The following is a 59068-nucleotide window of genomic DNA, read 5'->3' as shown; positions in this document are numbered from 1 at the left end:
ACGATTTTCCTGCTTTTCCATTTTTACGAAAACCACAGAGGCGTCTTGTTCAGCGTGCTGTCAAACCTACACTAGCAAGGAGATCGGGCTGAAACTATAGCTACAAGCTATCCAAGGATGGTACTATAGAATGTCACCTCAAGGTAGGCCTAGTGGCGTCATCTCTTGGTTAGGCCGGAAACTTATCAATCCACCCTCGTATATATCAAAAATAGGCGAGATAGGTTGGTAGAACACCTTCTCAGGCATGAAGGTCTAATCAGAGACATATTAGAGACAGAAACAGGAGCTAAGAAGAGGATAGGTAGACCTAGATTAGATTACTGTTCGCAAATAGTTAAGGATTTGGGTTGTTTTAGTTTTAGGGAAATGCGAAGATTAGCTCAAGATAGGAAACTCAGGATAGGAAAGAGTGGAGGTGCGTGTCCAAACAGTCTTAGGACTGACGACCTCAATAATTGTTATGGTAGTTATAGTTTACAATGGATTCTGTAGATCTATTAAGGGGAATTGTTATAAGAGGTCAAAATGGTATACATTTCTTATGTTACCGTAATAAACAGAGCATAGGCTACTTTTTCAATAATGTACAAAAGTTGATCCAGCTCAGCGAAATCGTAAAGTGTGTATTATTTGGCGAGGAGTGTATATACCTACATCTGCATCTAATAACATTTTTGGAAAACTGTGTCTATAAATGTAAGCGAATTCAGTGTAGGTGGATTACAATATTCATCTTGATTGCCAGTAATTTTTACATCTACCTGAAATAGAAAAATCTCTTCTTCGTTACAAGTTAATCATGAAAATGTATTTGAAAGATTAGGTCGCATAAATTACCCAAATTGGTAATAAATCGTAAGCGAAGGTGGTTATTTGATTGGCAACGTGCCACCTCTGAAATACTTCGTTTGAAGATTATTGTAAATAATCTATATAGATACTTATTAATTTTGAGTTCATAACCCGGACTTTTTGAAATCAAAATAAAATAATGGACCCTATTAAAAGACTTTACGACTGGTTTTTATTATTTCAGCACTCGATTAAAGAACCTTTTAAAAATAAAACAACAAAAGTGAACAGTTTAATAAGGCTCGCCTATTTTTATCCCATGTGATGAAAAATTCTATCTTGTGTTTTTATTAGCGCATTATACACATACGTGTATGATTTGCTATTTTTCACCGGCAATCTGCGTTGAAGCGAAAAACAAGCTTGTAATTTTTAAAATTTTAAGTAAACATAAAGAAGTTAACGAAAAACACAATTATATGAGAAGTTAGTTACAAATTTTAAATGAAGAACTTTGAACATTGTGTAGTAAACTATTTCCTAAACAAAATTCTTAGTCCTTATTACAGATTTGCCTTAAATGTTAATAACTTTTTTGGCCTTCGTCCTAATTACACCATGAAAATGGGACTTTTAATTTGAACTTACATTAATTTTCCGTGGGATTTTCCATTGTTAGAGTCGATTGTTTTTTATCATTTCACTTTACAATATTGAAATAGAGAACTTTGTTATCAGTAAGAAAAAAATATTGTTTAGTTTCGTTTTTTTGTCTTTCATTAGCAGAAACTTTGAAGTATTCTGTTTTATATATGTAAGTAATTTATGGGTAAATATCTACAGGATGACAATTTAATGCTGTATACAGATAAGGCCAAATTATTACATAACTTAGTTTTATCGGAATGTTTTTTTTATGACATCCGGGCGAAAATGCATAATTTGATGAACACGTTTATCGAAATATACCTACCCTTGTATCATTTCTTAAAACTGATTAAACTGACCGAACTCATTTGTATAAATCGTAAAATCGACTTAAAATTATTTATTTATTGGACATGCATTACTGTGTCTATATTAACGTTATAAAGAGGTAAAGTTTGTAAGTTTGGATGTAATAGGTAGTTTCCTAAATTACTTATCCCATTTCAAAAATTTCTTCGTCAATATTTAGCGTTTGAAATGTGGTGTTACAGGCGAATGATGAGGATACCGTGAATAGAGAAGGCTAGAAATGAACAGGTAATAGAAAGAATAGGGGAACAGAGGGCTCTATGGAAGTCAATAAGAAATAGGCGAGATAGGTTGGTAGGACACCTTTTCAGGCATGAAGGTCTAGGACACGTTCTCAGGCTTGAAGGTCTAGTCAGAAACATATTAGAGGCAGAAACGGGAATTAGGAAGGGTTGAGGTAGACCTAGATTAGATTACTGTTAGCCAATATTTAAGGATGCGGGTTGCTCTGGATTTAGGGAAATGCGAAAATTAGTTCAGGATAGGAATGAGTGGAGGTGCGTGTCCAACCAGTCTGACGACCTTATGATGATGAATGTTCAGAATTTACCTTTCGGGTGGACGTAGACTGTATACTATTCGGACGAAAAATTATAATATAAAAAGTTTATATAAATTCTGTGGTCTGAACAAAGTTTTAAAACATTCAATGGGAGAACTAGTTTTTTTTCAACTACAGTGTTAAGTTGGTTCTCGGGTTAGGTTTCCATACGGAAACCTTATAGGATCACTCGCGTGTCTATCCGTTTTTTTTTTTAATGACACCTTTGCTATCAAAAAGTACAGCATTTATTGATGAATATTCATATTGATTGCAATCATGATTATTATCAATTCAAAATTTCTTCCCCTTTAATTATATTATGTAGAAATAAAAGCTGATAGGGTGAATAAGGTTTTTTATTGATTGTTATTGATTGTGTGTGGTTTTGTAATCAATAAAAAACTTTATTCATCCTATCAAGTTTGATTTATGCAAATTACATCGTAACGTGGACTCCTAAAAACCAATATAAATGTAAATTTAAGTTGTATTTACCGTACACATATTTTTTACTGAATAGTATTAGGAAAAGTTGAAAATTTTGTTTTGGTTACTATAATACACAGACTACAGGCTGTATAATAAGTAACAATTAATTATCCGTTCAATTGCTACAGTTCCTAATGGTAATGATTAGTAAACAAGGACAAAGTAAAAAAAGATAATAATTCCACTTAAATCGCTGCTGACGTTGTTTTGTCTGTTTGTGCTTCGGAACTGGCACGTGAATTCGATCTTGCCAATTTGCCAGTGTTTTCGTTATCGGTAAATATTCTGATATTACATTTATTGGAAATGAAATATTAATTAATTGGTAATTGAATCAGTAGACATATGGATCCTTATGTGATTGCATTTGATTCAGAAACTCTTATAGCCAATGCAGCATCGAATTTATCGTGGTTAATATGCGTAGGTATATTTATCTGTGGATATTTTGGTATTTTACCGGATAATTTCCGGTTTTTGAAATTATTATTCTAAGTACATAACATAAGCTGTGTGCTATCACATATGTGATAAAGTAGGTGGGTGCTGTTGATAAAAGTTAATCGGAATGTGAAGTCAGAGCCTTTTTCTTACACTAAATTGTGGAAAATATATTTTGAAAACCATTGCTGTACTATTAAACAGAATGCCTTTTTTGGTAAATGTCTAGATGATGGCCCCCACCCCCTTTGGGGTGGGTGGAATCGAAAGAGGAGGTCTCCCCTACCACTGTACGATAAAAAGTCCGTGGCGGTCTCACCCCCATAAAAAGTTATGGGGGTTAGATNATCCAAATTGTAATTTTTATTATTTTCGCTTACTAAGCAACGGGATAGTGGGATAAATTGTAAATATCGTTTTAATATTTAAGTAAATTTTCCTTTTTCATTTTTTTCGTGTTATTTCAAATACAAAGGCACAACAATTTTTCTACTCGGCTGATGTGATAGTTTTTAAATAGACTGATAATTTAGATCATCTTCATTGTATAATAGAAGCATTACTTATTAAGCTGTCAATCAGCAGAACAATATAATTGCATTGTTACTCGTGATTTATAAACGACTCCCTAGTATTATTAGCACATTTAGGTTGGCTCTAAATAATTGTTAATAAATTTTAAAGTGTATGTTCTACATTAACATTTTTTATTTAAGTAGCGTGCAACATTCAAACTGGGATACAATCTTTATTATGCAAAAGGAACCTTGGTTTATACGTACAAATCGCATGGTGTATTAACATGTGCATAGGTATTGAATTTTGTATTTGAGAACATACAAATAATACATTGGGCATAATTAAAGTTATATGTAGATATCTGACCTACAAGGTTATCCGGTGTATTTCCTCAAATCTCGATTTCCTCAGATTGTATACAGTACACTACAATTAATACAATTACTGAATTACTGCAATATAAAAATTGAATTGCATAGCGTTCATAAAAAACGCGTTTGCTTAGTCGTTTTTTTCGTCGACTTACGTAGCAAAAATTGGTTTCCCCTAAAAGCCTCTTGTTTTAACGGAATAGTACACATCCTACGTCGACACTGAAAATGGAATTTTTAAAATCGGATGAGTAGTTTCGGAAATTCCCTCGTATATTCAAACTTATTTATTACTTTTTTAATAGGAATTACTATAAGGTACAGATATACACCTACATTGTGTTGTCCCTTTCAAAACCAAAATGATGTGAATGTATTTCTTTCACTTCTTGTTGTTATTTTGTTTTTAATATATTAACAATTAATAGAACAACAAATGATTATCTAAATAAGAAGTGCATCAGCAACATAAATTTCTTTTAAGGAAAGTTGTATTTATATCTAATTAGTGTTTGTTTTTTGATGTTAGCCTTTGTGTGATGGATGTGGAAAAGTGTAACGGTTATTGATGTTAGGATTTTGAAATATATTCAAAGTTTAGCCAGCTACTAGAGTTTCTTAGTTGACTGTCCTAATGATCTTTTTGTGTTGCATGTTTAGAAAGCTTTAGTATCTTTTATTAAATAAATTGCTTTTGTTCCTTTTTATGTTGATTAGAAATTTAATATTCATTCTACAAAAGGGAAATTTTTACTGAGCACACAACAGTTAATTATAAAAAAGTGCTATCCTTTTCGTAATTGGTAATGCTAAATTGATTTATATATTTACGAAATCTGTTGGGTCTTCTTAATAATTTAATGAATTTAAGCAATACCATTTAAAAAAGTGGGCTTAGTGAATCTTATAAGAGAACTTAAACGTTATCACACCTTTACAACCTAAATCTATTTATTTTTTTTTTTTCGTAGAATATTTGCTTATGTTTATCATTACTCGGTCTTATCTAATTGGCCTCTTTTGTTTCTATCACAAAGTCTGTGTAATTATTTTCTTTTTGCTGCTATAGAAAGACACAAAATTGATGAATGTTTAGTGCAAAATTATTTTGTTTGTGGTATGTATCTAAAATGCTAAAAATTTGGTGCTATAGCATAAGTATTTTCAACTTTTAAATCTTACTTAAATTGTTTTTGTGCGCATTTGTATTGAATATTTTTAACAGCATTTCAGAGAAATAAAAAGCGAATGAAAGATAATAAGAGAACAAATTAAGTTTATTTGGTAAATTAATTGTTGATAAGTTTAGGTTTAAATTTATCTATTGCATGCGCTTGTTTGTTTTACGAAATACATACTGTTCATATTTTTAGAGACCTTGACCTGTTTTGGTGATGATAACCTTTGCTGCGGCAAATTTTTTCAAAATCAAGTAGGCAGATGGTGTTGGCCACTTGAAAATACTTTTTTTACAAATTTTATTGGATTTCTGTTTTCGATTGCTGCCTATGCTATTTGTGTAATAATACTCGAAAACTGGAATATTTGCTGAGATTTCAAAGTTTAATGTAATCAATACCGTTGTTTATTTACTTTTAAGGGAGAGTATTAAAGTTCCGGAGGTCAATCTGCTTCCGACCTCGATTGTTTTGCGCGTTTGCAAGTGGTTTAACGTCGGCCTTGTTTTACAATTAGCTAAATATACGGCAGAGCAGCTACATTGTGTTCGCATATTCGGTCGGTTCATGGGAGATAGTAATTTATTATCAAGTGTTGTTTTCAAGTGCAAATTTTAGATTATTTACGTCTTATACGCATGTAACTGTATACTTAGTACTTGTCACAGGCATTACAGGGTATCTGTGTAGAATAATGAATATCAAGACGTGAATGTTCTAGAAAAACAACCGAAAAAATAGTTTTGAATAATAAACAAATTCTCAGTTTTGTTATTCCAGTTGAAATAAAGACACGTTCTCTAGAAATACTTTTCGCTAAAATAGGGTTAATAGTGTTTGTGTTCAGCAGCACTTTGAAATGTACATTGCCAAAAAAAATGCCAGTATAGACGTATAAACAAATCCAGTAACTAACAATTTTTTGGGTTTATTAGAAATTAAAGTCAAAAATAATAATAGTTATATTTTGATCACCTCTTTAAATATTTTCAAATTATTATGATGAAATCTCATAAATTCTAATTAAATTCATTATTATTTACATATAAAATTTGCAGACAAATTGCTCATTTTCATAATTCTAGAAACTTGTAGTCCTAAGATCAAAAGCAACATGATTCCTAAAAAAATAAAAGGTATCGTAAACATGTATTATTATATAACTTAAAAAAAAGTGCCATTAAACATTTGTTTACTAGTTATCAAGTATTTCTTTTTTATGTTAATGATCTTATCAAAATTTTTGTATTATAAAAGAATACGTCTTGAATATGTTATTTTCTTCCTCAGCCACAACCATTGATAATAATGTCTATGAGATGTCGAGTAAGTTATTATTTTATTCGACAATAATAAGCCTAGATGTTGTTTATTCTCAATATTATGCAGTAAATATAGCAATATACTTTATACTTTACATAATCCTTGAAAATAGTAGAGCAAACCAGTCTTCCAGTATTAATGTGCATGTTTTATTGACAATACTGAGAATTTTTTCTCAACACGCTTGCGTGGAATTCTTATACCTAATTGAATAACTGAAAGATGTAAGTTAATAGAAGGAATTTATATTGCATGCAGAAACTTTAATACATATTTTAAAGAATAGCATAGTTTAGCACAATTTGCAAAATAAGTGGTTTGGAAAAGGGTAGATTTCAAGGAGTCCGAAAATATAAAAGAAAACACTTCTAGTTCGGAATATTTCTGGAGATATTGCCGGAAAGATGGACTAAAAACACCGTGCTCCTTTATTTCTGAAACTATTAAAATTATAAAACAAGTACAAGGTTTCTAGAAGTTTGATCAAGCACAACAGAAAAACTAAAGATATAGTTGTAATAATACTTCATTCGGTTTTTGAGAAATTTGCTATTTAAAATCTCTCTAAAAACCGTAAGTATGCAACTGAGATAGGCCTATGTACTACCGAAAAACCTTTCGATTATGTTAGAACAGCTCCTGTACTAAGTTCGACCAGCAGGATAATTGCCTGCTCCTTTCGTCAGGACAAATGATTCTGAGTATGAACATTTAAATTTCAGCGGTATTTTTGATATTCAATATGTCGGTTTTTAGTACCAGTAGCCAATTATAGCATCACTTTTAAACGATTTTATTTACCTATAAAAATAAATCGAGATTTTATGTGTTAACTTTTGGTTTTTGTTGGGTACATTAACTCTTGCATAACGACTCTCTTAGTCATGCTTCAGTTGAAAAAACTTGCACTTGCAATTAGAGATATTATTAAACACAAGAAATTACAATGCCACCGTTTGACGGTAGTAATTACTCGTTATTTCTGAAGGTGATCCGTTTTTCCTTTTATATGCTTTTATCCCTAAGACGTAGAAGGCGGGCAACATTCTCAATTATGTAACCATTTGTTTAACAGAAACTATTTTGTTCTTCTTTTAAATAATGACATATGGATCGAAACAAAGGACTAGGGTTCAGTGTCGTAGAAAAAATTTGCTAACCGCCCCCCCCCCTACTTATAGGTAAAAAATTAAAAGATAGAGTTGGGCCGGATACTTGGGATATCTTTTAGAATCCGGCCGGGTACCGGATAATGACCTCTAGTGCCGGCTAATTCAAGTATAACAAAAAACCTACCTAATGAAAATTGGTAATTACGATTGTATAGGTCGTTTATCTTAATTTTTAATTAACGATACTTTATTATTGTCATTTTATCACCTTGCAGACTTCTTTTGTTTATAATCGTAGACTCGTTTCAACAGTTTCAACTCGACCCTCTCGTTGATAATCCGTCAATCAAGAATTAAAATTTTATTTGTTTAGTGTATAAACGACTTTTTGAACGGGACGAATTTAATGTGGCTTGGGACGTTGGTGTGGGTGGTATTTAATGGATACCCCGCCAGAAGAAGACATGAAACACCATTTGGGGCATCTCTCTTAAGAAATAACTAACTACCTTTTTGATAGGTCATTTGCTATTAATACTTAAAAGACCTTTAAGAAATTAATTTCGATGAGACTTTATAGAAATAATTGTTTCGATAAGACTTAATTGTTTTTGGCACTCTTCGATCAAAGTGCAATATAATTAAAAAACCTCCTGGAACCACCAAAACCTCCCTGTAGTTACGGCACTGCTAGGATTGTCAGGAATACAAGAATAAAAATGAATTTATTAATTACGCTGCAATGTCATACAAGAACAATTGCAAAATAGAAATGCAATTGTCATTCATGTCGACAACTTCCTGTGCCTCGTCAATCGAAATAGCTATGTAGAAAAACCGCAAAATCGGCACCACTGAGAGACAGTTGCGCACTTGTGTTTTACAACAATAATGAGTATTCGCTGATTTCCATTTAACGAGGACGCTGCAACACATCTGTACATACTTAAATAGGTAAAAACGTCAATGCGATTAATTAATTATGTCATTTAAAATTCCAACGCGATTAGCGTGCTTCCTTTTCTCTAACGACTAGCAGTTTTCCTTTCATCTGAAACGAATCCTTGCTCTATAAGCGTTTGTTACGTGTGCGTCTCGGATTTAATTGTACATATACAAAAATATCATTTGATCTAATTAATTTTCCAATAAATAAAATGTAGGGATGAGTTACAGAGATTGAAGAGCGATACTTAGTTTGTATGAAGAGTAACAGACAGTTATAGAGACTGGAGCTGTAAGGTAGAGGAGTGAATATTAGTAAGAGTCATAAAGGGATGCACACTGTCACCGCCACTTTTTAATCTATACGTCGAAGACTCGATCAATATCATTAAAGACAGAGTGCAACTGTAGGGATAGATATAGAGGGGCAAAAGATTAGTATGTTTAGATTTGCAGGAGTTTTAGAGATAGCTTTAAATAAAATGACAATTGACAAAACAGTATTGTATGAAAAGTAAAATAAAAAAACTGGTATGCAAGGGAAGAAAAAATAGGGAAAGAGCTATCGAGGAAGTCAGTAGTAGGAATTTAAAGCAAAGGACAGTGCAGGGTCGGGTCGGACGACTCTGTGGAAGCCAATACAAAGTATATATCAAAAATAGGCGAGATAGGTTGGTAGAACACCTTCTCAGGCATGAAGGTCTAATCAGAGACATATTAGAGACAGAAACAGGAGCTAAGAAGAGGATAGGTAGACCTAGATTAGATTACTGTTCGCAAATAGTTAAGGATTTGGGTTGTTTTAGTTTTAGGGAAATGCGAAGATTAGCTCAAGATAGGAAACTCAGGATAGGAAAGAGTGGAGGTGCGTGTCCAAACAGTCTTAGGACTGACGACCTCAATAATTGTTATGGTAGTTATAGTTTACAATGGATTCTGTAGATCTATTAAGGGGAATTGTTATAAGAGGTCAAAATGGTATACATTTCTTATGTTACCGTAATAAACAGAGCATAGGCTACTTTTTCAATAATGTACAAAAGTTGATCCAGCTCAGCGAAATCGTAGTGTGTATTATTTGGCGAGGAGTGTATATACCTACATCTGCATCTAATAACATTTTTGGAAAACTGTGTCTATAAATGTAAGCGAATTCAGTGTAGGTGGATTACAATATTCATCTTGATTGCCAGTAATTTTTACATCTACCTGAAATAGAAAAATCTCTTCTTCGTTACAAGTTAATCATGAAAATGTATTTGAAAGATTAGGTCGCATAAATTACCCAAATTGGTAATAAATCGTAAGCGAAGGTGGTTATTTGATTGGCAACGTGCCACCTCTGAAATACTTCGTTTGAAGATTATTCTAAATAATCTATATAGATACTTATTAATTTTGAGTTCATAACCCGGACTTTTTGAAATCAAAATAAAATAATGGACCCTATTAAAAGACTTTACGACTGGTTTTTATTATTTCAGCACTCGATTAAAGAACCTTTTAAAAATAAAACAACAAAAGTGAACAGTTTAATAAGGCTCGCCTATTTTTATCCCATGTGATGAAAAATTCTATCTTGTGTTTTTATTAGCGCATTATACACATACGTGTATGATTTGCTATTTTTCACCGGCAATCTGCGTTGAAGCGAAAAACAAGCTTGTAATTTTTAAAATTTGAAGTAAACATAAAGAAGTTAACGAAAAACACAATTATATGAGAAGTTAGTTACAAATTTTAAATGAAGAACTTTGAACATTGTGTAGTAAACTATTTCCTAAACAAAATTCTTAGTCCTTATTACAGATTTGCCTTAAATGTTAATAACTTTTTTGGCCTTCGTCCTAATTACACCATGAAAATGGGACTTTTAATTTGAACTTACATTAATTTTCCGTGGGATTTTCCATTGTTAGAGTCGATTGTTTTTTATCATTTCACTTTACAATATTGAAATAGAGAACTTTGTTATCAGTAAGAAAAAAATATTGTTTAGTTTCGTTTTTTTGTCTTTCATTAGCAGAAACTTTGAAGTATTCTGTTTTATATATGTAAGTAATTTATGGGTAAATATCTACAGGATGACAATTTAATGCTGTATACAGATAAGGCCAAATTATTACATAACTTAGTTTTATCGGAATGTTTTTTTTATGACATCCGGGCGAAAATGCATAATTTGATGAACACGTTTATCGAAATATACCTACCCTTGTATCATTTCTTAAAACTGATTAAACTGACCGAACTCATTTGTATAAATCGTAAAATCGACTTAAAATTATTTATTTATTGGACATGCATTACTGTGTCTATATTAACGTTATAAAGAGGTAAAGTTTGTAAGTTTGGATGTAATAGGTAGTTTCCTAAATTACTTATCCCATTTCAAAAATTTCTTCGTCAATATTTAGCGTTTGAAATGTGGTGTTACAGGCGAATGATGAGGATACCGTGAATAGAGAAGGCTAGAAATGAACAGGTAATAGAAAGAATAGGGGAACAGAGGGCTCTATGGAAGTCAATAAGAAATAGGCGAGATAGGTTGGTAGGACACCTTTTCAGGCATGAAGGTCTAGGACACGTTCTCAGGCTTGAAGGTCTAGTCAGAAACATATTAGAGGCAGAAACGGGAATTAGGAAGGGTTGAGGTAGACCTAGATTAGATTACTGTTAGCCAATATTTAAGGATGCGGGTTGCTCTGGATTTAGGGAAATGCGAAAATTAGTTCAGGATAGGAATGAGTGGAGGTGCGTGTCCAACCAGTCTGACGACCTTATGATGATGAATGTTCAGAATTTACCTTTCGGGTGGACGTAGACTGTATACTATTCGGACGAAAAATTATAATATAAAAAGTTTATATAAATTCTGTGGTCTGAACAAAGTTTTAAAACATTCAATGGGAGAACTAGTTTTTTTTCAACTACAGTGTTAAGTTGGTTCTCGGGTTAGGTTTCCATACGGAAACCTTATAGGATCACTCGCGTGTCTATCCGTTTTTTTTTTTAATGACACCTTTGCTATCAAAAAGTACAGCATTTATTGATGAATATTCATATTGATTGCAATCATGATTATTATCAATTCAAAATTTCTTCCCCTTTAATTATATTATGTAGAAATAAAAGCTGATAGGGTGAATAAGGTTTTTTATTGATTGTTATTGATTGTGTGTGGTTTTGTAATCAATAAAAAACTTTATTCATCCTATCAAGTTTGATTTATGCAAATTACATCGTAACGTGGACTCCTAAAAACCAATATAAATGTAAATTTAAGTTGTATTTACCGTACACATATTTTTTACTGAATAGTATTAGGAAAAGTTGAAAATTTTGTTTTGGTTACTATAATACACAGACTACAGGCTGTATAATAAGTAACAATTAATTATCCGTTCAATTGCTACAGTTCTAATGGTAATGATTAGTAAACAAGGACAAAGTAAAAAAAGATAATAATTCCACTTAAATCGCTGCTGACGTTGTTTTGTCTGTTTGTGCTTCGGAACTGGCACGTGAATTCGATCTTGCCAATTTGCCAGTGTTTTCGTTATCGGTAAATATTCTGATATTACATTTATTGGAAATGAAATATTAATTAATTGGTAATTGAATCAGTAGACATATGGATCCTTATGTGATTGCATTTGATTCAGAAACTCTTATAGCCAATGCAGCATCGAATTTATCGTGGTTAATATGCGTAGGTATATTTATCTGTGGATATTTTGGTATTTTACCGGATAATTTCCGGTTTTTGAAATTATTATTCTAAGTACATAACATAAGCTGTGTGCTATCACATATGTGATAAAGTAGGTGGGTGCTGTTGATAAAAGTTAATCGGAATGTGAAGTCAGAGCCTTTTTCTTACACTAAATTGTGGAAAATATATTTTGAAAACCATTGCTGTACTATTAAACAGAATGCCTTTTTTGGTAAATGTCTAGATGATGGCCCCCACCCCCTTTGGGGTGGGTGGAATCGAAAGAGGAGGTCTCCCCTACCACTGTACGATAAAAAGTCCGTGGCGGTCTCACCCCCATAAAAAGTTATGGGGGTTAGATGGGGGTGGGGACAGGGGGGATCTAAAGAGGGTGGTCACCTGAGTAAAACCCCATAAAAAAATTGCGGCGGTCTCACCCCCATAAAAAGTTATGGGGGTTAAAAGTTGATTATTTTGACAACTTTCATACACTATAATTCAAATAAAATTCAATAAAAAAAATATTTTCAAGCGGGTGGAGGTGGGGGATCGAAAGAGGGTGGTCACTTGAACAAAACCCGATAACCTAACCTAACCTAACCTAACCTACCCTATTGATAAAGATATTTAAATAATGTTTTATATAACTTTCTCAATATTTTTATGTATTTTTCATTAGTTTTACCTTTGAATATTGTTTAAGAATGACTATATAAATATTTACATTCCTAGAAATGTATAAAAATTGGCATATTTATTAACTTTGAACCCCCATAACTTTTTGTGGGGGTGAGACCGCCACGAACTTTTTATGGTGCAGTGGTGGGTGAGACCTCCTCTTTCGACCCCCCCCTTCGGGGGTGGGGGCCATCATCTAGCCCTTTTTTTGTAGTGAATTAATTATAATGCTGTAATATTAATTATGTCTGTGTAATGAAGTATGAAATCAACCTGCGTATATGACAAGGGCTTTTTTACAACCAGGTTGTTGGGGAAGAAATGGCAACAAAATTTGTCTATGTAATGTACGTGTATTTTTTAGTATTATTGAATAGTTATTTAATGCCCGCTTGCACTTATCAGTAAAATTGAGGAAAGAAAAGGGAGCAACAAGTTTTTTTATCTTTTACCACTGGTCTGACACGTGAAAACAACAAAAATACTTCATTTTATGCCGGTGTGTTTGTTTTTGTATAGTTATAGCCTTATCTTTCGTTTAACTCGCATGATATACGTAATTATTATTGTTGTTATTCAAAAAATAAACGCTTTGGTGTAAAATCTTTTTAAGGTTTTTGATGATAATAGGCGCATTTAGGAAGTATTATTAAATTTACCAAAACACCTAGTAATATCTTAAAACTAACACCATCTTCACGCACTTCAACAAATATCGAACATTTTTGGAAACTATTAAAAAGCATTGATATGTAACATAAAATATATTATATATTTCTAGCGATAAATGTATTCAATTCATCATCATCAACTCCTTTCTATTCTTAGGCAATCATCGGATTTCCCGACACCTACAAGTCTAACCGAGTGTCTTCACGTCTCAGAAAGTGTTCTATCGTTTTATCTCTTCATTTTAGGATTGTATTCTTCTACCCTTTCTAATCCCCTTATTTTTTTAGGGATTCCAAATTATGATATTAGAATGTTATGTTAGAAATAATCAATTTCTCAGAAACTAGGACACACCAGGATAATCACTGATTTTTTGCAAAATTTAATCAAGATTTCACATATTAAAATCCACTGATATATATATGGCATGCCTTATTAAATGTAACTAATTAACTCATGTATTACATTTTTTACAAAGTAATAGATTACTTCAATATGAGTATTAAAGTCTAAAGTTCATAATTGATAAAGTAAGCGATCTTAAAATGATTCGGTCAATCTAAATCTATATTCAGCGTTATTATTATTAGTACCTAATATTTGTTGAAGATATCGATTAACGTTGTATAAATTTAACCCTGAATGCTTCCCTTCACTGGGAATATTCACTGTCGTGTGCACGAGTAAAGTGGTGCACTTATTATACCTCCAAGGCCTCCTTTATGATTGGTCTGTACAATCACTTATAGTTGCAACTGGCTATTTTTGAACATTATTATAATGTTGTATTGTTTTGCTAACCTTTTTAACTCTGGGTTATTACGTCTTTATGTGTGTAAATCTCAATTTAACAAATTGAAATAGTCTTTGTTGATGAGCTGTCATACCAATGGTCCTCTTGACTTTGAATTTGCCCATCAGTTTATTTAAGTTGAGTGAAAACCTTCGTGCAACACAACTTAAAAAAAAAAGGATTGCAGTAGAACCCCCGATATTTGGGCATAATAACTGAGTGTCGTTATTAACAGAAATTAGCACAATATGAATTTACAAGACAGACAATAATACGATCGTTTCGAAAGTTTGTAGCAATAAAAATATGACGATAAGTATATATCAGTTTACTGTCGTTATTACTGATCTTTAGCGTTGGCTTAAATGGTAAATTTGCGGGACTATTAAAACCTTTACACCAATGTTGTCGTTATAATCGATAACCGATGTTGTTATATCCAATCTCCACTGTATTTTGAAAAAATATAGACGTATTTTTTTTATTTTAACAAAACCTTGAGCCGTTTGATTTAATTTAGAATTTAACCAAACATTATAAGAGGGAGTAGGTAAAACCGAAACCTTTCCTTAAAGTTGACTTTGCCCTTTCTCTTAAAATTTATTACACATTAAATATTACGTACTTTGATCTTACTTTGGTGGCGGTTTTACTAACGATTAGTGAATGTGTGACCGTTTCGACGTGTTTGCCGTTTTAATCGCAATGTAACTTTGATTACTATTCAAATAACAGAAGGTTTCGCGCTGTCTTTTACAGATAAAAATGTTTAGGTAATATGAAACATCATTACGTATCTTATCAAAAATTAACTAACAAGTATTTTGAGTCACGGCGAGTTAAACTCTATCACAAAGTGTCTTATTAGTTGCCTATATATTTCCCGAAAAAAAAAAAAGTAAGCATAAACCAGTACTTATTTACTTACATATTTAAAGTGACATTGCACGAAGCATCCAAGTAGTTAGGAAGTGGACAATTACAAAGTCATTATTAATCGTCCCTAGGTACGAAGTTATTTAATCAGGGTGGTCTAAATTAAAAATTATTTGTACTTTTGTACTTTATGCTACCTCTGTAATCTGTAATCAGATAACTATAACTAAAATGATGATGGATGTACCCACTTAATAAATTTAATGACGTAAATGAGAGGGTGACCGTCTTGGACGTTTTTTCTTTTCTTTTTTTTTCTGGTAAAGCAACGGGAGGGTTCTATCATTAGTTATACATATTTGACCACATTGAATACGCGCAGATAAGTCAGTAAATAGAGTTACGGATAAGTAGGGATTAACAGTTTTCTCGTGATTCTTTGCTATGCACTGTTTTATTCAAGTGGATTGAGTTTATCCTTAAATTATAATTTCAGAAAAGTTTTGTGCCTGATGGTACAATTATTAAAGGGTCTGATTGTTGCTTTGTAAACCACGGATTGACCATCTTTGGTTTTAGGGTTGTAACGTCTATGCTTTAGCGGTTACAGATGAGGGTGCGAAAGTTTTTGTTATTGGTAGGAAACCTATTTTAACATTCAACATATTGTATTTATTGTTGTAGCATTGTTGTACAACATGTATTCGTTAAATATCCTCGTTAGAATGAATGTGCGGATTTGGATGAGGAGGCGGATTTTAAACAATTTAACTTCTGTTCATTCCTGCAGTTGTGGATACGGATGTCTAATACAACTACTATCTATTCGGGTTACTCATTTAGTGGAACTTCGGTGCATAAATGTTTTTTTTTGCGGTTATTTTTGACGTTTCGTCATACGTTTTGTAAAGCCATAATCTTATAATAGTGTAACAGTGAAAGACGTTTCAGTTTTTAATATATATGTATGTGGATATTGACAGACACGTCTTTTCATTCTGGGTAAGAAGTGGATGTTGATGCTTAAGAAAATTGAGAAATTGATTATCAACATCATCATCATCATCATCAAAAGGTCATCAGTCTTAAGACTGGTTGGACGCTCATCTCCACTCCTTCCTATCCTGAGCTAACCTTCGCATTTCCCTAAAACTAGAGCATCATATCCTTAACTATTTGCAAACAGTGATGTAATCTAGGTCTACCTCTAGCCCTCCTAACTCCCGTTTGTGTCTCTAATATGTCTCTGACTACATCTTTAAGCCTGAGAAAGTGTCCTACCAACCTATCTCAATCAAACTCATCCCTAAATTTTTAAGTACATTGTCAAAAGGTTTTTCTAAATCTACAAATCCTTTGTACGCGCTCTTTCCTTGCTCTATCGTTTTCTCTATTGTTACCCGTAAAGCTAGAATGGCCTCCCGCGTTCCTCTATTTCTTCTAAACCCAAATTGATCTTCCCCTAATAATTCTTCCGCCCTTTTTTCGATCCTTCTCTGTACAATTCTAGTTAAGATTTAATTGATTATGTTAAAATTATTTTAAAAGTTGGTGTTTTTCTTTACCATTATTTGAATGTAAGGTAGTTTCATTTATGCTAATCGTTTTACGCTTGCAACAAGTAGAAATGACAAAATTTTCGAAACAATGTATCTGTGATACTCACCTCAAGGCCAGATACGAATAAAATAACGTAAAACACCTCTTTTCTGATTAGATAATGTAGAAAATGTTGCCATCGTAGCCTGAAACAAGCTCATCAGTTCCTCGGCGTCATTGTAGCAAATCAATGGAAAGCTTCGAGCAATATGAGCGTGGCGCGGGTGCATCAAGGAATTGGTTACGGCCGATTAATAACCAAAAGTAATTATTACGACAATCGCATTTGTAGTGACTTGTGTGACTATAGCTTTGCAGTTAATGAAAATGTGCGTGAAAAAGTTCCGGAATCAACTTTCTCCCAACCACCTGATCCCATTGTTGTTCCCGAAATACATCCTTGTATATACGATTACCCAATCGACAATGTCCTTAACACATTTTCCAACGAACACACCCCTGATTTAGTACCTTCCGATTTATATTCGGACTCTTTAATTCCTTCAATTTTTGACGAAGTTTCTTTAGTAAATAACGACAATGCCTTCACGGAAATTCCGAATGCGAATCCTTTTGTTGCGCAACCACCGGCAATATGCTACAATTCTTCCGAGTGTCCTTCCACCATGATAAATCAAAATGGAATTAGTCAAAATAATAACAGGATTAACCCAAACGGATTACTTTCTAAGTTAAATTTACCCTGTCAAACGATAGAGGATTGGGATTATAACGATTGCTATAGCTTTTACGCTAACGGTTGTTTAAATACATGCCGCTTTGTGGATGCAATGGATATAGAGGACTTTATGTAAGTTTTGATAAAATAGTAAAAATTTCTGATAAACAACAGCAGGAGTTGTCGCTGACTGATAAGAAACTCGGTGTTGCTAGGAATTACATGTTATAGACGATAAGCTGAAATGGCTGGACTAATAAAAAGCAGCAGCTAATATAAAATATAAATTGTACTAATGTAAGGATAATGAGAAACTGCGTCGTATTCGATTTCTTCATTTAGGCAAATGCTAGGGCAGTAAAATTTCACTTCACATGTGTGTCTCAACTGATGTTTCTCCCCAACCAACAATACTCTAGACATAAGCATCACTATTTGTATAAAATCGAGTAGACAGTCTCATTTATCATTCTTTGACCTAAAAGAAGAACTGTTGTTAAGTAGATCATCATCAGCGGCGAAAAACTGGCCGCTCAGGAATTTCGATAATGTAACATGCTCACATTTCGTAATTTAAAATCGAATAACTTTCTCGTATAACGGTGAAACTACCAGAACTCATTCAATATCGGGTCAAAATCTTTTTATGCGTATCGAAGACGGTGAAATGGTGAGTCAGGATACAATTGCAGCCGTTCTCAATTTATTATGGTCCTTGATGTGCCAGTGTGGTTAAATTAAAGCTGGTAAAATTAATTAAAAACACGGGTCATTATTGTTTAAAAAAGATTAAAACATAATAAAGTTCGATGTTGGTCTTTCAGAAGTAATTAAATTTTTAGGTACTGAATTCCAAAATTAAGCTTGTATTAGTGTACACGCGTAAGAAGTGAAACTTCTTTGGATTGTATATAATACAGTATTTAAACGAAATTGGCTTAAACTATTGCATTAACTAATTACCAAACAGCAGCAAAATAGAACTTTATTTCGATCAGACTAAGACGAAGTATTGGCTTAGTTTTGTTACAAATCAAAACAAACAGAAACGCATATGCAATACATATGTGTAGGTGTGATTTGCTGGAAATTTTCGGATTAGCGGTTGCTACCTACTAACAGGTTAGCATCTGAAGCCTGATAAAATGACTCAATTTGGACATATCCACCAGAGGTCACACGTGATGCGTGACGCTGTGAGGTGTGATGTTACACTTTTCTCTGTTTTATACCCTAGTAAATTTCCGTCCTATCGTCGATAAAGAAGTTTCACTTTAATAAAAGAAGTGACACATTCTTATTCTTTTTTGTACTTTCTGGTTGTGTTATGATATCGGTATGTGAATGTTATTGCAGTTGGACTTAACCCCAAATGTTAAAGATTAAAGACATCAGAATGAGAAGTGAAGCTTCTGACGAATTCTCACATAAATTTCTACTTCGAAGGTCGCTACAGTTGACGATGCATTTTCTGTCGGTGCTAAGTGTGTTAAGACTGACGTATGTATGGAGTGGTTACGTTTGTTTTGTGGGTCATATTTAATGCATAATACATACTTATATGAAGAGGCCAACTAAAGTGGAATTAATTCAAAGGACATGGATTGATGCTAGGCTATCATCTTCATTACGCAGTTTAGTGTTATAGCGGAAGCTATTAAGAGTTTTAAAAAGGATAACTGATTTTTTTATTGCAGCAATTTTATTATATAAATATCGGACATAGTCTGATCAAATTTGCAAAATTTACGGCGGAAAACAAAAGGTTAGAAGCTTTCGAAATGATGAGGATACCGTGGATAGAGAAGGTTAGAAATGAAGAGGTATTAGAAAGAATAGGAGAACAGGGGACTGATAGAAGAGATAAGGTGGTAGAACATCTCTCAGGCATGAAGGTCTAGTCAGAGACATATTAGAGGCAGAAACAGGAGTTAAAAGGGGTAGTGGTAGACCTAGATTAGATTACTGTTTGTAAATAGTTAAGGATATAGGAGTTCTAGTTTTAGGGAAATGCGAAGATTAGCTCAGGATAGGAAAGAGTGGAAGTGCGTGTCCAACCAGTCTTAAGACTGACGACCTTATGATGATGATATATATAACTGAATATGGTATGAAATTCTTTGTATAGAAGTTAAAGTTGAAAACAGAAAAATGGAATAAATTAATGAAATGTTGAATGTTATAACTGAACTAACATGAAGTAAATTAGTGTTTACCCTTCTCCCTAATGCGCAATTGGGCCTTATCAGTGAAACGCTTCATCTTCTAATACCTGTAGTAAACCATTATTGTAAATTTAAAGTATTATAATTCACAGGTAAATATCCTTAATTCTTCGCTGTTCTGTTACCTATGTAATAACTTCTTATATCCATAAAACTGTAGTGGCACATGTGTATGTGTGTGTCTATGAATAATCTATTATATCTCTCACTATTTACTGAGAAGTAAGTAACGTAGTTATAATTTATAAGGATTAAGCACTATTTGCTACAAAATTTTAATCCTAGGTAGTTTACCTTGTGAGACATCTTCTTAATGTCTTATAAAAGTCGACAAATTGCCACAAAAATTAAAGGTAGCATATAATAGTAGTAGAGTACAACCGTTCGCGAGCATAGAAGTGACTCCTTTTGTTGAATGCAGTTCTATCCTGGCTATCGTCTATTTTATAGCTCTACTCCTTTCATCGCTGACCGTAAAATCAGTCACAGTCATTTTCCGTCACCTATGTTTAAATTCGCTCTTTCCCTACGTTTTCTTCCCTTGCATACCAGTATTTCTGTTTTGCTGTTATTAACTTTTATAGAATACTGTTTTGTCAATACCGTTTCCATTTTTAAAAAGTTATTTCCTACTCCTGCCAACGTTATCCTTGGAAAGGTTAGTTACGTTTCAAATTTAATCTTGCATTGCTATCTTCATGGAGATTGTAAACTCAACTTTTACCAAGAAATTAAACAGCAAAAATTTGAAAACGCGTTTGATATTGAAAACCGCGGACCATGTTGTGTACAGTAATAAAGTTCATCGTTAACACAATGCTTATTTTCATGTAGGAGTTGAATAAAAACTAGGTCATTATACAAACAAATGATGACTTATTAGTCGTCTGTTACTGACGTAATTTGAGTAAAGGCAATTTTTTTTAGAAATGTCTCCGACTACAAAACTATCATCATAATAACTGTGGATAAACCTCAGTAGGTGACGGTCATTGCATAAATATTTTTAAAAACATTAATATCAAGCCATTTGTTACATAATGAAAGGCTTAATTTAAGAGAATTCAGTAATAACCATAATAATAATTTGTACTTATTTGTGTTTTTGTATTTGATAGATAAATAATGAAATGCTTTACTATATTCCTGATTAAGTCTCTAATCTCACAGTCAACTACTAGTTTGACCTTCCAAGCCGTTAACCCTGTTACAATTTGACATAACAAAGTACTTGTAAATTGATCTATCCTTTTGTCCTCATTTTTCTTCAGTCATTTTTAATCTATTTATTACAATAATTGGCCATTGCCTTGTGCAAAATGCTGCAGAAAAACTGTAAATTTATTTATTTATTTATGTTTACTACAAAATTTGATAATTGTGCAACTTTTTATTTTTAAGGCGAATAAAATTTAGTTTTAAACGGTTAAAATTTCAATTATTTCGACTCGATTCGAACATAATTTGCACTGCTCAACAACAACAGTACATCTTAAACAAAAAAAAAAAATAAAATAAAAGAACTGTAATAAAAACCTATTGTCGTTTAATACGGTTACGAAAAGCATGTACCTATGTATTTTTAGCATTTTAACTAGTCAGGGCTCGTGGTCAATTAATGAAATTAATGAGGAACATGATTACGGTACATAACGTTTGCTATTCACCAAATTAAAACATAGTTATAACAACCACGTTTAAACAGTAGAGAGTTTAGTGTTATTGTACGTGTTATCTATTAAGTTTATTAGTTAGTCGATAATACTTAACATTTTTACTACTTTCTATTTTTATTACTTCAACTGTTAATACTATGGGTACCCAAAGAAATTTCTTCGGATGAGTTATTGTATACAGAAAGCCCAAAAAAGTCTATTTCTGTCACCATAGGTATTCCAATTTTCAATTTTGTCAGGCTTAATTATATTATTGTTGAAACAAAAGTGGTCCGGCAAAATAATTGGTCAATGGTTTTAAGTTAAAGAAGTTTAAGAAAAGTTTAGAAGCGTTCCAAATGTGTGGATAGAGGAGGCTAAAAATGAAGAGGTATTAGAAAGAATAGGAGAACAAAGGACTCTATGGAAGTCAATAAGAAATAGGCGAGATAGGTTGGTAGGATACCTTCCCAGGCATGAAAGTCTAGTCAGAGACATATTAAGGGCAGAATCGGGAGTTAGGAGGGGTAGTGGTAGACCAAGATTAGATTACTGTTGGTAAATAGATAAGGATGTGGGATGTTCTAGATTTAGGGAAATGCGAAAATTAGGTCAAGATAGGGAAGAGTGGATGTGCGTGTCCAACCAGTCTTAGGACTGACGACCTTATGATGATGACTGCTTGGAATATAGCGTACTTTTAGCACTAATAATGGACATAGAAGCAAAATTTTATGTACGTTTCAACTATGGCTTTTCTAAATGAGCAAATGTTTTGAAAAAAACAACATTGCTCAGTTTTTGGCTTCCTAAAGTTATACGAAAGATAAATTACAGGCGGGCGAGCCTCTAAAATAACTGTGTCCTTTTTATATTATGGCTATATGGCACAAATACACATGACAAAATTTGAAATTAATTTTTATAAAGGTAAAAATGAATAAAAACAACTTGCACCACGACTACAGATGAAATTAATTTGGTATATATTCATTTTGTATTTAGTTTCTTTAAGTATATTGTAGTGATTCACGTGTGGAATTGTAAAGTCCGTGTGATACCGTTGTGGCTGCGATCCTTACTGTAAATATGTCAACTTTTGACAATTTTTTGATCTTGTAACAATTTTGCCGGGTGTAGTATTAATATACGTCCCGTCCTGTGATCTAATTATAGCGGAAAGAAATCATACCCATCGTTTCGTTTTTCCTTTTGTAAATTCGCAGTCCAATTCCGTTTTTCCGCGTCATAGCCACTCTTTCATTCTACCTACGTAGGTAGTACATACCTTACGTTACCAATGAAAATTGCTCGAATGTATCGACCAAAACGAACGCCTACAGACTGTTGTTATCACATCGCGGATGGTGACAGAGCACAGAGTTGTATACGTACAAACATACAAATGTTAAGACCATCAGTTATCTAAATGACCCTGTCCGATCCAACAAGTTTATAACTAACAGAAAGAACCCACTACTCGCTGGTCACAATAGAGCGACTAATAGCATCAGATTATTTACGTACAGTTATTTGTATATTTTGTGTTTGTTTTTGTATTGTATTGACGAACATTTATGTTCGAACTCGTATAATTTGTTTACCAAATTCTTAGTTGACTTCTGATTTTCGGAAAGTGAACATAACCAATGAAGTCAGTGAGTGGCCGATCGGTGGTGGTGGTGCATAATTTGTTTAAGTGAATTATTCGTAATATACGTCTGTTCGTAGATAAAAATTCGTTATCGTCAAGTGTTACTTAAAAATAATTCGTCAATTAATTAATCGTTCAATTAGTAACTGGTCTTAAGTGAAAGATTTTTATACTGCGATTGCAATCCGATCATGAATTCATCTTATGATTACGGTTTTGCGAGAAATTGTATTATGATGATAAATACTCGCCCAGATGTTGGAGTAATCAGGTACCTATTTGTTGTCGCTGTTCAAGTGAAACTGAAAAATTATATGTATTACATTGTTATTCATGTTGTTTACTTTTTTGTTTATTTTTTCAATGTTGGCAATAAAAATGTTAAATGTTTAAAAAAAATTATCCTTTTCTTGAAAAAGTATGCACGGAATTCCTATGCCTTACGATCATTAAAAATTTCTAATTTCAATAATTACATGTTTTTATATATTCTATTTGAAGTTTGAGAATACCTAATCTCCATTTTAAATGAAAAAAGGCAAATCAGGCCCAAAACATCGGATTAAAAGTCTATTCTTAAAGTGGATTAATAAAATGTTTGCCCATGTTGAGGTACAGAAAATTAGGTACTTACCTTATATTAAAAGTGGAGTCTCCAAGTAGTCGAAATTTTGTGTACTTAATGTTTCCATTTTTAACCGAAAGGTTCATTATAATTTTCCGCTGAGATAGATAACATTTCATACTAGCGTAAATTTGCTTTTTCCTGTTGGGAGAATTTATAAGAGATAAATTTCCACTAAATACAACATTAGATCTGTATAAACGAAAAGAGTTTGAACAGTTTTCTGTACATATATGAATTCTTTCATGGTTTGATAAAATTTATAAAATACTAGGTTTTACCCCGTGGCTTTGCTCGTGTTCATGTCTTAAACATGTGGAAAGGTCATTGACGACCACATTAAACTAATTTCTTTCTATCCCTCGGGAACTGTATTTTTTTTCTGGATAAAAGGTACCTCTGACAATGTGTACAAAATTTCAAGATGATCACAAAATGGTAGCAAATGAACTCTCATTTGCATTTATAATATTAGTTAGGATTTAAAATAAGTCATAGTAATTTTGTCTTTATTTTGATATATTTAATTAACATTTGTGGATGAAGATGAATTGGGAAGAATATGGATTTCAGATTATCCCTGAAGAAATCCAATGCAATTGACGACGGAATGTTGTCATATCCGTTACTAAATCTTCCTGTTGCTATTAAATTCTGTTTAAAACTGTTATTGTACCTATCCACCAATTAATATGCCTTTTGGGTAATCGTAAACTATAGAAAAAGTAAACATACGTATATTATTATTAGGAATAGAAGAAAGAGCCTATATTAATTGACGTTAATAGTAATTTTCCAATCTTTAGTCAATATAGATTAGCTCCATCATTACGAAAATATTTATTTTATTTGTAGGTTGTCTATAAGAATTCAAAAGCAAATTTCATATTTCTAATTGACAGGTTTATTGAAAATTTAATTTAATTTTAGTTTCGCTTTCCTTTTGAACGTAGAATATTTCGACACCTTCGGTATCTATTAATATTTGGTTAATCTTAATAAAGTTCAAGAATCGCTGATGCAGTTAAATTTATGTTTTCTAAAAGTGTTTAAAACTTTGAAACTGTAAGCGATGTCTTCGAGATATAAATTTAAAAGTATAACGCTAAAAGTTGAATTTTCTCTAACTCAAGCTCAACTGGTTGCATTTATGGGTTCCCGCTGGAAAAATGGTTTAATATATGCATTAACTTGTAAATAATTGTACGAATGTCAAACTTGATTAATGAAGTACACGAAAAGTACTAAAGGAATTGTTCTAACTGTAAGAATATTATTGTTTACGACTAGGTATAAAGTGTTTATTAATGTTGTATTATGAGTTGTGACAAATGACTGTCTGACACGTCTTCATTATCTCCCATTTCAGTTTTGATATGCTTCGAAATTTTTTTTACTTTTGTTATCAAAATGTACGAATGATCTTTGATCTATCTTTAACACCAAAATTCTTTATTCTAATTCACTTTAGCGTTCCGCGTTTGAAGACGATTTTCCTGTTGACAAACTTGTTTTGATGTTACCAAAAGTTCCAAAATTTAGTTGTTCAGAACCCTAAACTGCTTAAGGAGTTTCGAGCACGTGAAAGTAATAAAATGCTTAGCTCATAAAAAAGTTTGTTTTCGTCTCGAAATGTAATACAATTTTTCTACATTAAGTTTAATTTGTTTTCCACCCAAAAAAGATATAAAACTGGTATATTATGATAATAACGATGTTGATAGTATCTGTTTACCGCCAGTTTTTTCTTCCTGTTTGTTCTTTCAAATTGATCTGATAGTTTATTTCGTAAAAACTTCTGTTCAGTGGCGCAAAACATGTTTATTGGCGCTAATGTTTAAGTCTTTTGGATGAGTATTGAATGTCGATAATTCTATCAAATTTTCAATATTTAGTTTAGTTGTGTATTCACGTTCTTTCTCTTGTTTCAGGAATAATGAAAAAAGGAAAGAAAAATCGAGAGATGCGGCCCGTTGTCGTCGATCTCGCGAAACAGAAATTTTCACAGACCTTGCAAACGCTTTGCCTTTAACAAAGGATCAGATATCGCAGTTGGATAAAGCTTCCGTTATGCGACTCGCTATCTCTTATCTAAGAGTACGCGAAATGGTTAAACTCGGTAAGTTCAGTACATAATAATTTAGATATTGTAGATTTTTTTTCGTAAATTCATAATGATTAAGAGGCTTTGTAAGAGCAGAGATATAAGCACATATCTCGTAAATTAAAATAGTAAGGTATTCTGATTTTTTTTACTTTTATCAACAAATATAAGATACGTGAAATTATTAGAATTTTTCCTCCTGTGAACATTCTGAATTTTTATAAATTACGAGTAATTATAATTAATAAAGCATTTGGAGTTTTCATTTTATAACGAGGAACATTTCATAATATATAATCGATGAGTTCATTAATCGCAAAGTATAACTGAGGTCTGTTTAATCGGCATCGATACCACTGAAGATGAAATTTGGAAGAACATCCTTTGTGTGTTAAACTATCTACATCTATCTAGATATTAAATATGGATCCGGTTTTATGATCCTGCCGGATAATGACGTCGAGTACTCGGCAGTGCTGGACGATTTTCCAGAGAAAAAAAAAGAAATCAACACCAGCAATAATAATCTAAACTTGCCTATTGAAAATAGCCAATTAAGATTGTTTTGGGATAGGTCGTTTCTTCTGATTCATATTATTTATTGATTACTATGCTAAATTATTGATTATTTCGATATAGTTCTTGTGTTTACTTTTTCTCGTGAACTAGAATACATCAGTATGACCGAACTGTTACAATTTTTGTCGCCTGTTGATATAATCAGGCTTTAATTAATGATAATTTATTAATGGCTCGTTTCAACGGTTTCAATTCAACCCTCTCGTTGATCCGCCAATCAAAAATTAAAATTTTATTGGTTGATTATTTAAACGATTTGAGTGGGACCGACTTAGTGTGGTTTGGGACGTTGTTGAGGATGGTATTTAATGCAAAGCTCACCAGAACGAAGACACCGAGCGGCATGACCTGGAGCTTTAGACCATTGCTTAGCATTCGGGTCCGTTTGCCTTTGTCCAAGTTTTTCTGTGGTTGTCTTGGATCACTTAGGCAAATACTGGGGCACTAATATTCCACAGATAATCTTTCATTCTCTTCTGTCTTCATTTCATCCGCCTCATCTTTCTCACCCGAACCACCATCCACCCATTCCCACGATTCCTGAAAGGAGGCTGAAGAGGGTCTTCCGGTGTAGTCCGGAGGGACTGCCCGTCCACCAGCACTAGTGGCTGGTGGGAATGAAATAACCAAAAGTTTTTTTTTAAAGAGAACGAAGACATAAACCATTGCCCGTAGTAGTTCTGCATAGTTAATGCTGGGTGGGTACCCGGTTATTCGGGTAAAATCACTGTTCGATGCATCTCTAGTAGAAATTATTTTAATTTGGTGGGTTTGATGTAGCGCTACTAAGTCACTTGATAGAAAATGGAGAAAGTGGTGTTAGAAGATATTTCGGATTCAGCTAATCAGTGACATAGATACTTTAAAAAATTCATTACATACCGTTTATTTTATGATGTTTCGATACAAAAGTTTTCAATGAAATACGTATACGTATGCGTAAATAGAACGTAATAACTATTGTAATTTTAGTTAACGTAAAACGTTTTCTTCTATTATTTCGGTTTTCCTTAGTCATTTCCCGGACAAATTGCTTATACGACAATTTTTGTTTGTTGTATTGTTTATTGCAGTTTTTATGCGATGTTTTACGTTCAAAAACAGTAAAACTTCAACGAACCTAACGGATTTCGTTCGCGGTTTTCCAACAAGAACACAAACGAGGCCGGCACTTAAACCGTCACCTTGTAGTTGAATGAAAACGACAGTTTGTTTATTTGTTTTTTGTTTGCTTAGTTAAAAATGTTAAAAAGAATGACATATGAACTATGAAGACCCATACACATTTTCGTCACATCGACATATTGACGAACAGTTTCCTGTTGATTGACATAATTAGGTATATGCTAAATAACCTATCCATTTAAATTAAATTTGAAACAAATAATTTCATCTGCTAATGATTTTCAAAATAAGGTTTATGTTGTTTGCTACTGTTTCTTAGAAAGGTGCTACACTTACTAGGATCGAAAGACTACAGGTAATTTATCATCATCATAAGGTCGTCAGTTCTAAGACTGGTCGCACACGCATCTCCTCTCTTTCCTATCCTGCGCTAATCTTCGCATTTCCCTAAAACTAGAACAACCCAGATCCTTTGCGAACAGTAATCTAATCTAGGTCTACTTCTACTCCTGTTTCTGCCTCTAATATGTCTCTAACTATACCTTTATGCCTGTGAAGGTGTTCTACCGACCTACGAACTTAGTAATTTATTAAAGTTAAATTAAATATGCCTTATGTATCATCTCGTCATCTTGGTTAGTGCATTTTTTTTGCACTTAGCATTCAAAATAGTTACGATTTGTCATCATCACGATAGGAGAAATTGAAGTTGAAGAAGGGATACAACGAATAGTTAAGTACACGTAGATTTTGGTATAGATTAACTTGTAGGCACATGACATGGAACTTTTGTACACGAACTCTGACTAAAAGCTTGCTGAGCTTTTTTCTTTTACTAAAGTAGCACTTGTTATTTATTTTTTTTTTTTTTTCATAAAATGTAATAAAACTTATACTGGCATATTGAACAATTTGTACAAACAAGTCTGTAGTGTCATTATTGGCTTCATTGTCAAATTTCTCTCTCGCTGCCGTTAATTAAACAAAACTTAATTTGCAATTTTTCGCAGAGCAAAAGTTTAAACACTAGACAAATATTTAAAGTGGCATACTACTAATGTATGGCTTCCTTAAGAAAATAGCTTTCGAAAGTTTAATTGCCTTAACACTGACGTCTATCTATATTTAGAGACCACTTTAAAAAGGTACACATTTGATTGTTTGATATTGTCTAGTTACTGTTAGTACATAATCATGCATCTATCACCTTTTTCCACTTCAACGAATCCGAGTTATTTTATTTTTTAATACAAATGAACACATGTGTTACAATCAGTTACTTCAAACATGATAATCATGCATTTTTACTAGATATAAATGGAACCTTCTTATAACTGAAAAATATTTACACGATATCATATTGATTGATATTTATAGATATGCGATTTATAATAGATAAGCAACAATGTGATTTAAAGTTAATTCCGTTATTTAATATTAAAAGTACCTATTTATTTATTGATAGAATTAAAACGAAGTCCGAAGTTTTCTTTTGTGACTTGTTCGTTGATTGTTAACCGATTTAATTATTCTTTTTTTTTATCTCAAAGTCGGTCCCGTTTGAATTAAAAAGAAAAATATTCCATCTGTAAAAAGTGTGGTAAGTTGGGGGTTGATTTAAAAATTACTTGATGAGATACGCCAACCCCGTCATTTCCTTGTGGCCTTTCTCATTGTACACATCTCATGAATTTGTTGTTACCTTTTTAGCTTAAGTTTGTGCATATTGGTAAATTATTAGAAGTCAGTACATTTAAATTATTATTGTTGTTGTTGTTTCATAAAAAATCGATAAATACATATTCGGCTTTGATAGTAGTCCACTGCGTGTTCCAATAAAATAATGGAAATTTAATATGCAAATTAGAAAGTTGACGTATTGTCATGATGTGCAGAATACGAAATTACTTTGCTGCTCCTGCAATGAAAGCATAGCCTTGTGCCATTTGGAATTGCAATGTTCTTTTTGTTTACCGATACGTTGTAACTCTGGGGTCAGGAACGAGCCTGCTGCATATTATTATGATTATTGTAAATTCACTTGTTATTAACAGATTAATAATTTCCGTGAAAAATCTTAAATGAAAGATAATAATTTTACGGTATTTATTAGTACACACGTGTAACCTCCCTGTGAACTGTTATAATTAATAAGGAGCTGAAGTTATTAGATAAGGTCCATACTTAGGCCGATGATTAAAATTTTATGGGGTAAGATCTGAAATGCGTGCTGCTCTTTGTTATAGATTCGGACCCACATATGAAAACATATAATACTGCAATGCGGTACATTTTCCATAAATATTTAATTGGTTAGCGACCTAAGTCCGTCCCTAATAGTGACGTCATATGCTAACCACTCCTGCTCTCTAGTAAAATTGGATTAATTGGAAAAATAATCACGTTTTCAAAATCCGTAGATAAATATAAGTGTCTAATCGTATTTATCATTTTTAGTTGCCTTCTTAAATATTAATAATGTAACTTACCATTAATTTCTTAGATTGTTCTGTAATTGTTTGTACAATTGCTTATTCTTTGGAATTATAATTTTTATGTACACCAAACTATTTATATTATACTATTTACCATCTTATATCTCGTGATAAATTGACCCCAAGGCGTTTAGAATGGTTATTACATAAACCACATTTATTGTTTTAGAGGGTTCAAGAACCGTAAGCTAGCATATGTATGCCAGATGAATTTTGATTATCTGAATAATTGCAATTGTTTTTAATTCTGTACGAAAAATTTGTTTCCATTTGTCATTAATTTTAAATTCGAGTAAAAGTCAGTTGAACGCATATGCATTACGTTACTTTGATGAACGATGCCTTTTGTAAGATAAACATGTATTATTTTTTGTAGATTTGCTAGAAGTTGTTTAAAAAGAGCCTTAAATAATGATCTTTTGACACTTTCATAATAGTTTTCTCATTTGTTTCAGTTCCTCAGATTTTAAAAAAAGAGGACGATTTGTCAGCCAGCGAGGACATTTTTTTAAAGTCCCTCGACGGTTTTTTATTCGTTCTATCCACCGACGGTGATATAATATATTCATCAGAAAATGTCGCCGAGTACCTTGGCATTACACAGGTGAGTTTTTATATAATTTTCGCAACACGATTTGCAACATGTTTCATATTTTTCTTCATTTTTTGCCCGAAGTTTTCTTTATAACATTCGTCCCAAGGTTAAAGCCGTGTGATATTTTTGAATATAAAATTTTTCCGTATTGCTGGAAATATATTTTAATAATACTACTTGTACTTAATTTAGTGAAAACCAAGTTAAAGTTATATTCGCTTCATTTATAGCGCCACTTGATTAATAATTATCGTCTATCAACTAAAAGTTATAAACAATGCCAGCTTATAATTTTTTGAGTCTATTAACCTAAACTTCATGTCTAGAGATAGTAATTATGTAAATACATATTACGTAAAAGTAAATAATGTTGCACTTGTACTAAAAAGAATCTTACGGTTATGACTACATACTTTAGTTAATCGTATGAATTGGACGTGTGTGTTTAATTAAAATCATTCAACTACATGCAAATTATGTTGAGTACCTTCTTGAACGTAATGCATATATTTTATGACAAAGCAAATTAATTAAATATTACAAATTATTTTTATTACCAACATTGCTGACTTCTTAAAATTGAAGGAATCATATTTATTCACGGAACAGGAATGCTTAGATTTTCCAAGAAAGTAGAAAGTAGTTTTCTTCAATATACACAAAGTTATAGAAAATCCCCCGTGTTCTTAAAATTTCATGACATTTAAGAAATTCGATATGTAAAATTTCAAAGTATGATGACACAGAAAGGATTCCATTGGAAAAAACACTGTCCAGTAAAACTGGTTTATTTTAATTTTAGCTTGCGTACAATTAAACATATCTTTATTTATTATTGTTGTAGTAAAGCTTAACTAATTGGAAATAGATAAATAATTGAACGACCTCGTCTTATCGCATATGTGTTTGTGAATAACACATTCAAAAGTAATTTTTCTAATGCATGTATTAAAACGTTATTTAAGGTATTTGGTTGGAATTTGGGACGAATTTGCGTCATATTATAGCAAATATGAAATTTGAAAGTTATACTAAGAACAAAAATAAAGAGAAATGAAAGAACTTACGTATTCATTTAAAAAGAATTTACTGTACATAAGTGCAGTTAAAGGCGGCATTGTTTGAAAAATTTATAACGAAAATTGCCTTATTTTAAGTGCATTCGTTCGTAATAACAGAATCCGTCAGTACTAATTTTGTAGTACTTCCTTTAGTATCACAAACGAATTTAGTAGGATCACTGGAATCATTAAATATCTGGTATCAAATTGCTAAGTTGGAAAGACAGTTTTGTAGATAGGAAATAAAGAAAATCGGACTTAACCAAGTACTATCTTCTTTTCTTCTAGTACAATATAAATACATTATTTTCTTAAAGTTTTGTCTTTTAGAACGACTTAAATCGTGGTGTCAGCATAAAAAGTGCATTACATTTTCATGGTCATCTTTTCTATAATATTGTTTGTATCTTTATTCAAATCGAGCGAACGTTATCTACCGAATTGTAAAAAGTCTGTGAATTTTTTATATAGCCTTGTGCCTTTTATATTAGAAGTTCCGTTTTACAGTCAAACGTGATCTTTCCTTTATAAATTGTATCTAGTTTTGTTTTAGATCCGCATAGAACATAGTTAGATTTACCTTACATTCTATTAAATTTTTTGTATATTGTTTACTTAAAAGTTAACAAAACACGATAAATGGGTACATTTTACCTTTAATTATGAAAGCTTTTGGTGGTTCCTTACCAAAATGATTAGCATTTGAAATGGGGATTCTCCGGGTGTTCTTAAATACATATTTGAACCTTTATTAGCTAAACTAAAAATAACATTATATTTATATTAGAGTTTTGTACTACATATATGTATTCCACAAGAATTAAAATTGAAACATCGTTTAATTTACATTACAAAACTTATTTAACTTTCGGTTTTTATTTATGTTTATTGTTAATTGCAGGTTGATCTCATGGGGCAGAATTTATACGAATATAGTCACCCTTGTGATCATGAGGAGTTCAAAGAAATCCTTTCTGCCCGTACGTCTGATGACTCGGAGGAATCGAGATCGTTTTTCGTCAGATTAAAGTGTACATTGACTAGCAAGGGCAGATCCGTTAATCTCAAGTCAGCCACATACAAGGTAATTAAAATAATCAGAAATTTTTTGGTTTATTCGTTTTTTTTACATTAAACTTTGAAATTTCTATTATAATATATTTCCTTATAAAAATGGTTGTTATTTTTGTTGCAGGTCATTCATTTTACCGGTCATTTCCTTCAACGCAATAAAGCGTTAAAGGGAAAAAATGATACCGAGTCCAAATCAAATTCTTCCAGTCAACAACGATGTTTGGCTGTTGTTGGCCAGCCCATTCCACATCCATCAAACATCGAGGCTCCTCTGGGCAAAAATACGTTTTTGACTAAACACGGTTTGGACATGAAGTTCACCTACGCTGATGATATGTAAGTAGCTGAAATAAAATTATTATCAATAGGAATGTTGCTAGTCAATTAACGCTTAATTACAAATAAAAAAAAAGGAAAGAGTCATTTCGTATGGTGCTTGATTTCTTTTTGTATTGTATTACCTAGCCCGTCAATTATCTTTTTTGTACCATTGTAAATTACGAGCTTATACAAAGAGGTCTTTAATGATCAATTAATAAACATTAACCGCAGCATATTATACAAAAAGTACACAGAAACAATTTTCTGCAATTACACGTTATGTAATAAAGATTCAATTTTGTATTAAATGAATAAAATAAATAAACGTAAGCGGTGTAATGTGCAGAAGAAACTCGTGACGCATTTGTGATTTTAGTTTTTCAATTGACTACATTTTTTAAAATTCAGTTAATTTTGTTCTTTTAGCGGGATCAACAGTTGTCTTTGATAATGAAAAATAATTGATTATAAATTAATTACTCTTTCTCAATGCAGGAATAAACATATCTTCAGTAATCGACACGTGTATGGCTTATCGCGTAGTCAAAAATATAAAAAAAGTATTTCTTGACATCTGGTAATTACTGACTGCAGTTTCTCCCAAAGATCAGAAAAGCCTTGGTCTTTCACTTCTCTTAAGACTCGTGTTTGTTTGATTGTCAGTGACCTTAATCTTGTCAGTAATACGCTCTTACGCTGAACATACAGGAATTGAATCGTTGATTTTTACTCCTTAGTATTATTAATAGCGATAATAAATGCAATTTTAAACAGGTTGGTTAATCATTGCCTGGTCTATGCACACATTATCACGTTTAATTGTAAAGTTCATTAAACGTTTGCTGTTATTTAATAATTTGCATAACTGCAGTTAGGCGTATTAACTCTTTTCAATGTTTTTTTTTTTTTATATATTGGTCATTCAACAGGCAAAGGTCGCTAATGAGCCGAGTTGCTAATTTGATAATATATTTTTTTGCAAAAGTTAGTATGTACAGTGTTTTTCATAAATTGTGACGTGGTAGCTGATTGAATGACTAAACTGTTTTTTACCTTTTAATCAAAGTAAAATTGTTTGCGTGAAAATTTATGGCGCCTTATAGGTTTCGAATATGTCAGGTGCCCTTATATTACAGTACACACTCGATAATAAGGGCATTACAACGGTAAACCGGCATAATGTGAACAGCATACTAATTATTCTAGGCCACCGTATATCGTGAACAAACTAAGGTTTCGCTTATAGAAGTGAATGTATATTGACCTTAAAAATTCATATTTCGCCGCTATTGTTGCTCCTTTGCTGCAAGCCACGATATATTTGATACTTTCCTAATCGTACCAGTATTAGCTGGGAATATGTTTTATTCCTGTGTTGTGTTACTTGCGTTCTGCAAATCCTTAACCGTTGAGTATAGTTGCATTAGATGAAGCAATTTAAAAATAATAACTCATTGGGTAGAAAAGAATGTTGTTAATATATTAAAAAAATATCATGCATAAAATGAAAAATCATCAGAAGTAAACAAAACATTCCGGTATCTACATATTTTATTTTTGTTACAGAATGGTGGACTTTTTGGGGTATAACCCAAAAGATTTGATTGGCAAATCTATCTACCATTATCATCATGCCTTGGATAGCGATGGAATCTGTTCTGCCTACAAAAGCCGTAAGTAATTTGCTTTCTTGTTAGGGGTCGTTTACATAATACGTTCGCTGATAAAGTTGTGGGAGGGTGGTGTATTGCTTAGCCTAACGAAATACTACAAAGGGGAAGGAAGTCTAAGGAAATATGACGTTCAATGTTTTTTTTAACTTGACAATTCTTAAAATTTTTTATCACGATAGAAAGTCATTCTCATTGCTATTTTTAATTATAAGGAATCGATTATAGAGTAGAATATTTGTTAAGGGGGTCGCTGAAAGTGTAACAAAAGGAAGGGGAGGGGTAAAAAAAGGTGAAATTTTGAGTGACGTATTTTATGGGCAATCCCTTTTTATTATTTCTTATTCTGCGTTGTATTAGTGAATCTGTTGAAATTTTACTAAATCATCTGTTTAACTCAAATTAAAAAAATCTAATATTGTCTGTTGGTGGATGAAGATAAAACGCTAAATTGTTGAGTTTTTAGGTAATATAGTATAGATAAGGAGTTTTAAAAATAATTACTTTTTGAAAAACGTCAATATAATCTAATTATTACATGCTAAATTATCTCCTTACGTACAGTATAAACTAAGGATAATAATTGTTTTAAAATATTTATAAATCTGAATTAATGTTTAAAGTAAATTCTTCTGGTGTGAGATAACAGATAAAATGTTATTGTATAAATATACGTGGATTTTCATTTATTATTTCTCGTAATAAGTAGTTTATTGCCATTGTAGGGGTTGCCAAAAACTATAAAAGTACCTTTCATTATCGTTATTCTTATTGTTGTTGCCGTTAATTGTAAATATCACAAAACGGGAATCTGTTTATCCAAAATTAGTAGTATATTCCCTTTTTGATGTATTTGGAGGGTATGATTAACTGGAATGCAATGAAAGCCGTTTTGACTATAACTATTGATAAATAGTTATATTGGACTTCAATTTATTTTAATATTCTGTGAAAATGGTTTCTTTTGCTTTTGCAAGTCTTAATATATTTAATTCGTGTAATATTTGTAAATTCCCGCTCGTTATTAATTTTATAAAAGTATCCTGTAAGTGGCACCATCTGTTGCCGAACGTAAGCCGTGAGGTATGGACAACCTTATTACGTGAAGCTTTACAAAGCAGTTGCTGGTTTCATAGAAACAGATGGCGCCAGCCATTTCACTGAATAGAAATAAAACAAGTTTATTATTTTGTTCACCATTAAGCATATACAGGGTGTATTGTGATTGACGTCTATTCAATATTCAAGAATATATAGATGTATAGCAGACTTGATAAACTTTATTAAGGTACAACTATCTGGTTTTATCAAATTGTATCTGAATTTTGTCACTACCCCATTGAGATAGAGCCTAATATTATTTTTATTTGATGATTTGATATTAAAAGCTGGGGTGTTATTCATTTCTTTATTTAATGCTATATTCTTCTTGAGTCACTTTTAATTACTGGAAGGGCTTTTAAGATAACTTAAGAACTTTTAAACAATATTCAGGCTGTTTCTTGTAATTGTAAAAGTTGAAGAAAAAGTGAAAGAAGTGAAAGTATTTGTATTATTAGAATTTCGCAAAAAGAAAAAAAGAAGAGTTCCCCAAATATATAAAAAAATTTACTGTTCCTTTTTCAAAAAAATGTGTATTTTTCTGGCGTTATTATATAGCAGGGAGTTTTTGGAATGAATTCGTGAAGATTCGTTTATATAATTTACATTGTTACAAGAGTTCTTTGAAACGAAAATTGATATTGATGAATTGTATGTCTGAGGGTAGTAAAGTTGTTTTGGCGCTATGCATTGCTAATCCTATTGATAAGGCGATAAAGCTGAAAAAAACTTTTAATTATCTCGTTTTGTCGAAAAGAGAGCGAGAGACATTTGGCACCGTTCCACATCGCTGAATCGTACCAAAAGAAAACATCGCATCTATCATAACCACACGTTTCCTTTATAATATATACTAAAAATACGGTTCTTTAACCCTTAAAGGCGCCAACAACATGCTTCGCGTCGTTTTTAGATGGCAAAATAAATGCTTTTCCCTAAATTCCATACCGGTTTTGAGAAAATAGTAATAAAAATTAAACGTTAGCATCTAGCAGGTGTTATTTTATGATGCCAAAAAGTATTTTTGTATTTAGCACAAAATATTTGTAACGAATGCGATAATAAAAAAAGTAATTTGTATTTGGCAAAACAGTGATTGAAAATAATAATTCTTGTCGACACAGTACCACACATGTATTAGTATCTGAATGTAAATAATATTTGAATGCAGTTTTGCTGCTTTCATCACAAGGGTTGCCTGTCGGAACTTTTCTTCCTCTGCCTCTCTACTCGTGTTTCGGCTTCTAAGGGAGCGTACCCATACTACGTGACCCACTTTTTACATTTTTACCCTTCCTTCCCCTCTCGATGACCACATGTAGTGTATGTCAAGACTCATCACTCCCTATAGTTTTCACGTAGTAATTCAGAAATGTGGTTTTAAATCAGTTTTTGCAAACAGAGAGTTTTGAATATAGTTCGAAATGTGCGAAGTTTCCTTAGAAGGTATTGACTACGTGACTAAAACTTAAGCCCCCCACCCACCCTGTGATCAAGCATGGTATTTTTGAAGACCCCCTCCCCCCAACGGGTCGCATAGTGTGGTTACGTTCTTTAATATATGTCGTGTCTCAAAAATCACCTACCTTTTATTCAGAACATCCTCATTTCTAACTTTTTCTATCCATGGTATTTTGATTTCAGCAGTACAGAGCCGTACTCCAAATATACACTTTTGACAATCTTCTAATTAATAAAAGTGTATGCTTTTAACGAAAATTGACCTGACCAAGCCCCAAATGCGCACTCTAATGTAGTCTTCATGCCACAATAAATTTTCAGTAAATGGAGATGTCAGAATAAAAATTAAAGATATTCATTGAATGTTCTTAGTACAAATTGGCAAACAATAAATTTAAGGTCGGAAATTCTGCCTTGACATTCAAGACATTTCAATTGGGCATCTCTGGTTAAATATATGTAATGCACATTTGGGTCATCCACCCCATATGATAATCTCGATGAATTTCGTTTTCGTTTCGGTCGCCGTACTTGGTAGTAATTCTTGATGGTCGTTTTAGCGAAAGCCCCTTGCGTAATAAAACTGCCAGAGGTACACGCGAACCCTTATCGAGAACGTTTCTAATATTTACGATTTGCCATTCGAAAATTTGGTCGTTCTGCACCCTTTTGGGTAAATCTAGGAGATGCCTATAATTTTCTAGTGTTCATGAATTTTAATAACTCGTACGCGTAGATTAAATTTCATACTAGGTACATACCATATTTTTTGATAAACCTGATGTGAGTTCCGTAATCCATTGTGTCTCTTGTTTACTTCTGAAGAATACAGTGATATTTCTGTTTAGTTTACGTTGTATTATGTACACAACAGGTGTTTCTAAAATTCCACAAAGCGTTAAATGTTCTACATATTACATAAAAAAATTATTTTCAGAAATTCCGTGGCAATAACTGCCATTTTAAAAAGGCTTAAAAACAATTTTAGAATTTAATGTGAAGAAAATCGTAAATAACGCTATGGGTTATTTATTTCACGTAATGTTGTAAATTATCTCTAGCGTAAATTCTTAGCGTTTTTTAAGTAAGAATCCATTATTTTTACAGTACATGAAAGATACTGTAAAGTATGATTGAAAGCGTAGTTTAAAGAAAAAAATATATACTTGTATAAATCTTCTACGAAGTTATACAAGTTTGGCACCTATAGATTTTAGAGGAGATCTATCTTTAAAACCATTAAAGTATTTTTATCTCGTTGTTGCTACCACATTCTGTTCAATCCTAATAAAATCTGCTTCGGCCTATCGCCAGAATTCAACTTTCTGGAGTTTCTTCAAGTAATGTAGAATAGTTATCGGAATCGATGATCCACATGTGCTGCGTGACCTATTGATATTCCATTAGACCCCTGCAATTGTACGAAAAATATTATCCCGAAGAAAAAGAGTTTGACGTTTGGGGGTTGGAAATCGTAAAAAGTCCGTGTGACGTTTATTACTACAGTTTTTGGCAATATATTCGGAAAAGGAAAACATTAGCAAGCATTGTGGTCGATTAAATCTATTTTATAGATGAAATTCGTAGTATAATAATGGGAACGAAAGTCAACGAGTCCGTTTTTATGTTGTATTTCATAATAATTATTACAAAATGCTGCTCTAAACCAGTGGTGTAACTAGCGTTAGTAGTAGCCCAGGACGGACATCATATAGCGATTCAAACATCACCGCTTAACTTTTATATACTTCCGATAACACTCGCTCGGGACAAACAGCTTTTGCCGCCCTGTGTGGCGGTAATGTGCCGCCGTACCGCCCCTACTTCCATACCCCATTTACGCCACTGTCCTACATCCTTCGAATATGTATAAAACTATTTTTTAGCAGTGGTGAAATATAAACAGTAACTATTAAATTTATATTTACATTTCTGTTTCCGTACTTAAAATATTTTCGGTCCTGATGTAATCTTTACATTTCTCGAAAGTTAACAGTATTTTAATTTAGGTCTTCCTCTACCTCTCTTTACTCATACAAACTTCTTTTTTCATTTTCGTAATTGCGGAAGTTCCGCACCCATTTTCACATCCGTTTTTGCAACTTGTCGGAACTTCACAAAAGCGACAATGTGCAGCGTTAAATTATAGTCGTCAAAATATTAAGTTTATAGAGAAAAACTTGCGCCTTTGAATACAAATTGTAATTTTCCGCCCGTGTGTGATGTACCCCCGACCATAAGGGGCTAATTGTAAGTGTCAGTAATTAGTTTTTTATATTTCTTTTTTAGTTTTTAGTTTTAACAATTTTTACTATTGATAGTGTCTTTTTGTTACAGTATTTTCGAAAGGTCAGTGTGAAACCAGCAGATACAGATTTTTGGCGAAAACCGGCGGTTACGTGTGGGTATTAACCCAAGCCACCCTGATTCATGATAAACTGCAGAAACCTCAGAGCGTCGTGTGCGTCAACTACGTGATAAGGTAAGTGGATTTGCTTTTCTTTTTCGTTATTTAAACATGATAAATGGTAAAAGCTCCGCATGTCTCGCACATCAAGATGTGCGTCAGAACGTATAAAAGTACGGTCGCAAAAAGAATTCGCTCGTAAACATCGAAAGTGTTTTTGATAATGATAACACGAGCATGAAATTAAATCATAATAGTGGCGCTTTGAAAACATTGCTTGAGAAGCAGTAATAAAATGTTAAGTAGGTAAAATAAAGTTTAAAATTAGACATTCCAAAAAATTGAATAGAAAAATTGAGATATGAAAATGTTTCGAAATATACTACTACATTTAGTATTCAAAATTCATTGCTTTTTATACCTATCTATTAAATTCATCTTTTAAATAATTTGAAACAATAAATTATCATTTTGTACAAAAAATATTGATTGCATTTTTTAGATAACTTTGTTGTGCTCGGTTAGAAAAGTATAGGAATATAATTTTGATTTGCAATTTTTGCATGTTTTACCTAGGCAAATTGCAATTTATTTTTAATAATTAGCGTACTTACCTGATTGTTCACAAACCGGTAATTAGTTGTGTGGTGTAATTAATTACGATATCGTCTTGCGACTCTCGTTTTTACTTAGACTATATTTTATTTATCAAAGAAAAATGGATTTTTCTTTGCATTTTCGAATTATGTTCGTAACGATAATGCTTTATCGAGTTTTATTATTATGAACAAAGAAAATTATGCATGTTTACATAGGATTATACAAAGGTAAGTGCAAATAACTTGTTTTTTATTTGATAAATTCACGAAATATCATTTATATGTACCTGTAATATACTTGTACATATTTTGGCGGTGCGTATTAGCGAAGTAAATACGTAACTGAAAATGTGCATAAATATTGTGTAATTATATTCAGAACGTGTAATTTGTTGGTTTGCGTCTTCAAATCAATCTCAACATCAGTGAGATAAACTAAAATACATTTATAATTAATAAGGGCTTATCTAACGTTTGAAATACTTCGGTACCAGAAAATATTCACCAGATGGCGATACATTTCCTCTATTTGGATATTAATCGTATTCAATTTATATGTAGATTTGTAGCGATAGACGCCGCATGTATTTTTATTGCTCCATTTATGTGAACTTAATAGTTGAACGACATTTACTTGATTGATTGCGTGATTTATGCGTTGTCGTAAAAATTAAATTCATCTAGGCTAATAGTTCTTGGTGCTTTCGTGATTCTACATCTGAATTTTATTTGCGGGACCGGCTCGTAATAAACTAATGTATTGAGTAATTAGTTATATGAGGTGCCTATAAAAATAATGAGGAAATAATGGAAAAGGATGTGCGTATAACTGTAAAGGGGTTGTTAAATCTTGCACGGTACTATTGAATTTATATTCTTATTACTTAGGTACATTAAAAATTAAATTTGACCCGACTTGGACTTGGGTGTAGGATTTCATTAAAGTATACATGCTATCAAATAATTAAAATTTAACTACTGTTTGTTTAGGAAATTAAACAATTCGTTTTTATTTTGAGAAGAATTTTAAAAGTTTTGAAAAACAGTAAAGGAAAATGTTTAAAATTGCAAAGAATGGACAAAGTACTTGCGACAATTAATGTGTGTCTTGTACATATATCCCAATGTTTTCATGAATTTGTGTATAGTGTCCTGAAATTGAAAGAATATGGAATATGTATTTTGAGAATTGTGCTTTATAGCAGATAGATTAGTAACAAAGGTTTCTTGAATGTCTTGTTTTAAAAATAATTAAGATTTTGCAAATGCGTCTTCTAGTCTGATACTGGATTATCACTTCATAAAGATTGTCTTTTAATTGTGATAAAGAAGTGCAATTTGCGTAGGTATGAAACCTCGTTGTGCGATTTTATTACATATGTATTAGCATTGATAACCCCCGCCTTGGTTATCTTAATATTGAAGGGGAACCGATACTAATGTCACAAAATTAAATTTATTGCTTTATTAAAAATAAATACATCTTTATTCATAATTCGTCATTACATTCATTACGTGATATTTAATTATTTAATCCTTTATCAAATTACTATTATAATTGATTGACTTAAGGTTTACTTGATGAAATATTTTACTTATTTTGTTACGCCAAAAGACTAGTCTTAGTCGTTGCCTATTTTGTATTTGATTGAAAGATGTGGCCGAGATAAAAATGCAATATTTCCGTACTCGTAAGAATATTGTACAATCGATTTTGGCACTGGCTTGTGTCAGTCAAAATGACGTTAGTGCTGCAGAAATAGATTGTATTCAGCAGTTAAATTCCGATGTTTAAATTTCGTATTTAATTTACTTTTACACAGAGGCGTTTTTTATCAGCAAATTTCATTTTCATTAGAAAAAACTTTTGAAGAATTACATACCATGCACTGTCTAGCTTGTAGCTTCGTTTGTATATATTGAAAATTTTATCAAATATTTGCAAAAACTGTGGAAACAATGAAGTATTTCACTTCGGATTCAAGTTTGTGGTTTCGTGATTCAGTTTTAAAGAGATATCTGTGATCTTATTATATTATTATAAAAGTAGAGATAAAAACAATTATATTGGTGGTCATCTTTATTTTAAGTCTAAATAATTAGTAATGAAAACCAGTTCAAACGAGTGCTTGAGTCGTTAATACCATTATTCTTATTAGTGTTTTGTATGGTAAATATCTAACTGTCTGTTCTTTACATTTACAAACATTTTTAACCAGTAGTTTTAATCACTAATACTGATAAAAAATACCTATCAGTATCTTAGCTGCAGCTTTTTTAATGACTTCGTTTAAGGCATTGTCTTATAGGGCAAGTATGAGTGTATGAATTGGTGTTATCATACAATGTGCGTATGTTAACGAAACATTTTCTAATTACGCTTGTTACGTCGGGTTAGACCGTCCTTGACATCTATTATTTTCAAATGCAAAAATAGACGCTAGTTGGCCGTTGATATGTCGAGCAAATTTTATTTGCAATGCCTTTGACACACGTGTTTCTTTTGGCCCTCTTGATGAAATACTAAAATGTTGTTAGAATGATATTGTTATTAGGGCGTCTTCGGAAAATTTTATGTGATCTTATTCAGCTGGTTTAAAAACTTTTTCAGTCTCATTTAAGTATTATGGAATTTCACAGCATCTTCGTAATTGTTAATTAGGCACCTGATAGAAATTCCAATTAGCACGTTTTATGGCTTCCTAATTGGCGCGAACCATAACAAAACGATTTGCATGTTTTTCCATTGTTTGAAAAATATTCGTACACATTAACAGAACGCATTAATAAAACAAACTTACTTCAATTTCCTTTTCATTTATTATATCTTTAAATTATCAATACTTCCTCAAGTCAATTTATTTTGGTTAAATTGCTAATTAAGAAGATATTAAAAAACGATTTGGATCTCTTTTTTCTTTTGAAATGTACTTTCTATGTACCTGTATTGTGTCTGTTAAGCATTATGTTCGCTATAAAGCGTCTCAATCTGCAATTAATCATCGGCTTATTAAATATCTGACACGGTTAGAGACACATGTTTCACAAATTTTAACGCGGAATTCCGTTATTACTCACGTTGTGTAAGCCTGAAAAGGATATATATACATATGTCAGTATAAATTCTATCAATTGCTTTGCAAAATATTAGAGTACGAGCCAGTGAACATGTACTGCAACATACAGGTAAAGCAAAATGTTCATCGAACATGGAAACTACCCGTTATTTATCGACACTAACGGAAATACAATTTCAACCGTGTCCATCTCAAATTATCTCCTGGTTCGCTAAAAAAACTAACCGAACTCTCAAAAACTTTTCAACAGAAAAAACTCCTTAACAGATTTTTGGGGTCGTATTTTACGTTATTATTTATATGAAAAGATTGCTGAAAGTATTTGTACGAATTTTCCTCTACCACATAGTGTTTTTCCGAAATTGCATGTAATAGAAGGTTTATGTTCGATTTTTAACTCGATATTAGTATACACTAATGGCGAATGTAGTGTCCAATAAGGTTATTCTGTTACATTAATCATCTTTTGAAAAATGCGATGTGGTGCAAGAAAATCTGTATTCAGTCATATTTTCATAGTAATAAATCCATACGTGCGAGTCCAGTTAATGTAATTTAAAGCTTTTAAAAGCGGTATTAGGCTTTTACGAATGTTTTTGACAATTTTCAGAGAATCAATGAATGAATGTTTTTGACAATGATATTGTCGATAAATAAATTTACAATTTCTATGTTGGGTGAACGTTTTGCCTTACCTATATAGGTTTTCTGAATAAAATTGAAAAAATAATTACATATTCATAAGTGTCACCAGCAGACAAATCATTGTGGCTGTCTGCGAGTGTTTCTAACAATAAAATTTTATATCGTCGCGTCGTAATGTAAAATTGTGTAACAATAAGCAACGTGTTTNTAACTGCCATTTTAAAAAGGCTTAAAAACAATTTTAGAATTTAATGTGAAGAAAATCGTAAATAACGCTATGGGTTATTTATTTCACGTAATGTTGTAAATTATCCCTAGCGTAAATTCTATAGCGTTTTTTAAGTAAGAATCCATTATTTTCGAGAATTATCAATGATTAATTCTTTCTCGTAATAAGTTGTTTATTGCCATTGTACTTGCTTGGGGTTGCCAAAAACTAGAAAAGTACCTTTCATTATCGTTATTCTTAATGTTGTTGCCGTTAATTGTAAATATCACAAAACGGGAATCTGTTTATCCAAAATTAGTAGTATATTCCCTTTTTGATGTATTTGGAGAGTATGATTAACTGGAATGCAATGAAAGCCGTTTTGACTATAACTATTGATAAATAGTTATATTGGACTTCAATTTATTTTAATATTCTGTGAAAATGGTTTCTTTTGCTTTTGCAAGTCTTAATATATTTAATTCGTGTAATATTTGTAAATTCCCGCTCGTTATTAATTTTATAAAAGTATCCTGTAAGTGGCACCATCTGTTGCCGAACGTAAGCCGTGAGGTATGGACAACCTTATTACGTGAAGCTTTACAAAGCAGTTGCTGGTTTCATAGCAACAGATGGCGCCAGCCATTTCACTGAATAGAAATAAAACAAGTTTATTATTTTGTTCACCATTAAGCATATACAGGGTGTATTGTGATTGACGTCTATTCAATATTCAAGAATATATAGATGTATAGCAGACTTGATAAACTTTATTAAGGTACAACTATCTGGTTTTATCAAATTGTATCTGAATTTTGTCACTACCCCATTGAGATAGAGCCTATTGTTTACTTAAAAGTTAACAAAACACGATAAATGGGTACATTTTACCTTTAATTATGAAAGCTTTTGGTGGTTCCTTACCAAAATGATTAGCATTTGAAATGGGGATTCTCCGGGTGTTCTTAAATACATATTTGAACCTTTATTAGCTAAACTAAAAATAACATTATATTTATATTAGAGTTTTGTACTACATATATGTATTCCACAAGAATTAAAATTGAAACATCGTTTAATTTACATTACAAAACTTATTTAACTTTCGGTTTTTATTTATGTTTATTGTTAATTGCAGGTTGATCTCATGGGGCAGAATTTATACGAATATAGTCACCCTTGTGATCATGAGGAGTTCAAAGAAATCCTTTCTGCCCGTACGTCTGATGACTNAAAAAACTTTTAATTATCTCGTTTTGTCGAAAAGAGAGCGAGAGACATTTGGCACCGTTCCACATCGCTGAATCGTACCAAAAGAAAACATCGCATCTATCATAACCACACGTTTCCTTTATAATATATACTAAAAATACGGTTCTTTAACCCTTAAAGGCGCCAACAACATGCTTCGCGTCGTTTTTAGATGGCAAAATAAATGCTTTTCCCTAAATTCCATACCGGTTTTGAGAAAATAGTAATAAAAATTAAACGTTAGCATCTAGCAGGTGTTATTTTATGATGCCAAAAAGTATTTTTGTATTTAGCACAAAATATTTGTAACGAATGCGATAATAAAAAAAGTAATTTGTATTTGGCAAAACAGTGATTGAAAATAATAATTCTTGTCGACACAGTACCACACATGTATTAGTATCTGAATGTAAATAATATATGAATGCAGTTTTGCTGCTTTCATCACAAGGGTTGCCTGTCAGAACTTTTCTTCCTCTGCCTCTGTACTCGTGTTTCGGCTTCTAAGGGAGCGTACCCATACTACGTGACCCACTTTTTATATTTTTACCCTCCCTTCCCCTCTCGATGACCACTTGTAGTGTATACCAAGACTCATCACTCCCTATAGTTTTCTAGTAGTAATTCATAAATGTGGTTTTAAATCAGTTTTTTGCAAACAGAGAGTTTTGAGTATAGTTCGAAATGTGCGAAGTTTCCTTAGAGGGTATTGACTACGTGACTAAAACGTAAGCCCCCCACCCACCCTGTGATCAAGCATGGTATTTTTGAAGACCCCCTCCCCAAACGGGTCGCATAGTGTGGTTACGTTCTTTAATATATGTCGTGTCTCAAAAATCACCTACCTTTTATTCAGAACATCCTCATTTCTAACTTTTTCTATCCATGGTATTTTGATTTCACCAGTACAGAGCCGTACTCCAAATATACACTTTTGACAATCTTCTAATTAATAAAAGTGTATGCTTTTAACGAAAATTGACCTGACCAAGCCCCAAATGCGCACTCTAATGTAGTCTTCATGCCACAATAAATTTTCAGTAAATGGAGATGTCAGAATAAAAATTAAAGATATTCATTGAATGTTCTTAGTACAAATTGGCAAACAATAAATTTAAGGTCGGAAATTCTGCCTTGACATTCAAGACATTTCAATTGGGCATCTCTGGTTAAATATATGTAATGCACATTTGGGTCATCCACCCCATATGATAATCTCGATGAATTTCGTTTTCGTTTCGGTCGCCGTACTTGGTAGTAATTCTTGATGGTCGTTTTAGCGAAAGCCCCTTGCGTAATAAAACTGCCAGAGGCACACGCGAACCCTTATCGAGGACGTTTCTAATATTTACGATTTGCCATTCGAAAATTTGGTCGTTCTGCACCTTTTTGGGTAAATCTAGGAGATGCCTATAATTTTCTAGTGTTCATGAATTTTAATAACTCGTACGCGTAGATTAAATTTCATACTAGGTACATACCATATTTTTTGATAAACCTGATGTGAGTTCCGTAATCCATTGTGTCTCTTGTTTACTTCTGAAGAATACAGTGATATTTCTGTTTAGTTTACGTTGTATTATGTACACAACAGGTGTTTCTAAAATTCCACAAAGCGTTAAATGTTCTACATATTACATAAAAAAATTATTTTCAGAAATTCCGTGGCAATAACTGCCATTTTAAAAAGGCTTAAAAACAATTTTAGAATTTAATGTGAAGAAAATCGTAAATAACGCTATGGGTTATTTATTTCACGTAATGTTGTAAATTATCTCTAGCGTAAATTCTTAGCGTTTTTTAAGTAAGAATCCATTATTTTTACAGTACATGAAAGATACTGTAAAGTATGATTGAAAGCGTGGTTTAAAGAAAAAAAAATATACTTGTATAAATCTTCTACGAAGTTATACAAGTTTGGCACCTATAGATTTTAGAGGAGATCTATCTTTAAAACCATTAAAGTATTTTTATCTCGTTGTTGCTACCACATTCTGTTCAATCCTAATAAAACCTGCTTCGGCCTATCGCCAGAATTCAACTTTCTGGAGTTTCTTCAAGTAATGTAGAATAGTTATCGGAATCGATGATCCACATGTGCTGCGTGACCTATTGATATTCCATTAGACCCCTGCAATTGTACGAAAAATATTATCCCGAAGAAAAAGAGTTTGACGTTTGGGGGTTGGAAATCGTAAAAAGTCCGTGTGACGTTTATTACTACAGTTTTTGGCAATATATTCGGAAAAGGAAAACATTAGCAAGCATTGTGGTCGATTAAATCTATTTTATAGATGAAATTCGTAGTATAATAATGGGAACGAAAGTCAACGAGTCCGTTTTTATGTTGTATTTCATAATAATTATTACAAAATGCTGCTCTAAACCAGTGGTGTAACTAGCGTTAGTAGTAGCCCAGGACGGACATCATATAGCGATTCAAACATCACCGCTTAACTTTTATATACTTCCGATAACACTCGCTCGGGACAAACAGCTTTTGCCGCCCTGTGTGGCGGTAATGTGCCGCCGTACCGCCCCTACTTCCATACCCCATTTACGCCACTGTCCTACATCCTTCGAATATGTATAAAACTATTTTTTAGCAGTGGTGAAATATAAACAGTAACTATTAAATTTATATTTACATTTCTGTTTCCGTACTTAAAATATTTTCGGTCCTGATGTAATCTTTACATTTCTCGAAAGTTAACAGTATTTTAATTTAGGTCTTCCTCTACCTCTCTTTACTCATACAAACTTCTTTTTTCATTTTCGTAATTGCGGAAGTTCCGCACCCATTTTCACATCCGTTTTTGCAACTTGTCGGAACTTCACAAAAGCGACAATGTGCAGCGTTAAATTATAGTCGTCAAAATATTAAGTTTATAGAGAAAAACTTGCGCCTTTGAATACAAATTGTAATTTTCCGCCCGTGTGTGATGTACCCCCGACCATAAGGGGCTAATTGTAAGTGTCAGTAATTAGTTTTTTATATTTCTTTTTTAGTTTTTAGTTTTAACAATTTTTACTATTGATAATGTCTTTTTGTTACAGTATTTTCGAAAGGTCAGTGTGAAACCAGCAGATACAGATTTTTGGCGAAAACCGGCGGTTACGTGTGGGTATTAACCCAAGCCACCCTGATTCATGATAAACTGCAGAAACCTCAGAGCGTCGTGTGCGTCAACTACGTGATAAGGTAAGTGGATTTGCTTTTCTTTTTCGTTATTTAAACATGATAAATGGTAAAAGCTCCGCATGTCTCGCACATCAAGATGTGCGTCAGAACGTATAAAAGTACGGTCGCAAAAAGAATTCGCTCGTAAACATCGAAAGTGTTTTTGATAATGATAACACGAGCATGAAATTAAATCATAATAGTGGCGCTTTGAAAACATTGCTTGAGAAGCAGTAATAAAATGTTAAGTAGGTAAAATAAAGTTTAAAATTAGACATTCCAAAAAATTAAATAGAAAAATTGAGATATGAAAATGTTTCGAAATATACTACTACATTTAGTATTCAAAATTCATTGCTTTTTATACCTATCTATTAAATTCATCTTTTAAATAATTTGAAACAATAAATTATCATTTTGTACAAAAAATATTGATTGCATTTTTTAGATAACTTTGTTGTGCTCGGTTAGAAAAGTATAGGAATATAATTTTGATTTGCAATTTTTGCATGTTTTACCTAGGCAAATTGCAATTTATTTTTAATAATTAGCGTACTTACCTGATTGTTCACAAACCGGTAATTAGTTGTGTGGTGTAATTAATTACGATATCGTCTTGCGACTCTCGTTTTTACTTAGACTATATTTTATTTATCAAAGAAAAATGGATTTTTCTTTGCATTTTCGAATTATGTTCGTAACGATAATGCTTTATCGAGTTTTATTATTATGAACAAAGAAAATTATGCATGTTTACATAGGATTATACAAAGGTAAGTGCAAATAACTTGTTTTTTATTTGATAAATTCACGAAATATCATTTATATGTACCTGTAATATACTTGTACATATTTTGGCGGTGCGTATTAGCGAAGTAAATACGTAACTGAAAATGTGCATAAATATTGTGTAATTATATTCAGAACGTGTAATTTGTTGGTTTGCGTCTTCAAATCAATCTCAACATCAGTGAGATAAACTAAAATACATTTATAATTAATAAGGGCTTATCTAACGTTTGAAATACTTCGGTACCAGAAAATATTCACCAGATGGCGATACATTTCCTCTATTTGGATATTAATCGTATTCAATTTATATGTAGATTTGTAGCGATAGACGCCGCATGTATTTTTATTGCTCCATTTATGTGAACTTAATAGTTGAACGACATTTACTTGATTGATTGCGTGATTTATGCGTTGTCGTAAAAATTAAATTCATCTAGGCTAATAGTTCTTGGTGCTTTCGTGATTCTACATCTGAATTTTATTTGCGGGACCGGCTCGTAATAAACTAATGTATTGAGTAATTAGTTATATGAGGTGCCTATAAAAATAATGAGGAAATAATGGAAAAGGATGTGCGTATAACTGTAAAGGGGTTGTTAAATCTTGCACGGTACTATTGAATTTATATTCTTATTACTTAGGTACATTAAAAATTAAATTTGACCCGACTTGGACTTGGGTGTAGGATTTCATTAAAGTATACATGCTATCAAATAATTAAAATTTGACTACTGTTTGTTTAGGAAATTAAACAATTCGTTTTTATTTTGAGAAGAATTTTAAAAGTTTTGAAAAACAGTAAAGGAAAATGTTTAAAATTGCAAAGAATGGACAAAGTTCTTTGCGACAATTAATGTGTGTCTTGTACATATATCCCAATGTTTTCATGAATTTGTGTATAGTGTCCTGAAATTGAAAGAATATGGAATATGTATTTTGAGAATTGTGCTTTATAGCAGATAGATTAGTAACAAAGGTTTCTTGAATGTCTTGTTTTAAAAATAATTAAGATTTTGCAAATGCGTCTTCTAGTCTGATACTGGATTATCACTTCATAAAGATTGTCTTTTAATTGTGATAAAGAAGTGCAATTTGCGTAGGTATGAAACCTCGTTGTGCGATTTTATTACATATGTATTAGCATTGATAACCCCCGCCTTGGTTATCTTAATATTGAAGGGGAACCGATACTAATGTCACAAAATTAAATTTATTGCTTTATTAAAAATAAATACATCTTTATTCATAATTCGTCATTACATTCATTACGTGATATTTAATTATTTAATCCTTTATCAAATTACTATTATAATTGATTGACTTAAGGTTTACTTGATGAAATATTTTACTTATTTTGTTACGCCAAAAGACTAGTCTTAGTCGTTGCCTATTTTGTATTTGATTGAAAGATGTGGCCGAGATAAAAATGCAATATTTCCGTACTCGTAAGAATATTGTACAATCGATTTTGGCACTGGCTTGTGTCAGTCAAAATGACGTTAGTGCTGCAGAAATAGATTGTATTCAGCAGTTAAATTCCGATGTTTAAATTTCGTATTTAATTTACTTTTACACAGAGGCGTTTTTTATCAGCAAATTTCATTTTCATTAGAAAAAACTTTTGAAGAATTACATACCATGCACTGTCTAGCTTGTAGCTTCGTTTGTATATATTGAAAATTTTATCAAATATTTGCAAAAACTGTGGAAACAATGAAGTATTTCACTTCGGATTCAAGTTTGTGGTTTCGTGATTCAGTTTTAAAGAGATATCTGTGATCTTATTATATTATTATAAAAGTAGAGATAAAAACAATTATATTGGTGGTCATCTTTATTTTAAGTCTAAATAATTAGTAATGAAAACCAGTTCAAACGAGTGCTTGAGTCGTTAATACCATTATTCTTATTAGTGTTTTGTATGGTAAATATCTAACTGTCTGTTCTTTACATTTACAAACATTTTTAACCAGTAGTTTTAATCACTAATACTGATAAAAAATACCTATCAGTATCTTAGCTGCAGCTTTTTTAATGACTTCGTTTAAGGCATTGTCTTATAGGGCAAGTATGAGTGTATGAATTGGTGTTATCATACAATGTGCGTATGTTAACGAAACATTTTCTAATTACGCTTGTTACGTCGGGTTAGACCGTCCTTGACATCTATTATTTTCAAATGCAAAAATAGACGCTAGTTGGCAGTTGATATGTCGAGCAAATTTTATTTGCAATGCCTTTGACACACGTGTTTCTTTTGGCCCTCTTGATGAAATACTAAAATGTTGTTAGAATGATATTGTTATTAGGGCGTCTTCGGAAAATTTTATGTGATCTTATTCAGCTGGTTTAAAAACTTTTTCAGTCTCATTTAAGTATTATGGAATTTCACAGCATCTTCGTAATTGTTAATTAGGCACCTGATAGAAATTCCAATTAGCACGTTTTATGGCTTCCTAATTGGCGCGAACCATAACAAAACGATTTGCATGTTTTTCCATTGTTTGAAAAATATTCGTACACATTAACAGAACGCATTAATAAAACAAACTTACTTCAATTTCCTTTTCATTTATTATATCTTTAAATTATCAATACTTCCTCAAGTCAATTTATTTTGGTTAAATTGCTAATTAAGAAGATATTAAAAAACGATTTGGATCTCTTTTTTCTTTTGAAATGTACTTTCTATGTACCTGTATTGTGTCTGTTAAGCATTATGTTCGCTATAAAGCGTCTCAATCTGCAATTAATCATCGGCTTATTAAATATCTGACACGGTTAGAGACACATGTTTCACAAATTTTAACGCGGAATTCCGTTATTACTCACGTTGTGTAAGCCTGAAAAGGATATATATACATATGTCAGTATAAATTCTATCAATTGCTTTGCAAAATATTAGAGTACGAGCCAGTGAACATGTACTGCAACATACAGGTAAAGCAAAACGTTCATCGAACATGGAAACTACCCGTTATTTATCGACACTAACGGAAATACAATTTCAACCGTGTCCATCTCAAATTATCTCCTGGTTCGCTAAAAAAACTAACCGAACTCTCAAAAACTTTTCAACAGAAAAAACTCCTTAACAGATTTTTGGGGTCGTATTTTACGTTATTATTTATATGAAAAGATTGCTGAAAGTATTTGTACGAATTTTCCTCTACCACATAGTGTTTTTCCGAAATTGCATGTAATAGAAGGTTTATGTTCGATTTTTAACTCGATATTAGTATACACTAATGGCGAATGTAGTGTCCAATAAGGTTATTCTGTTACATTAATCATCTTTTGAAAAATGCGATGTGGTGCAAGAAAATCTGTATTCAGTCATATTTTCATAGTAATAAATCCATACGTGCGAGTCCAGTTAATGTAATTTAAAGCTTTTAAAAGCGGTATTAGGCTTTTACGAATGTTTTTGACAATTTTCAGAGAATCAATGAATGAATGTTTTTGACAATGATATTGTCGATAAATAAATTTACAATTTCTATGTTGGGTGAACGTTTTGCCTTACCTATATAGGTTTTCTGAATAAAATTGAAAAAATAATTACATATTCATAAGTGTCACCAGCAGACAAATCATTGTGGCTGTCTGCGAGTGTTTCTAACAATAAAATTTTATATCGTCGCGTCGTAATGTAAAATTGTGTAACAATAAGCAACGTGTTTTATTCTAAAATTATTTATATATTTTTAGTCTAAAACGGTATTGAACGAATGGATACTTGAAAACAACGCCATAATTACCAATTATATAAGCTGAAAGAGTGAAACAATTTTTTAAGTTCTTTTATCGAGAACATACGTAGATACACATTATAAGTATATTTTAAGTAAGTGACAATAGCATATCCTTATATTTTAAATATATATATGTTTTTTGTTCATTGTAGTAACTGACAATATGTTTGAAAAATTATCCTTAAAGCTTCGTCGTATAACATCCAGTTTGACAAGTACGTACCCTTTGTAAGGACCTTTTATCAGGCACTATGAACTTAGGCAATTAACATTAAATTTCCCTTGATTTCCTGATGAGAACTAATTTAATATGTTTTAACACACTACATCTCGACAACATTAGATCGTGGTCCGCCATTTTCTAGAGAAAATAATCTATTAGGTCAAGACAGAATTGTCTGGATTTTAGTAAAGTGTGGCGAGACAATTTAATCTGAATGCAGGATCGATAGTGCGAATCACATTCCAATAAGTTCGAAATCGCGATCCAGGTCTTATCGTTTTTATGTTTTATGACGGTTGATAACGTTTTCATGGTCCATTTCTTCTGTTTTATGGAGACTGAATTACCAATTTTGTTATAAAAAATATCCCAGTTACATTTATTGTTTTTAAAATGGCACCATGCGGAATTTTATATCTCTTCATCAAGGGCATGTATTGAATTTAATGATTTAGTGTTCTAGTTTTAATAGATAATGAAACGATTATGTATGCATGAAGTAATTTTAAACGAATCGATAATTTTAAAGTATCTAATACCTAAATTCTTTTTGAACATTCGGTGAAGAATTCAATCCATGTCCTTGTTTCTAATCCCGGAATTTCAGGATTACTTATATGTAGTCAATTCCGGGATTGTTTTCAGTATTGAGGATTACAACTAAAAAATAAAAAAATCATACAGAAATCAGCTCTTTAATAAGTAAATCAAGATTTAGACGAAAGTGTAACCGACTTCAGAAATGTAACGCGATTTCTTCGCTAATTAAATTAATTTATTTTTGATGTGTTATATCTCAAGGGTGATTTGTAGGGGGTGGAAAAGTAGAGGATGATAAAAAAATAGTCAGAGAAATTAACCGAACTTCGTTATTTCGGTCAGATCTTTGTAACTTTTTTGTTTGTGTGTCATATAGGCAAGTATTGAAGTCGGTTTTTATAGGTCAGTGTATTTAAATTATTAAGTATCTAGATGAGTTTCGTGCCACTTACGATGTCGTTTACAATGAAATAACGCGAGCTTGTTCACGTTTTGTATTCTTACTTAGTTAGTCTAAATTAATGTTCCCTCAGGATTGTATAAATAACATAAACAAACAAGTGATAAAACTTAAACAGAATTACAAAACGTTACCAACGACTGACGTTGAAGAAGAAGAAATTCTCGAGTTTTTATAAAGGCATTTTATGCAAACATTGTAATGAACTTGAGAAGTTAATTGTTTGTCTAAACTAAAACTCCCACAAACATTTCTTTTTTTTTGTATTTGTAGGGAAAACACGACGTGGTACGTACCTTTTGTTTATTAATTAAAAGTTGAAGTTGTTCGAAGGACTTTCTGGGTCTTCAGCATAAAAGTTTCAAACTGTAGCTTCTTTTCTACCTGTTATATAATTTGTTGAATGAAGTTTTCAATTAAATCATTTATTTTCCGTAATCTATTGTTGTGGCTAAGACAAATTTAAATACATAAAATACCTGTAGAAGTAGGGGAATGTAAGGCGCTATTGAAGTCAATAAAGAGTAGGCGACATGGGATAGTAGGACGCCTTCTCAGGCATAAAGGGCTAATCAAAGACATATTAGAAGCAGAGTTAAGAGGAGTAGAGGTAGACCTAGATTATAGTACTATTCACAAATAGTGTTAAGGATGTGGCATGTTTAAGTTTTAGGGAAATGCAGAGGTTAGGAAAGAGTAGAGGTGCGTGTCCAACCAGTCTTAGGACTGAAGACCCTATAATGATGGTGATGAGGTACGTCACGATGAGAATGAATGATTTATCTTCTATTTGTTTTTATGACTGTAACTGTATTTATTTGTTTTAATATATTCGGAGGTAACAGGCGTTTTTTGTGATATAGGTAGAATATTGGAAAACTTCTGTTTAGTCAACACAAAAGCATTGAGATTTCAGGAAATTTCCATACGAGAACGTGATAAGGCTCCATAAGAGCTAGCACCATCTTATTTATAATATGTAATGTTTGTGTGTGTGACCCATATTTGCAAATGTTTTTAAACCCTCTAAGAAAAAGGAGTGTGCTACAGGTTTGGATCTTTTGGCTGTATATGGCATCGTAACTCCAGTATGAATGAATAATTTCCGTGCGTTTTTTGTATGAAATTTGGAATTTTGATTTGTTTTTTATTCTCTCTATATTTGATGGAAATCATTTATAATATGTAATGTTTGTGTGTGTGACCCATATTTGCAAATGTTTTTAAACCCTCGAATAAAAAGGGGTGTGCTACAGGTTTGGATCTTTTGGCTGTATATGGCATCGTAACTCCAGGATGAATGAATAATTTCCGTGCGTTTTTTGTATGAAATTTGGAATTTTGATTTGTTTTTTATTCTCTCTATATTTGATGGAAATCATTTATAATATGTAATGTTTGTGTGTGTGACCCATATTTGCAAATGTTTTTAAACCCTCGAATAAAAAGGGGTGTGCTACAGGTTTGGATCTTTTGGCTGTATATGGCATCGTAACTCCAGGATGAATGAATAATTTCCATGCGTTTTTTGTATGAAATTTGGAATTTTGATTTGTTTCTTATTTTTTCTATATTTGACGGAAATCGGATGAATTCTTTAAAAGGATTTTCGGTTTTAACTAATAATTATGTCAGAACGGTTTTAATTGGGGGAAAAAAATGAGCGTAATTATATTACTATTTCTTAAAATTCCGTTTCAGATTGTAATTTTCTTCTTATAGTGAAGTGTAAATAGCGTGGAGGTTTAATTAGGTTTCAAAATTGAACGGCATACATTTTTTAGTAACTTAACGTTAATTTAGGAGAGCTTTATTACAGTGGTAAACTTGCGTATTTAATGATTGGGAAATGTTACGATTTTTCGTTTGTGACGGCGTGTACGTTAGAAGTTTCCCCGTCTGATGAAACTGTAAAATATGTGTTGTGCAATCTGCAGAAACAGTTCAGTAGACTACCTTGGCCGTTGATTCATTCTTCATGACGTAAGCGTGGGCGTTCATAGCGGTATTCTTTTATTTTGACGGAAATAGTGCAAGGTGACGCAAGTGCGATAGCCGTCTCTGAAAGCAAAGAAACACATAATAAAATTATATTCACGCGATTATGCTAACGTTTTTTAAATACATTAAAAATTAGAAGTCATTTGACTTCTAATTTTTCGCAGAAAAACCCTTTACATATATAGAGAACGCCAAAAGTTCTCAGTGTGAGTATAAAAAAGAACAGAAATANAAAGGGGATCGAAAGAGGGTGATCATCTGAGTAAAACCCCATAAAAACTTTTCGGCGGTCTTACCCCCATAAAAAGTTATGGGGGTTGAAAGTTGATTATTTTGACAATTTTCATACACTACAATTCAAATAAAATTCAATAAAAAAATAATATTCAAGCGGGTGGAGGTGGGGGATCGAAAGAGGGTGGTCACTAGAACAAAACCCGATAACCTAACCTAACCTACCCTATTGATAAAGATATTTAAATAGTGTTTTATATTAATTTTCCGTTAGTTTTACCTTTGAATGTTGTTTAAGAATGACTATAAATATTTACATACCTAGAAATGTATAAAAATTGGCATATTTACTAACTTTGAACCCCCATAACTTTTTGTGGGGGTGAGACCGCCACGAACTTTTTATGGTACAGTGGTGGGGGAGACCTCCTCTTTCAATCCCCCGCACCATCTAGACCTATACCAAATATTTTCTATGTAATCATCCCCTATGTTCACTTATCACAATTGTCTATACCGTTATAATCATGAACAGGCTCTTTCGAGTCAAGGTACCTATTGCGTTAGTACAGCTTTCAAGTCATCGTCGACGCTAAAAGGGCGTCCACGCAGCGCTTTTGTCATGAAACGGAATACGTAATAGTCCGGGGGAGTCATACCCGAGTTGTATGATGGATGAAGCTAAGATCTTCAATCGCAACGTATGTCGCGAAGCATCTTGAAACGACATGATCGAATCGGCCGGGCGCCCAGGACGATCTAAGGACTCGTACGCTAAAAGGAACCTTTTTGGCACTCTTTTATATGATTGTTCCAATCCGTTCTTAATTTCTTGTGGAATTTGTCCTCCTTTCGTCAGAAAGTTTATGATATTAAATTTTCGTTACAGTCAACATACATACTAGAAACCTTTACACTTTCTGCGAGTATAAATATAAACGTCGCACCCAAGCAAGTTTTAACATGTCAGGTCGAGAACTTTTGACGCTCCCAACGTATGTCTGAATGCATTTGAAGTAAGTGCCTAGTAAGAGTGGACTATGCAAATTTCGAAAGCATTTTTGTATTCAGCTTTCTGACATGAACGAAGGGGCCGAGAGTCTACTTCGACTATGCTCGCTCAAGAAGAATAAAGTAAAGAACAAAACATGTTCCATTAAATTAATGTGCAACTCTCGTGTTGATGTGTCCATTCTTTCAAAAAATTTTATGACAATTCGAAATCTGATAAAATGCTATAGAATAGACGTATTTGATATTCAATTTTTTATTTTTTTTAAAGTATTTTCACTATATGACTGCAGTATTAAACAATATCTCACTATTCTGTCATTTTGACGTTTGTTGGGGAGAAGGGTACCGTATAATATGTAGAATCAGGCAAATTCAATCAAAATTGTCGGCTTATTGAACATGAAATATTTCGGTGATGATGAAGTCAAGGAAAGTTACAATCGAATCCTTAATTGGATTGCTCAGAGCAATTTTGAAACAGTTCCTAGTGAAAGTGGTTCTGTGGACAAATGGTTGAATGCAAAAATGAAACTCCATGAAAATAACAAAACTGAAGCCCATAATGAGAAAAACATGAGCTGTGGAGATTATGTTGGTAACAAAGGCAGAGTCAGAAAAGACAGGAGTCCCCATACTGTTAAAAACGCTGGAATTCTGTTGATGGCAGATGATGTGAAAAGAGAACCACTTAAAAATGAAATGGAGACTGATATTAATACAATAAAAATACGAAAAAGAAGCTTTGGACCACTTAGTAGTAGAAGATGTAGTCCTAACTCAGAACCAGTAAAAGTTTTTAGTACGATATTTGAACGGGATGAAAGCGAATCTTCCGATAACTTATACTCAGATTCTCTTGAAGTCGGCAGTAATAATAATAATAAATTTCATGAATCGAACCCTCAAAAATGCCTTTCCGTGAAACTCAAAAAAATGACGAGATTAAAAAGAATGAAATCCAACGTAATCAGAAATAAAGTTGAAGATGACCTTGATATTTCTGTAGATCCTCAAGTAATTTTTGAGGCGATTATTGAATCCATTTTTATATGTTTTGTTTTGACTTTGCTGGACTTATGCATCAATTATGATAAATATCACTAACACAAAAACTTACTGATCATATTTCGTACTTAAGTTATATACAGATATAGTGTATTCATAAAGATGTTTTAAATAATAAAAAAAAA

At 32.2% G+C, this 59068-nt stretch overlaps 2 protein-coding genes and 1 long non-coding RNA gene across 3 annotated transcripts in view; 2 read left to right on the top strand and 1 right to left on the bottom strand.

Moving 5' to 3' along the window:
- The first annotated feature begins 17233 nt into the window (after positions 1-17233).
- On the top strand, positions 17234-39997 carry LOC108740955 (protein similar). Its single transcript, XM_025975615.1, has 7 exons — positions 17234-17878; positions 25837-26024; positions 30664-30812; positions 32766-32948; positions 33060-33274; positions 34826-34932; positions 39829-39997. The coding sequence occupies exons 1-7, from the start codon at positions 17277-17279 to the stop codon at positions 39975-39977; spliced, it is 1593 nt and encodes a 530-aa protein (XP_025831400.1). The 5' UTR covers positions 17234-17276; the 3' UTR covers positions 39978-39997.
- Positions 39998-43665: 3668 nt separating this feature from the next.
- Positions 43666-59068, top strand: part of LOC112903888 (hypoxia-inducible factor 1-alpha-like) — a 57466-nt gene continuing 42063 nt past the window's right edge. Inside the window, exons 1-3 of the mRNA XM_025975617.1 lie at positions 43666-43683; positions 45566-45644; positions 48736-48880. Of these exons, the coding sequence (XP_025831402.1) occupies positions 43666-43683; positions 45566-45644; positions 48736-48880 (242 nt within the window). The remainder of the gene's footprint in view (positions 43684-45565; positions 45645-48735; positions 48881-59068) is intronic.
- The window catches only part of LOC112904748, a 28150-nt gene continuing 19523 nt past the window's right edge, over positions 50442-59068 (bottom strand). Inside the window, exons 2-3 of the long non-coding RNA XR_003231324.1 lie at positions 56586-56690; positions 50442-54289 (exon numbers count right to left, since the gene is read on the bottom strand). This is a non-coding gene — a long non-coding RNA (uncharacterized LOC112904748). The remainder of the gene's footprint in view (positions 54290-56585; positions 56691-59068) is intronic.

Source organism: Agrilus planipennis, unplaced genomic scaffold (genome assembly GCF_000699045.2).
Source record: "Agrilus planipennis isolate EAB-ADULT unplaced genomic scaffold, Apla_2.0 scaffold257, whole genome shotgun sequence".
In the NCBI taxonomy this organism is placed as follows: Eukaryota; Metazoa; Arthropoda; class Insecta; order Coleoptera; family Buprestidae; genus Agrilus; species Agrilus planipennis.
Note: the sequence above shows the minus strand (reverse complement) of the source record. Positions and strands in the feature narration are given on the sequence as shown.

Coding starts and splice junctions, on each gene's coding strand:
- LOC108740955 (XM_025975615.1), top strand. CDS start 17,277: ATGAGCGTGGCGCGGGTGCATCAAGGAATTGGTTACGGCCGATTAATA. Junction 26,025..30,663: donor ACGCGAAATGGTTAAACTCG/GTAAGTTCAGTA, acceptor CATTTGTTTCAG/TTCCTCAGATTTTAAAAAAA. Junction 34,933..39,828: donor CTGTTCTGCCTACAAAAGCC/GTAAGTAATTTG, acceptor TTTTTGTTACAG/TATTTTCGAAAGGTCAGTGT.